This window comes from Salvelinus sp. IW2-2015, linkage group LG20, assembly GCF_002910315.2.
Source record: "Salvelinus sp. IW2-2015 linkage group LG20, ASM291031v2, whole genome shotgun sequence".
Taxonomy (NCBI): domain Eukaryota; kingdom Metazoa; phylum Chordata; class Actinopteri; order Salmoniformes; family Salmonidae; genus Salvelinus; species Salvelinus sp. IW2-2015.
This window is the reverse complement of record NC_036860.1, coordinates 49,747,132-49,819,220: the sequence shown is the minus strand read 5'-3', so window position 1 is coordinate 49,819,220 and position 72,089 is coordinate 49,747,132. Positions and strand designations below refer to the sequence as shown.

The following is a 72,089-nucleotide window of genomic DNA, read 5'->3' as shown; positions in this document are numbered from 1 at the left end:
AGTACTACCCAAAAATTTCTTGGGGGGGGGCTAAGAGGTAGTGGGCCAAGGGCAGGTAGGAGACCTGCGCCCACTTCCCAGGCTAACCGTGGAGAGCGGGAGTACGGGCAGACACCGTGTTATGCAGTAGAGCGCACGGTGTCTCCTGTACGTGTGCATAGCCCGGTGCGGGTTCTCCCTTCCCGCACCTGTGGTAGGGCTAGATTGGGCATTGAGCCAGGTGTCATGAGGCCGGCTCAAAACGCGTCTGGTCTCCAGTGCGTCTCTCGGGCCGGCTTACATGGCACCAGCCTTACGCATGGTGTCCCCGGTTCGCCTACATAGCCCGGTGCGGGTTATTCACCTCCCCCGCACTGGTCGGGCGACGGGGAGCATTCACCAGGTAAGGTTGGGCAGGCTCGGTGCTCAAGGGGAGCCAGTACGCCTGCACGGTCCGGTATTTCCGGTGCTACCTCCCGGCCCCAGCCCAGTTACCACCAGTGCCTACACCACGCACCAGGCTTCCAGTGCGTCTTCAGAGCCCTGTTCCTCCTCCACGCACTCTTCCTATGGTGGCGTGTCTCCAGCCCAGTGCCTCCAGTTCCGACACCACGCACTAAGCCACCTGTGCGTCTCCAGAGTCCTGTACACACTGTTCCTTCTCCCCGCACTCGCCCTGAGGTGCGTGCACTTAGCCCGGTACCACCAGTGCCGGTACCACGCACCAGGCCTATAGTGGCGCTTTGAGGAGGTCAGTGTGCCCTGTCCCTGCTCCCGCACTAGCCTGAAAGTGCGTGTCCTTAGCCCGGTGCCTCCAGTTCGCGGCACCACGCACCAGGTCTACAGTGCGCCTTATCCCGGCCAGAGCCATCCGTCTCCATAGCGCCATCTGAGCCATCCGTCTCCATAGCGCCATCTGAGCCATCCGTCTCCATAGCGCCATCTGAGCCATCCGTCTCCATAGCGCCATCTGAGCCATCCGTCTCCATAGCGCCATCTGAGCCATCCGTCTCCCCAGCGCCATCTGAGCCATCCGTCTCCCCAGTGCCGTCTGAGCCATCCGTCTGTCCCGAGCCATTAGAGCCGCCCGTCTGTCCCGAGCCGTCAGAGCCGTTCGTCAGTCAGGAGCCGCTAGAGCCGTTTCGTCAGTCAGGATCTGCCAGAGCCGCCAACCAGACAGGATCTGCCAGAGCGCCAAACCAGACAGGATCTGCCAGAGCCGCCAACGCAAGACAGATCTGCCAAGCCGCCACCAGACAGGATCTTGCCAGAGCCCGCCAAACCAGACAGGATCTGCCAGAGCCGCCAACCAGATCTAGAGGATCTGCCAGAGCCGCCAACCAGACAGGATCTGCAGAGCCGCCAGCCAGACAGGATCTGCCAGAGCCGCCAGCCAGACAGGATCTGCCAGAGCCCGTTATGAGCCTAGAGAAGCCAGAGCCGTCAGCGACCATGAGCAGCCAGAGCCGTCAGCGAGCCATGGAAGGCAGGCCAGACGCCGTCAGCGAGCCATGACGCGTCTAGAGCCGTCAGCCGATGCCATGAGCGTCGTAGAGCCGTCAGCCTGCCATGAGCGTCCAGAGCCCGAGCCTGCCATGAGCGTCCAAGAGTCGTCAGCCTGCCATGAAGCGTCCAGAGCCGTCAGCCTGCCATGAGCGTCAGAGCAAGCCGTCAGCGCCTGCATGAGCGTCCAATGAGCCGTCAGCCTGCCATGAGGTCCAGAGCCGTCAGCCTGCCATGAGCGTCCAGAGCCGTCAGCCTGCCATGAGCGTCAGCAGCCAGTCAGCCGCCCATGGAGCTGCCCCTCAGCCCGAAGCGGCTAGTAATCCAGATGCTGTCTCTCTGTCCAGAGCTGTCTCTCTGTCCGGAAGCTCGCCTTCGAGCTCCGGAGTTGCCCCTTCCTATCTGAGCTATCTCTCTATCCTGAGCTATCTCTCTATCCTGAGCTACCTCTCTATTTCTGACTATTCTCTATTCCGACTTACCTTCTCGCTGTCCTAGAGCTATGTTCCTGGAGCTGTCCTTATCTTGGTGTTGCCCCTTATATTAGGTGGGTGCGGAATAATGGGGTGGTCATTCTAAAGAGGGAGAAGTAAGCCTGGGATTGAATTATGGTGGGTGGGGACCTCCGTCCAGAGCCTGAGCCACCACCGTGTCGGATGCGACCAACTCCAGAACCCTCCCCCTAGACTTGTATGTGCTGGTGCGCCAAGGGTTTCGCACCTTGGGGGGGGGTTATGTCACTTTTCTGACCTGTTTTACTGTTAGTTTTGTATGTTTTTGTTGGTCAGGACGTGAGTTTGGGTGGGCATTTCATAATAGTTGTTTCTGTGTTCTCTATGTTTTAGGTCTATTGTAATCGCCTTATCATGGTTCTCAATCAGAGACAGGTGTTTTGACGTTGTCTTCTGATTGAAGAACCAATATAAGTTAGCTGTTCACACTGTTTTGTTTGTGGTGGTTGCTCCTGTGTCTGTGTATATGTTTGCCAACCATACGGGACTGTTTTCGTCTTCGTTCATGTTGATCGTCATAATCGTTTTGGTTTTGAGTAAGTACTTGTTCGTCGTTCTTCGCGTTTTCATGTAAGTTCGTCGTGTTAACTGCAAGTCTGTCTACCTTCGTTATTGGTATTTTGTATCATTTCAATATAGTTCGTTTTGTTCTTGTTGAATAAACTTCAGTATGTATTTCAAACGCGTGCACTTGGTTCAATCCATGCTCTCCTCTTTCGGATGAAGAGGAGGAGGAAACCCGTTACAACTGTAGTGTTGGCGCTTAGATACAGTATTACCACTTAAAATAGTTTACTGGGAAATGTCAGGGCTTTATGTATTATGAAATATCAAAGACAAAAAAACAGGCTAAGTAGCAGCTAGATGGATATTCAGAGTTAACTGAGTTAACCAGAGTTACCACCATGTAATACATAAGTACAGTTGAAGTCAGAAGTTAACATACCACCTTAGCCCAAATACATTTATAAAAACTCAGTTTTTTACATCAATTCTGACATTTTATCCTAGTCAAAATTCCCTGTCTTAGGTCAGTTAGGATCACCACTTTATTTTAAGAATGTGAAATGTACAATAATAGTAGAGAGAAATGATTTATTTCAGCTTTTTATTTTCTTTTCATCACATTCACCGCGGGCCAGAAGTTTGACATACACTCAATTAGTATTTGGTTACGATTGCCTTTAAATTGTTTAACTTGGGTTAAACCGTTTTGGGTAGCCTTCCACAAGCTTCCCACAATAAGTTGGGTGAATTTTGGCCCATTCCTCCTGAACAGAGCTGGTTGAATCAGGTTTGTAGGGCCTCCTTGCTCGCACACACGCTTTTTCAGTTCTTCCCCCAACTTTCTATGGGATTGAGGCTCAGGCTGCTTGTGATGGCCACTCCAATACCTTGACTTTGTTTGTCTTAAGCCATTTTGCCACAACTTTGGAAGTATATGCTTGGGGGTCATTGTCCATTTGGAAACCCATTTGCGACCAACTTTAAGTCCTGACTGATGTCTTGAGATGTTGCTTCAATATATCCACATCATTTTCCCGCCTCATGATGCCATCTATTTTGTGAAGTGCACCAATCCCTCGCTGCAGCAAAGCACCCCCACAACATGATTGCTGCCACCACCTCGTGGCTTCCGGTTGCGGTATGGTGTCTCTTTAACATCGGCTTCCCCCTTTTTCCTCCAAACATAACGATGGTCATTATGACCAGAGGACATTTCTCCAAAAAGTATGCGCTTTGTCCCTATGTGCAGTTGCAAACCGTAGTCTGGCTATTTTGGGGCGGTTTTGGAGCAGTGGCTTCTTCCTTGCTGAGTGGCCTTTCAGGTTATGTCGATATAGGACTCGTTTTACTGTGGATATAGATACATTGTACCTGTTTCCTCCAGCATCTTCACAAGGTCCTTTGCTGTTGTTCTGGGATTGATTTGCACTTTTCGCACCAAAGTACTTTCATCTCAAGGAGACAGAATGCGTCTCCTTCCTGAGCGGTATGACGGCTGCTTGGTCCCATGGTGTTTATACTTGCGTACTACAAATGAACGTGGTACCTTCAGGCATTTGGAAATTGCTCCCAAGGATGAACCACACGTGTGGAGGTCTACAATTGATTTTCTGAGGTCTTGGCTGATTTCTTTTGATTTTCCCATGATGTTAATCAAAGAGGCAATGAGTTTGAAGATAGGCCTTGAAATACATCCACAGGTACACCTCCAATTGACTCAAATTATGTCAATTAGCCTATCAGAAGTTTCTAAAGCCATGACATAATTTTCTGGAATTTTCCAAGCTATTTTTGTCACGCCCTGACCTTGTCTAGGATTTTTGTATGTCATGGGGTATTGTTAGTCTAGGCATATTGTAGGTCTATGGTGGCCTGAATTGGTTCCAAATCAGAGACAGCTGTTTATCGTTGTCTCTGATTGGGGATCCTATTTAGGTTTCTATTTTCCATTTTGATTTCGTGGGTTCTTGTCTATGTGTAGTTGCCTGTTTCAGCTTCACGTTTGTTTTGTTATTTTGTTAGTGTGTTCTGTGTTATTTCTTCATTAAAAGAAGAATGTATACATATCACGCTGCGCCTTGGTCTCCTCAATACGACGAACGTGACAGAAGAACCCACCATAAAAGGACCAAGACGCGTGAAAAGGAGGAACAGCGCTTAATGGGGAAATGGACCTGGGAGGAAATACTGGATGGAGCAGGACCCTGGACACAGCCGGGGGAGTATCGCCTTTCTAAAGAGGAGATAGAGGCAGCGAAAGCGGAACGGCTATACTACGAGGAGAAGTACCGAGGGGACAGGACTCTGCCATGGAGGAAGGTAGAAACAGTGCAGGAGGAACGGCGACGATATGAGGGGACGCGGCTAGCATGGAAGCCCTAGAGGCAGCCCCAATAATATTTTTTTGGGGGGGAACACGAGGAGATTGGCTGAGGCAGGTTGGAGACCTGAGCCAACTCCTCGTGCTTACCGTGGGGAGCGTGTAACTGGTCAGGCACCGTGTTATGCAGAGATGCGCACGGTGTCTCCAGTTCGCATTCTTAGCCCGGTGCGCTCTATTCCAGCTCCTCGCATTTGCCGGGCTAGAATGGGCATCCAGCCAGGACGTATTTGGCCAGCTCTATGTTCCGGATCTCCAATGCGTCTCCACGGCCCAGTGTATCCTGTGCCTCCTCCCCGCACTCGCCCTGAGGTGCGTGTCCTCAGCCCGGTACCACCAGTTCCGGCACCACGCACCAGGCCTCCAGTGCGCCTCCAGAGTCCACTATATCCTGTTCCTCCTCCCCGCACTCGTCCTGAGGTGCGTGTCCTCAGCCCGGTACCACCAGTTCCGGGCACCACGCACCAGGCCTCCAGTGCGCCTCCACAGTCCAGAGCTTCCGGCGACAGTACCCAGTCCAGAGCTTCCGACGACAGTACCCAGTCCAGAGCTTCCGGCGACAGTACCCAGTCCAGAGCTTCCGGCGGCATGTTTCATAGTCCGGAATCTCCAACGACGGGCCACAGTCCGGAACCTCCTACGAAGGGCCACAGTCCGGAACCTCCAACGACGCGCCACAGTCCGGAATCTCCAATGACGGGCCACAGTCCGGAACCTCCAACGGCGGGCCACAGTCCGGAGCCTCCAAGAGACGAATCTCCAGTCCGGAGCTCCGGCGACGTACCCAGTCCGGAGCCTCCGACGACGGTCCCCCAGTCCGGAGCCTCCGGCGACGGTCCCCAGCCCGGGGTCTCCGGCGATGATCCACAGTCCAGAGAGCCTCCGGCGATGAGCCACGGTTCAGCTCTACAAAGGCGGAGGGACCAGTGTAAAGATGGGGGCGGCGTCCAGAACCAGAAGCCGCCACCGAGTAGATGCCCACCTGGACCTCCCCTATAAGTTCAGGTTTCTGTCGGGAGTCCGCACCTTGGGGGGGGTACTGTCACCCCTGACCTTAGTTATCTATGTTTTCTGTATTATTTTGGTCAGTCAGGGTGTGACGAGGGTGGGTTTGCTTGGTTTCTTGTCCTAGGTTTTTGTATGTCTAGGGTGTGTTTGTTAGTCTAGGCATATTGTAGGTCTATGGTGGCCTGAATTGGTTCCCAATCAGAGACAGCTGTTTATCGTTGTCTCTGATTGGGGATCCTATTTAGGTTGCCATTTTCCATTTTGGTTTCGTGGGTTCTTGTCTACATTTACATTTACATTTAAGTCATTTAGCAGACGCTCTTATCCAGAGCGACTTACAAATTGGAAAGTTCATACATATTCATCCTGGTCCCCCCGTGGGAATTGAACCCACAACCCTGGCGTTGCAAGCGCCATGCTCTACCAACTGAGCCACACGGGACCACACGGCCCCGTCTATGTGTAGTTGCCTGTTTCAGCACTCTTTGTTATAGCTTCACGTTCGTTTAGTTAGTGTGTTCTGTGTTATTTCTTCATTAAAAGAAGAATGTATACATATCACGCTGCGCCTTGGTCTCATCACTACGACGAACGTGACAGTTTAAAGGCACAGACAACTTAGTGTATGTAAACTTCTGACCCACTGGACTTGTGATACAGTGAATTATAAGTGAAATAATCTGTCTTTAAACAATTATTGGAAAAATGACTTGTGTCATGCACAAAGTAGATGTCCTAACCGACTTGCCAAAACTATAGATTGTGAACAAGAAATTTGTGGAGTGGTTGAAAAACGAGTTTTAATGACTCCAACCTAAGTGTATGTAAACTTCAGACTTCAACTGTACAACATTCCACATTTTCCAACCTGATCCACATAGGATGTAGGCCAAATGCCTGTAGACTATTTAGACATAACCATTGAAAAAGAGTACAGAAGATCACTTTATTCCCCTGTTCCTATTCTAATGTGTGTGAATAATAAGACTAAGGGGCTTATATACTGTACCCCTTTTAAATAAGTTCCACATGGTTTGTCATTTTCCTATGTGTAAGAGTCGCCAAGCCAACATCTGTCTGTGATGCTGCTTTGTACATATTTACCCAAAAGTCAGCAATATGAATATGGATAAATATTTAGGGCCAGGCATCACACCCTAATAGGGTATTTTTTCCTCTTAATCATATCACAATCAAGTTTTACCAGTTGATTGCAGATACAAATATAATGCTTTTTTTGTATAAAAAAAAATCTAAAATATTCTATAAACAATATGCAAATGAGGCGATATCTCATTAAATATGCACATATTTGCATATCCCGCAAATCCATTTTTTCTGGTCTCTGTGAAATGAGTCTTAAAATGTTGGTTTCCTTTTTTTGAGAAGCTACAGGACCAGACATTTACATTTCTATCTGTAAAATACTGAAGCATTTTTGGCACATTTTTCTGAAGAAAATTATATCCAGAATAAACAATTCCCTCTGTAAAAGTCTTGTCACGACTTCCGCTGAAGTTGTTCCCTCTCCTTGTTCGGGCGGTGTTCGGCGGTCGATGTCACCGACCTTCTAGCCATCACTGATCGATTTTTCATTTTCATTGGTTTTGTCTTGTCTTCCTTCACACCTGGTTCCAATCCCATCAATTACATGTTGTGTATTTAACCCTCTGTTTCCCCTCATGTCCTTGTTGGAGATTGTTTGATTGTATGTTATGTGCAAGTTATGTTTTGGTGTGCGACGGGTTTTGTACCCACTTTTATTATCTTGTATATTTTGGTTTTCTGAGTTTTGTATCGACTCCGTTGATACCAAGTTCGTTCTCCTGCGCCTGACTTCCCTGCCACCAACACGCACCCATTACAGAATCTCCGACCTTAACTATGGAGTCAGCAGGAGAGGGTACCCCGGCCATTGAGGTGGAGGAGCGCGTCCAGGAGCATGCAGTTATGCTTTACCATCTTGACGCTGCCATGGATCGCCTTGTCCAGACAATGGACCGCTGGGAGAGATAGGAAGTTCTTCCAGCGCCTCCACCAGCACAACCGGGGTCTCTCCTGAGCGCCCCTTTCCCGCCTGAACCCAGTGGGATCCGTCTCACCTTTCCCCAGGAGTACGACGGGGGGGGCTGCGAACTGACAGGGGTTCTTGTTGCAGTTAGACCTGTATCTGGCCACGTCCACCCGGCTCCATCGGACCGTGAGAGGGTGTCCGCCCTCGTCTCGTTCCTCACCGGGAGAGCCCTGGAGTGGGCCAACGCCGTGTGGAGAGAGGGAGATGCGGCGTTGGACCAGTTCGAGGAGTTCCTCTACCATCTAAGGCAGGAGACGAGGAGCGCCCAGGAGTTCGCCCTGGAGTTTAGGACCCTGGCTGCTGGCGCGGGATGGAACAACAGGGCCCTGATCAACCATTACCGCTGCAGTCTGCGCAAGGATGTGCGTCGGGAGCTGGCCTGCAGAGACACCACCCTCACGTTTGACCAGCTGGTGGACCTGTCCATCCGGCTGGACAACCTGCTGGCTACCCGCGGACGTTCAGATCGGGGTCTGGTGGTTCCATCCTCCCGCACCCCCTCTCCGATACCCATGGAGCTGGGAGGGGCGGTGCGCACGGAGACCGGAGGGGGTTCCCGCTCGTGCACCATCTGTGGCTGCAGAGGTCACACTGCCGGTCGGTGCCGGGTTGGTTCCTCTGGGAATCGAGGCAGCAGGCAGGGCGCTCTGGCGTCACCCCAGGTGAGTCGGCACCATTCTCACCCAGAGCTCTCTGTTGCACATATGTTTGTGTCTGTCACGTTCCCTGAGTTTTCGCCGCATTCCCAGCATAAGGCGCTCGTCGATTCAGGCATGGCTGGGAATTTTATTGATAGAGCTTTAGCCTATAGTTTCGGGATCCCCATCGTTCCCGCGGATGTGCCCTTCCCCGTTCACGCCTTAGATAGTCGACCATTAGGGTCAGGGTTGATTAGGGGGGTCAACGCGCCTTTGGGCATGGTGACGCAGGGGAGTCATACAGAGAGAATTAGTCTCTTCCTCATTGACTCTCCTGCGTTTCCCGTGGTGCTGGGCCTACCCTGGTTAGCTTGTCATAACCCCACTGTTTCTTGGCCACAGAGGGCTCTCACGGGGTGGTCGCGAGAGTGCTCAGGTAGGTGTTTAGGGGTTTCCGTTGGTGCTACTACGGTGGAGAGTCCAGACCAGGTCTCCACCATGCGCATTCCCCCTGAATATGCCAATTTGGCTCTCACCTTCTCCAAAAAGAAGGCGACTCAATTACCCCCTCATCGACGGGGCGATTGTGCGATAGATCTCCTGGTAGATGCTGCACTTCCCAGGAGTCACGTGTATCCTCTCTCACAGGCAGAGACGGAGGCTATGGAAACATATGTCTCTGAATCCCTGCGTCAGGGGTACATTTGGTCCTCCACTTCACCCGCCTCAAGTTAATTGTTTTGTGAAGAAGAAGGAGGGGGGTCTGCGCCCGTGTATTGACTATCGGGGTCTGAATCAGATCACTGTGAGGTATAGTTACCCGCTACCGCTCATAGCCACAGCGATAGAGTCAATGCACGGGGCGCGCTTCTTCACCAAACTAGATCTCAGGAGCGCTTACAACCTGGTGCGTATCCGAGAGGGAGACCAGTGGAAGACGGCTTTCAGTACCACCTCTGGGCACTATGAGTACCTCGTCATGCCATACAGGTTGATGAATGCGCCATCAGTCTTCCAAGCCTTTGTAGACAATATTTTCAGGGACCTGCACGGGCAGGGTGTAGTGATGTATATTGATGACATTTTGATATACTCCGCTACAAGCGCTGAGCATGTGTCCCTGGTGCGCAGAGTGCTTGGTTGCCTGTTGGAGCATGACCTGTACGTCAAGGCTGAGAAATGCCTGTTCTTCCAACAGTCTGTCTCCTTCCTAGGGTATCGCATTTCCACTTCAGGGGTGGAGATGGAGAGTGACCGCATTGCAGCCGTGTGTAATTGGCCGACTCCCACCACGGTAAAGGAGGTGCAGCGGTTCTTAGGGTTTGCCAACTACTACCGGAGGTTTATCCGGGGCTTTGGTCAGGTGGCGGCTCCCATTACCTCACTACTGAAGGGGGGCCCGGTGCGCTTGCAGTAGTCAGCTGAGGCGGACAGGGCTTTTAGTCACCTGAGTGCTCTGTTTACCTCGGCTCCCGTGTTGGCCCATCCGGATCCCTCTTTGGCGTTCATAGTGGAGGTGGAGGCGTCCGAGGCTGGGATAGGAGCGGTGCTCTCTCAGCGCTCGGGTATGCCACCGAAGCTCCGCCCCTGTGCCTTCTTCTCGAAGAAGCTCTGCCCAGCGGAGCGAAACTATGATGTGGGGGACCGGGAGCTGTTGGCTGTCGTCAAAGCCTTGAAGGCGTGGAGACATTGGCTTGAGGGGGCTAAACACCCTTTTCTCATCTGGACTGACCACCGCAATCTGGAGTACATCTGGGCGGTGAGGAGACTGAACACTCGCCAGGCAAGGTAGGCCATGTTTTTCACCCGTTTTGTGTTTACCCTTTCCTACAGACCAGGCTCTCAGACCGTTAAGGCAGACGCATTGTCCCGGCTGTATGACACAGAGGAGCGGCCCATGGATCCCACTCCCATACTCCCCGCCTCTTACCTGGTGGTGCCGGTAGTGTGGGAGCTGGACGCGGACATTGAGCAGGCGTTACGTGCAGAGCCCGCTCCCCTCCAGTGTCCAGCTGGGCGTCTGTACGTTCCATCTGCTGTCCGCGACCGGCTGATCTATTGGGCCCACACATCACCCTCCTCTGCTCATCCTGGGATCGGTCGGACGGTGCGCTGTCTTAGTGGGAAGTACTGGTGGCCCACTTTGGCTAAGGATGTGAGGGTTTATGTTTCCTCCTGCTCGGTGTGCGCTCAGTGTAAGGCTCTTAGGCACCTGCCCAGAGGTAAGTTACAACCCTTACCCATTCCACAACGGCCGTGGTCGCACCTGTCGGTAGATTTCCTGACTCATCTTCCTCCTTCACAGGGTAATACCACAATCCTGGTCGTGTTCCATTCCATTCGTTCCGTACTGGACTCGAGACGTCGGGCGAGGGGCCTTCAGTACCTCGTGTACTGGGAGGGGTATGGTCCGGAGGAGAGATGCTGGGTTCCGGTGGAGGAACAGCTCCATCACTCTCTTTCTTGGTCAAATAGCCCTTGCACAGCCTGGAGGTATGTTGGGTCATTGTCCTTTTGAAAGACAAATGATAGTCCCACTAAGCGCAAACCAGATGGGATGGCGTATCGCTGTATAATGCTGTGGTAGCCATGCTGGTTAAGTGTGCCTTGAATAAATCACTGACAGTGTAACCAGCAAAGGACCCCCATACCATCACACCTCCTCCTCCGTGCTTAGTGGTGGGAACCACACATGAGATCATCCATTCACCTACTCTGCGTCTCACAATGACAAGGCGGTTGTACTCATCAGACGAAAGGACAGATTTCCACTGATCTAATGTCCATTGCTTGTGTTTCTTGGCCCAAGAAAGTATCTTCTTATTATTGGTGTCCTTTAGTGGTGGTTTCTTTGCAGCAATTCAACCATGAAGGCCTCCTCTGAATAGTTGATGTTGAGATGTATCTGTAACTTGAAATATGTGAAGCTCTCATAAAGGATTGTCATTGTATATTGCATAACGCCTGGTAGGTACCTTTTGGCAAAGGAACCTCTTGTTTTAGGACTCTTGAACCATAAGGGATTTGTTGTTTGATATCATTGACTGAAAGCTCATTCACTATTAAAGAAAAGTACATCTGACTGGCAGTCTGCAGAGACTTTTTCCTGTTTCTCCAGTTTTGCCTTTTGCCTTCAGCACCTTCACTAATCAGCTCTGGGTGTGCAGTAGATTCTGTCTATTGTCTGATATCATTTAAAGCTTGGCTTTATAAACATCTTAAAAGATAAGCAGGATTCTGCTGAACGTCAGCAAGTTTGCTCAGTTCAACCTGTTATAAGCAGGTACAGTGTAATTAATTACATTGTTATAGGCAACACATTCTCCACCAAGCCATGATGAAGGCTACTGAGGATAGTAGAGCTCCTCAGTTAGATTTTGGTATTGCAGGTCATGAGCGCCAGCAACAGAGGTGACTTGCAGTGCATTGAGCTATTAGTGCTTAGTGGCCTACCGCCACTCTTCCTGTAAGGCAGTGGTTCCCAAACTTGGGTTCCCGAACGTGGGGTCCCTTGAAATTTAAATGGGGTCCCCTGAAAAAAAATCTGTAATCTTATCAAACAAAATAAGAAATGTTTTATCTTCAAATGGGTATAGAATATAACCTTTTAGCATCAACTAATAACTTGCACTATTAGAATGCGCTTTCATGTCATTATTATATGTTGAGACAGCGTGTAGGACCTAAAATTGAGTGAATATGAACACACAGCGTTAACTAGGGAATATAATTTGTCCATGTGTGGTTCCCTGCATTTTCTAGTGTCAATTTGTGTCGTGTCGAGTAAAAGTTTGGAACCACTTCTGCAAGGCTCTGCTGTGGTTGTGTTGTGCTGTACTCTGAGGCTACCCACAGATTAAATATTAACATCATCGGTACGGTAACCATCCTTTCAAAAGAGAAGAAGTCTGATATTCCAATTGAATTTTGGGCTCTTCCTGCCTAGTCACATCCAACATGTCTTGTGTGTAAGAGATGTGGACCAATACACTTGTGCCAACAACCATTGTCTGCAATGGGCCTATGTGAATAAAGGAGAAGCAGCCAGATGGAACTCACTAAGATTTATCAACGTCATCTGGTCAGTGTTCACTGTGCCATTGGATGATCTAAAATCACATACAGTAGCTCAGAAATTTGATGTGGTGAAAGTAGAAAGTAGTTCATATTTTTCATGGATTCATACAAGTCACCACTAACTCTGCAGTGACAGGCACACTGCGACAAAACAGTATAAATCCTCCCAGGGGTAACATTAAATTACTGTATGTCTTGTTATATATACTACATTTGAAAGACACTGACTGTGTCTGCTGACTGTCCAGTCAAAGTCTGCTGACTGTCCAGTCAGTAAAATGAGATTTATTAGACCAACATGACATTGGTATCTTTGTCTTTGATAAAGTAATATGGACAAGTATATCAGACAATAGCACAGCCTACATCATATCTTACTTTCATAAAATGCTGTCCTTTTGTGGGTAATCTTTCGAAGGATGTTTAGGCTTCAGAATGGATGGGATGATTACTGTAATGCTCTGTTTTATACCCTTGAAACCACTTAAGACAAAGCATGTTCCAGGTTATAATATTATCAGGTTACTGGAAAATTCTTGTTTCCCATGGTGATGAGGAGCTAAGGATAAACTGGTGATAGTCTCTTTAGGGAGCTGGCGAGGTTACTTGGGCAAGCAACAAATGTGTTTGACAAAAATGTAACTTTTTCCCTTTGGCTGCAGGTGTTAAATGTTTCCGTCAGGGTTCTTATCTTAAGCATTTCTGTGTCCGCCTGTCTGTGTTTGGCAGTCCTTCATGGCCTTCGGAGGACCAGCTCCCACTGGATCAAAAAACAGTCCTTCAAGTAGGCTACACAGCACTAGGTAAAAGACCACTGGCTGCTTTCTGTCAGCACTCATGATTCCTTCCAAAGCAGCTAAGAGAGCATTATGATGCATTGTTAAAACGGTCGCATTAATTTACATTTAAGTCATTTAGCAGACGCTCTTATCCAGAGCGACTTACAAATTGGAAAGTTCATACATATTCATCCTGGTCCCCCCGTGGGGAATGAACCCACAACCCTGGCGTTGCAAGCGCCATGCTCTACCAACTGAGCCACACGGGACCGTGTGGGCTTAATGCCCTGTTTGCTTATGTTTATGGTTAGATAGAGAAGCCTCTTTGTTGACCTAGCAAAATATGGCTACATGTTTGAATAACGCTTTGACATTGACTTATTTATGTATTTCAAAAATAATGACTGTCCTTTGGTGGTAAACAAAGTAAATAAGTCCATGGTTAACACCACATGACAGTAAATTAAACATAAACCTATTGGTGAGCACTGGGTGACAGTTCCTTTTTGAATTTGAGAAATAAACATCTTGAAAAGTACTTCATGACACCAAAAGGAAATTATTGTGTTAAATCTTGAGTTTAGCTATTTTAAACATTGTTAAAGACATGGGAAGAAAATGCTTTAACTGCAATATTTGAAAATTGATTTGCTACAAAACTAATTAGCTACAAAATAACATTCCACACTATACAAAGTCAGCACTCCACTTTCTTAGGTGGTCTGAGGGCTTCTTCTGAATAAGAGAAGCACAGTGAATGAGCCAGTCTCCCTGCTGGGTCAAAGAGAGACTTTGCAGGCACTCTGAGACAGTGGGCGGAGCTTCTTTCCATAGTAGAGTGCAGTTGTAGAAAGAAACATTACTAGTAATCAAACTGTTTGCATACATTCACACACTAAATTGCCATCAGCCTACTGTTATTTTTTTTATCATAAAGATGTTTGCATTCTTAGAGGACTACATTCGATATTAGGAAAATTATGTTGGAATGACAAAGACAGTAAGCACAACAGTGTAATACCAAGGTCACATCATTCACTGCAAATAGTTGAGATTATGAATATGAGAGAATTCACTATCTTCTTGTTTGTAGTCTACCAGAATACAGAAGGCTCCTCCACCTGTAACAATGGCATTTAAGTCTGACGTAGACTGTGCATGACCTCTGTTTCCTCATCCAATGGAATTCTCTAGTTCTCACAAAACAAAACAACTGTCCAACAGCTAAAACATACATATTGGTGACAAACAATACTTAGCTTCCCATAACTTTCTCGAAAAGATTATGCAAGGCACATTCAACAATCAGACATCTCTATGTCATCTATATCAAACAATGGAATTTGGAGGCTTTTCAGAAGAACATTGTCATGTCTATTGAATCCATACATACCCTATACTATAGCAGCTGTGGTGTAACTGACCCGATATTGAAAGAAGGTAGTCCTCTTGACTTACATAATGCTGCGTTATCCCACTGCCCAGCATAGTTTCTGGCTCTAAGGAGATGACAGGAGTCTTCAGGTATAAAGTAAACATCACTCATCACATAAGTACAGTTCACCTCCATTACCAATGGTCCACTCTGACCTGCTCCTCTCCACATCACCCTCTGCAAATAATAAACATCAGCTGGGCTATGTGATCTGAGTCACATCTACATTGTTTGGCTGCTTTAAAATAAAGAATTGAGTCTACAGTTCAAATGAGAGGATTGAGCATTTTGATGTCCTCTTACAATGGGAGGATATTGATTCTCTGTAGCATATCCCAAAGGTTTGTTTTAGGGGGTTATGAAGACTGTGTGAAAGTCATCCCACACTTGGATTACTCCCTGTCCTTTGTGAAAGATGTAGACTGAACAATGCTTGCTTGGAAAAAAGATAACTTGTTTCAAGCAGTAACCAGGTCAGCGATGGAATTTAGTAGTAAAGAATGGAGATGGCACAAATTGAAAGTACACTATTGAGAGAAGTATCAAAACTTGACAGAGATTTAGTCTACCCTGGATGAAGGGAAAATGCATTGTCCAACATTAGCCAACATGCTGGTGTGTTATGTTGTGAAATTATGAGGAAAGATTATTACGTTACCGCAGTTTTGATCCTACTGACAAGCACATATTAAAACCCCAATTGAAGCAATTTGATGTTTACTTTTCATACTATGACAACAATTTCTAATTAACTCAAATTAGCCACAATTCTCTAGGAGAGAGAAACATTAAAATGTTTTCATTGTTGTCACAAAAACAATTTTATTTAATTAATATTATTTTTGATCATTTAAATTACACAGAGACATACTATTAGCCTACACAGTCCTTATCTATTACATACTGTACACATGCTACTATTGGTCTACTATATTGCACAGAGTAGCTCTACTATTACACAGACAGACAGGCAGTCTTCTATCGTTTGTTTATTCTCTGTTATTAGCCAATATTCCAGCACTGCTCTAACAAAAATACGGCTGCATATTCCCAATACATAATTTTACGCAGAACTTCAGAAGTTTCCCAATTAGTGCGCATTGAGGATGGTTTTGGCCGCCCGACGTGCAGTCTGTAAGGCATGTCAGGGCATGTCCAGATTGGATGAAGTGGCACTGTCTATCGATAGCGTGCTAAAGTATAGGCTCGTGAAAACGATTTTAAAAAGTGTGCTTAAGTATCTTCGTAAAACGTATGGATCAAGGTAATGTGACAGTGAAATATATTTAAATATGTTGTGATACTAAGGGTGGGAGGTGTAATTTATTAGCTTGTAGCCTAAGTGATGGATGTATCATATACGCAGGGTGGGAGGTGTAATTTATTAGCTTGTAGCCTAAGTGATGGATGTATCATATACGCACCGCTGGTAATGAATTATCTTTCCAGTTGCCAATGAGCTGTTCAACCTTAGTGCTTTTGCTTTGTGGCATTTCATAAAACTGTTAAGTAATCTCACCAATCAATGTTAGTATAGCAGGGTTGTAATTTAAAGTAGAGGATACAGTATGCTAAAACCTCTGCATGTATTCTTTCTCAATAGTGTTAACTTGCTTTTCACCCCTCAACACAACATATAGAGATGACGGGTGGAGCCTAGCTGATTTCAGCTTTAGACATTCTTTGCATGTAATTCTATATCCTCTTGTTTGTGTTTTGTTGTCTGCATTTTTACTGTACTTCAGTGACATCAAGTTATGGGATATTGAAAATTGTTCAACATGCACACAAGCAAAACATTTGATTCAATACTCCCTATCTGAGATATCTACTGCAGCCCACATCCTCCACATACACCACCCGTTCTGCCAGTCACATTCTGTTAAAGGTCCTCAAAGCACACACATCTCTGGGTCGCTCGTCTTTTAAGTTCGCTGCAGCTAGCGACTGGAACGAGCAGCAACAAACATTCAAACTGGACAGTTTTATCTCAATCTCTTCATTCAAAGACTCAATCATGGACAGACAGTTGTGGCTGCTTTGCGTGATTTATTGTCTGTACCTTCTTGCCCTTTGTGCTGTTTGTGCCCAATAATGTTTGTACCCTGTTTTGTGTTGCTACCATGTTGAGCTGCTGCCATGTTGTATTGCTACCATGCTGTGTTGTCATGTGTTGCTGCCATGCTGTTGTTTTAGGTCTCTCTTTATGTAGTGTTGTGTTGTCTCGCGTGTCGTGATGTGTGTTTTGTTAATTTTTATTTTTAATCCCAGCCCCCATCCCTGCAGGAGGCCTTTTGCCTTTTGTAGGCCGTCATTGTAAATAAGAATTTGTTCTTAACTGACTTGCCTAGTTAAATAAAGTTTCAATAAATAAAATAAAAAATACAATATTCAGTGCAGTGGTTAAGATACAGCAATCTCTATGCATTTTGTTTCCATTTTACTCTGTGTTAATTATAAATATAAAAAAGGAGCTTAACTACTGAGCTATAAACTATCATACATATTACATTTTTCTAGGAGTTACATTGCTGTCATGGATTGTTCTGAAACCCAGTACTACTTGAATGGGAACTGCCACCCTTGTCTGCAATGTGGACCAGGACAAGAGCTGTCAGAGGTGGGTATTATTACATTATAGAGGAATATTTTTGTTTTGGAAGAGAATTTACTGTATTTTCACTAAGGACAACAAACAGATAGGCCTATAGACAGATAGGCCATGTCTAGTAGCCTATCCACTCAGCTGAGCAATAATTGTGTGACGAATGGAAAACATTTCTTAACGTTTAAACGGGCATTTTATTCTGGGTTTTGAGTTAATAATAAGGAAAATAAAAATATAAAAAATTCCACGTGAATTCACAATGCAGCTGTGCTGCTGCCTGCAACGGTTTGGGTCTCATGTTTGGGTCACACGGTGCGTCCCTTTCAAATGATTAAGCATTACACCTGTACTACCATTACTGTAACTCAATTCCACCTTGCATTAACTTCTCATCGAAGTTCTCAAAGTATTGCCAAACAGGATTTCACAGTTGTCGCTTGCCATTTTTTCAACTGACTCCAAAATAATTGATTCATCGACTCCTTGCACGTCAACTCCCGGTGTCGACTCCCGTTTCCCCATTTCTGAGTGTCAAGATTCGATTCCTCTAGGAAAGGAGGAGACTGATTAGCTCTGGTGCTTACGATAACTCGGTTAGGGATTTTTCTTAACGTTTAGGATCCCAATTTCCTTTAAACGTTTTAAGGTTTAAATGTTCACACCCTTTACTGCAGAACCAGGATTTGTTATTACTACAGGTGTAGGATCTTAACTGTATCCTTAATTTGCAGAATAACTTTCCTGCAATGCAGGAAATGTAAAACGTGTAGTGTATTTTAGGTTTAAAAAAGCTTATGAAATGTGGAATTTCCATTGAGAAATGTCCACCTTGATTTTCCCTTTAGAAAAATATAGCCTATCAACCCCTACAAAAATGTCCATTAGTTATCCACATAATAATTCACATTTCCTGTTGCTGTAGCAAACTGGCTCAAATGAACATCCTACATTTTTATGAAACCACTAAAAGTTTGGTTTGACTGTCTGTTGTGATCTCACTCTAACATAATCCCACTGGCAGAGAACTTTGTTCCAAGTTCACACAAGTCCACTTGGCAGGCATGCTAAGGATCTTCACATTTGGGTTCACCCATGACCTAAAATAACCCCAGTGCTCATTGGAAGGGGAAACAGTCATGTATTTTGTAATCTAGACCTCTAATCATCATATTCATTTCTGTTTCTGTTTTGCAACCGTCTGCTTAAGAAATTAACTTCAGTGAAAACCTTAGCTGTAAACAGGTCTGCACTATATATTTTGATTCTTATTTCCCGGCAGGACTGTGGTTATGGAAGTGGACGGTCGGCTTATTGCATCCCCTGTAATGTCAAGACTTATAAAGAGGGTCGGGGTTACCACTTCTGCAGATTCTGCCAGTCATGTAAACGCATAAACAGGCACCAGAAGTCACTGTGCACCTCTAAAAGCAATGCTGTCTGTGGGGAGTGTTTACCAGGGTTTGTACTGTGCATTATCTCATCGCATTCTTACATATAGTATCTACAGATCTTTATAGTTAAGACATAGCTGTGCTTTTAAGTCATAAAAGCTCTTCATCCAGACCAGAACATGTGGAGTTAGTTTTATTAGCTCGTTTACTTGAAATACCACTATTTCAGACTTTTTTTCCTGCTTTAATTTTATCTGATTTCAGCTTTTACAGTAAGACACGGATAGATGGCTTGCAGGACTTGGAGTGCATGCCGTGTGGTCCCTCCTCCACCACTGAGCAGCAGTGCAGCCGTAAGTCTCAGTAAAGCTTGGACGGGACTCTGAGAAAGGAAAACAACTTCATTATTGAAGTCAATTGTGTAGCCTACTGTTATATTAGAAAATTATCTCCATATGCTGGAAACTTAATTACCCATGTTTTTATTAGCCTCATTTTCTGTGTGCAATTGTTGACGTAGAGAATTAATTGTTTGGGTTATGAGATATTTAAGAATTATAACACTGTTCTTTATTAATAGAATAGTGTTATAATAATTGTATTTGCCAAAGGATCAAAGTCAGAAATTGAAAACATCAAATAAATGTTGTGTGTTTAAGCATTTGCTCAGCCATTTGCTCAGCACCATCCTCAATCCTTTTGTTTTGCAGGAAGCAGAGAAGTTGATGTGGAAAAAGTCTGGAGCCCAGAAGGCCCAGCCCATAATGCTGCTGTTACCGCCACAATTTCTGTAGCCCTGGTTACCATGGCAATCCTAGCTGCTGCCTTGTTTATATACTTCAGACATACCTTACTAAAGAAAATATTTAAAGGTATCTCATTATCCACACGCAAATCTCTCCTTTAATGAAGTTTTTGTTGCATGAGATGTTCACGCAACCACTGATGAAACTGTAATAATGTGGATTCTGTCAGTGTGTTTGTTGAAATCACTTTTATAGTAACACGCAGGGTACAAGTAATCCTCCTCAAACTGTGCCTCCTCTGGCTCATTAATTATCTTCTCTCTCTGAAAGGATGCCTGGCTCCTCAAAGCACAAGTCAGAATGACATGGAGTGTGCAGCATACCCAGTGAACAGGGTCACACTGAACCTGGAGCAGGAAGGCCAAGACTCAGGTAATTATCAGAGTAAAACAGCACCCACCATGCCTTAAACGTCCCCTAATTGACTCATATTCTAGTCAATTTGTGAATGCATGGTTCATAAGGGGTTTGTTAGGGTACTAATGTAACCCTCTGATGACCTGTCTTCCTACAGGTGCATGTGATAACTCTACCACTACTGCAGAAACATTGGCCAGACTGCAGTCCAAAGTGGACATGATTGTCCCTCTGGGGTCCATTGTACTAAGCCCTGACCTTAAAACTCAGGACCACAGATACCTCCTGGAGACCCAGCCGCTGGTGCAGAACTCCACCTGCAGTAACTGCTCATCTGGGTTTGTCTCTCAGATATCCTCTGAGCCGCCCTCAGTCAGTGGGGACGTCCCACTCACAATGGAGATCCCTGTGGGTCCAATAGACAGTGGGGAGTATGTGGCAGGGTCCTTGTTCCTGCAGAGCAGTGAGGGATACTGTGCCTCTGAGCTGCAGGAGAGCCCTCTCCATCAGCATGTCCCAGTGGAGTGCACTGAGCTAGACTTCCACAGCACTGCAGCCTCAACACTGGACCTCGACAGTACTACAGACCCAGACTGTAGCTCTGTGAGCCTGGGGATTACTGAGATATCTGAGATTAGGGACGGCTCCTCCGGAGACAGGTTAGGAGGAAGACAACTGAGGAGGAGTCCATCTGACTGCCCAGAGGAGCAATCTGACAGCTGTTGGAGCAGCCATCAACAACCCTGCAACAGCAGTCTGGGAGGCAGTAATGCGGTAATTACCTTTAGGAAAGACAGAGTTGTTTCACCTGTTCTCACACAGATGACCATTTACTCAAAAGTAGTGAGTTTGAGTGAGCAGTCACTAGATGTGGCTGTATTTTATGCGTACACTGATTTAAAAAAAAAAGCAAAATGGCACCCTTCATTTCACTCATAAGTTGTGGCCCATGGGATGCAATGTAAACACACACACACACACACACACACACACACACACACACACACACACACACACACACACACACACACACACACACACACACACACACACACACACACACACACACACACACACACACACACACACACACACACACACACACACACACAGGCTGATCTCATAAGTTGTGATACCCTCCCATTATAGGCAAGAGACTGGAAGCCCATAGATCATTTGTTTCATGTTTCCCACTTGTCATTTAAGACATAATTAGCTAGATGTTTACAGCTTCACTCATTTAGTAGAGAATGTTTCCCTGGACGAAGCAAAAAAAGTATTCATTCATTAATATTTATATCTGTAGATGGAAACAGTGAGCCTGCTGAAGAAGTGTATTCGAATCATGCAAGGTAGGTTATTCTTCAGTTTACTTGATATCTAAAGCTTATTTTAATGCTTGAGCACATTCAACAGAAACAAAATGAAACATTGCAAATCTCAAAGAAACCATAATACACAGTATATGTGACTGATGAGGGGAAGTTCTGTTGCGGTTGTGGCTAGGGATTTAGTTGAGCTACGTATTCACAGAATCTAAGCTTGTTCTGGATTTCAAAGTTAATGCAGCAGTTTATACCAGTAGTTTTTAAAGTTGTTTTTCATTGTGTCTTGATGGTTTTAAAACGTTTCTTTATCTTGGCCAAGAGGAATAGTCAAATATACAATGTCTTACTGTTCTACAGGCCACATGGAGAAACAGACAATCGTTGTGCCAAGAGGCTTAGCTGCATACTTGGCACTACTGGCTAAATATTCAAGAAGAGAATAAATGTTTTCCCTTTACAGCATGGGCTAGTCCTGAGGTAGTAATGATGACAGCATGATACAATTGCTAGAATTTGCTACCTGTATGCTTCCTGGTGAAGCAACACACCAACTGACCTGGTGTGTGGTCCGCAGAGGATGAAATTATTTGCACACTGTCACTGTCCATGAGACATTCTCAAATGTTGAATGTAGAAACAGTAACATCCAGTAATAGCTGAATAGTTAACATTTTGTGGTAGGTAGTCAGGGGGATCTGTGCTCATTTCCCCATTGGTCTGTGTATCTTCTGTCCAGGGGTTCGTCTAGGCAGGCTGCCGCAGGCCTTGGTGGATTCTCTGGCTCTGAAGCTGGACCCAACGTTCCCAGGAGTACAGAACTACCAGCAGGTGGCGCTGAAGATGGGCATATCTCACGAGTTGCTGGAAGACCTGCGCGGGTTTGATCAGGTCTTTCGGTACCTTTCCTCCTGCACTCTGCTGACAGTACCTGAACTGCTCCACACCTTCTATCTCCTGCAAAGGCTTGACACCCTGCTCCTGCTGTGTGAATATGCCCTGCAGTGCTATGTCACAGGATGCACATGCTAACTGTTGATGCTAACAACACTTCTGCCAACACAACCTAGAAGGCTGACATCAACAGGTTATAATATGATCAGAATGCGTACTACTGAACTAGAACCTACCTGGACCTGGAACAACATAACTGCTCAAACTCAGATGTGGATGTGTAAACATTTAGGGGTTCACAGGAAAGCTGTAAAACCTATTGTTGTTATTAGATTATTTGTTTTCCTTGACATGGTCAAATAACGCAAGCATAGATTGGTAACTTTTTTCTAATTTTACACACAGAAACTAGAGACCTGAATAACTTGGTCAAAAATAATGGCACTGATTGACCTATATGTGGCACTGTTATAAGCAGTCTCACTTAAACCCTCATATCCGCCGCCTCGTTTGACCTAGAGACTTGAAACGTATCTAGGTGTTGTTCTTCATACTGAACAAATTTGCCTCAAGGAACCATGAAGTCTGTCGGGACAGGTTTTCCTCCATTTTGGAAATCCTTTGAAAAATTTCTCATGAACCATAGGTAACTTCTTCTCATGAAATTCGGTATGTAGGCGCATGGTACATTTCATAACTTAGTTTGAGAAAAGCTAAGCGATTGGTTAAGAGATGGCTGAGTTATTGATAAATCAGGAAATCCGATTTTACGTGTCCATTTAAATCCTTTGTAAATCCACCCCACAATGGCCTATCAACTTGAAACCTTCTAGAATAATAAAATACATTACCACAATGAGCCATGCTACACTTGGAATTGATATCTTAAAAATATGGACACTATTAATGTTGAGGACAAGGGGGTGCTGTTTTCACTTTTGGAGAAAATCGTAAGATTTTTAAACGGCCTCGTACTCAATTCTTGCTCGTACAATATGCATATTAATATTACTATTGGATAGAAAACAGTCTCTAGTTTCTAAAAACGTTTGAATTATTTCTCTAAGTGAAACAGAACTCCTTTTACAGACCATTTCCTAACCGGAACTGAGATTTCCAAAATCGAACTCTCTCTTCAGGAGCTTGTCTATAAAAGGGCATGTCACTTATGACTGTAGAAACACGTCATAGGCCTTCGCCTGTGTGTAATGCGGAAGTGAGAGAAAAAATCAGTTGATTATCTCGACCAGGGACTGAACACAACGTCTTTGACTGAGACGTGCGCACTTTTATTTATTTTCTGGGCACGAAGTCTGACCTGTACTCGGCTCATTGAAGAACCTTTTTAAAGGTGAATATGATCTCTGGCTTCGATTTTCTTTGATACATGTCACAATATCATCTTAAAGTATGTTTTTTCAATATAGTTTAATTATATTATTGAAATTTATTCTGGACTTTAGACGTGATGCGACGCAAGAATTGGTTCAAGAACGAGAGGCTAGCAATGCTAGCTAATTCTGAGGGAAATCGTTCGTTATGGATCCAAATAAAGTCGGTTCTGAACAAAGGACCCCTTGGAGAACATTCTGATGGAAGATCKACAAAGATAAGGACCCAATTTGGGATGCTTTTTCATATATATCTGTCGAACTGTGCTATGCTACCGTTTGACTAGAAMCAATGCTGCTGTGTGCTAGCTATTGTAGTAAGCTAATATAACGATATATTGTGTTTTCGCTGTAAAACACTTCAAAAATCTGAAATATTGGCTCTGTTCACAAGATCTTATTCTTTCATTAGCTATCCACCATATATTGTTCTGAAATGTTTTATGATGTGTAATTAGTAGTTGACGTTGGTGTCTGTATTTTCTCTGGCTACTGCCGTGCGATTTCTGACTGTAGCTGTGATGGTGGCTATGATGGTAGCAGTAATGTAAAACTGATTTATAGCTAAAATATGCACATTTTTCGAACAAAACATAGATTTTTTGTGTAACATGTTATAGGACTGTCATCTGAGGGAGTTTTTTCTAGGTTATTTAGGTTGGTTCTAGGTTGGTTCTAGGTTAGTTAGGTTAGCTACTTGCATGCTACCGTTGCTGTGAAAAACTGTCTGTCTGTCTTTTGTATTTGGTGGTGAACTAACATAAATATATGTGGTGTTTTCGCTGTAAAACACTTCAACAATCGGAAATATTGTCTGTATTCACAAGATATTTGTCTTTCATTAGCTATCCACCATATATTTGTCTGAAATGWTTTATGATGTGTAATTAGGTAGTTGGTGTCTGTATTTACTCTGGCTACTCCCGTGCGATTTCTGACTGTAGCTATGATGGTAGCAGTAATGTAAAACTGATTTATAGCTAAAATATGCAATTTTTTTGAACAAAACATAGATTTATTGTGTAACATGTTATAGGACTGTCATCGGAGGTAGTTTTTTCTAGGTTATTTAGGTTGGTTCTAGGTTAGTTAGGTTGGCTTGTGCATGCTAATGCAGCTACTTGTGCTGTGAAAAATGTCTGTCTGTCTTTTTTTATTTGGTGGTGACTAACATAAATTATTGTGGTGTTTTCTCTGTAAAACATTAAAAAATCGGACATGTTGGCTGGATTGACAAGATGTTTATCTTTCAAATTCTGTATTGGGACTTGTTAATGTGTGAAAGTTTAACAAAAAAAAAAAAAAAAAATTGAATTTGCCGCTCTGCCTTTTCAATGGAATGTGGGAGGAGTGCCGCTAGCGGCACCCGTAGCCTCAACAGGTTTTAACGATGACCTTTTTTGACTATGTAACGCTAAACTTAAAATAATTGTTAAAAAAATCTTCTCATCGACTAAATGTCAGATTCACTCCAAATTATGTCTTTGGACAGTAGTCCATAAAGCATTTGAGAAAATAATGTTGGTGCATTCAAAGATGGCTGCACTATACCAGTAGATTCATATTTGAAATCTAAATCTCATGAACCATAGGACCAAATGACACCAACTTTGGAATGTAGACCCATGGTGCATGTCTTAACTTAGTTTCAGCTAACGGATTGGTCGAAAGATGGCTGAGTTATTGACAAATCAAAAATCTGATTTTACGTGTCCATTTAAACCACTGTAAATACACTACATAGTGGCCTATCAACTTGAAACGTGTCATCGCTATCATAGATGTCCTTGTGGTATTGAGAGATTAACATGGTAATGCTCTCACTGATTCCACATAAAGGACGATAGTTCCTACATGATAGGGTGCTTGATTTTTTTAATCCTATTAATCTTGAGTCCTTTTTGTCATCAAGCCTGGTCAGCTATATTTGTATTTTTTATTCGGAATAGATCAAATGTTATTTTTTACCTGGTTTCACATCTAATGTATGTGAATGTTAATGTGACATAATTTACTCTATGTTTCAGATATTTTGTCATGCATCAAATGCTATCCATGAAAATGATGCATTCATATTTAAAAAGTTTGTCAGAAGATACATTCTTTTAAATGGATACTGTACAAACTATGTTAATGGCTGTACTGAATGAATGAAGAAAAAGTATTTCATTTTGTATTAGTATTACTTTTTATACATGTTTTGGACTTTTGTAAACAAAACAAAAATTACATTCCTATTCATGGTAATTATGTTGTGATGTAATTTGTTATAAACCTTACTTAATAAAGAAGTATATAGTCATAGACAGATTTGAACAGAAAACATGGCCAGTTGCTGTATTTCTGCAGCACATAATTGAAAAGCAGACTTAAAATTAAGATTTGCAGAACTAATGCCACACTACTGACATTTCTACTAAGCTACCCTTTAGCAAGGCTTTTACATTGTGTAACAACACAAATTATTTTGTTATGAAATGAAACTTGAGTTTCTCAGCATTGTTCATTTACTTTTCCAAACAAGTACAGCATAGAATCACAAGAAATGTCCCCGAAGACATCACAATCCACAGTCAAAAATAAGAAAAAGTACAATAATTGTACATTTGTAGGAGACTGGATATGATTACTTTTATGGTCAAATAAAGCTATTTTACTGTTTTACAGTCATAAACAAGCTGATGGAGCCCTCTGATGTTCTCTATGTGTATTACAGTAGATATCATGATTTCAGTGACATCAATGAGACAACCAATTCGTATTAGCAACCAAAATCATAATATATTGTTAACAACCATACCAATATCAATTGCTTATACCTTATTGTGTTGTTTTTTTGTGTGGTAAAACTGTAAACTGTTACAAAGCTGACTTCCCAGAAAGAACATATAATATGAGATTGACAAACATGCTATATGTAAAAGAAAATGTGTGTCTTATTTTGTGATATGACATTTCTAGTTGGTGATCTATTGAAAATAATAATATAATTCTGGCACTTTAATCCATAATATGATGAAAATATGGTGGAAATGCAAATGTGAGGTAGTTCACAATATTATACACCAGGTGGCATGAGTAGGATGATGTTCTACTGCGATGAAATATTGTTGTAACGGGTGTCGTCGGAAGGATGAAACCAAGGCGCAGCGTTCTTTGAGTTCCACATAATTTATTGACGAAGTGAAACTTTAGAAAAGAAAAAACAATAAAGAATACAACGACCGAACAGCTTCGTTGTGCAAACTACCTGCACACAAACAAAGAACAAGATCCCACACAGAAAGAGGGAAAGGGCTGCCTAAGTATGATCCCCAATCAGAGACAACGATAGACAGCTGCCTCTGATTGGGAACCGCACTCTGCCAGAAACAAAGAAATACAAAACATAGAAATACAGAACATAGAATGCCCACCCAAATCACACCCTGACCAAACCCAAAATAGAGACATAAAAAGCTCTCTAAGGTCAGTGCGTGACAATTGTCTTATAGGCTTCAAATCAAATTTTATTTGTCCAGAGCGCCAAGTCTAGGTCCAAAATTGTTGTATTCACATGCGCCAAATACAACAGGTGTAGGTAGACCTTACAGTGAAATGCTTACTTACAAGCCCTTAACCAACAATGCAATTTTAAGAAAAATAAGTGTTAAGTACAAGTAACAAATAATTAAAGAGCAGCAGTAAAATAACAGTAGCGAGTCTATATACAGGGGTACCGGTACAGAGTCAATGTGCGGGGGCACCGGTTAGTCAAGGTAATTGAGGTAATATGTACATGTAGGTAGAGTTAAAGTGACTATGCATAGATAATAAACAGAAAGTAGCAGCAGCGTAAAAGAGGGGGGGGCAATGCAAATAGTCTGGGTAGCCATTTGATTAGCTGTTCAGAAGTCTTATGGCTTGGGGGTAGAAGCTGTTAAGCCTTTTGAACCTAGATTTGGCGCTCCAGTACTGCTTGTCGTGCAGTAACAGAGAGAACAGTCTTTGACTAGGGTGGCTGGAGTTTTTGACAATCTTTAGGGCCTTCCTCTGACACCGCCTGGTATAAAGGTCCTGGATTGCAGGAAGCTGGGCCCCAGTGATGTACTGGGTCGTACGTCAAATCTTTTCAGTCTCCTGAGGGGGAATAGGCTTTGTCGTGCCCTCTTCATGACTGTCTTGGTGTGTTTGGACCATGATAGTTTGTTGGTGATGTGGACACCAAGGAACTTGAAGCTCTCAACCTGCTCCACTACAGCCCCGTCGATGAGAATGGGGGTGTGCTCGGTCCTCCTTTTCCTGTAGTCCACAATCATCTCCTTTGTCTTGATTACATTGAGGGAGAGGTTGTTATCCTGGCACCACACGGCCAGGTCTCTGGCTTGTTGGCGTTAAAGGTATAGATCACCCAAATAACAAAACTACATATTGGTTTCCTAACCAGCAGTCTATTGACAAGGTATGACAGTAATCCATGCATTGGACCAATATTAGCATTTTTCTGTAATCGGAACAATATTAGCATTTTTCCCGCATCATGTTCAAATCCTCTATAAGTGACTGTTGAGCTTCACAATACAGTTTAGATAGTTTTGGATGATTTTGACATGATACGTGAAAAATGCAGATATCGGTCCCATGACTTGAATGGGATTTGTGCCACAAATGCTAAAACGTTAGTATGTGGAAACAGTGCCAGGGAAACTAAACCAAAGTATGGATTGATGTCATACCTTATTTTTCTAGATCAAATAACATTGAAAACAACCACTAGCTGTGCAGTATTAATTTACCGTCCTTACAAACCACTTAATGTAAATGTTCATTACTGTATTGTACATAGGCTGGTCATCTAGGTTTGTACCTGTAGACTTTCCATCACCATGAAGAAAAATAATGCACAATACAGTAATTGATTACATTGAGACATCAAGTGGTTTATGATGATGTGATGATGTAGAGCATGGCACTTGCAACACTAGGGTTGTATGCACTCACTACTGTAAATTGCTCTGGATAAGAGCATCTGCTAAATTGTAAAAGGAATGAATAGACCATTTCACTTTTCAAATAGAAATACGTTGTATTTGCAAAGTATTTCAAGAAACTGGAAAACAAGCAAGTATTTTTATATTCCACAAGTATTATCAGATTAACTGTTTTGTACAGATAATTATCAGACTCAAGTTACAAATGCAGGTAAACCCTCAAATACAAATACATTTAGTTTAAATACAAATTAAACACTCACACATAAGCACATCTGATTCCCCTGGCCATGACACTATTTCACAGTGTATATTCAACCAATTTTATACATGAAGATTGTCTATGATTCAACCAGCAGATGGTGTCTGGTGAGAAAAGTACATTTTTCTATCAGGCATGCTGATTGGTCAATCCAAGCCATTCAATAACTTTGTGATTTTTAATGCTCATCTATATATCTAATTATATAAATTCATGAAATTATCGAATTAAGCAATTAAAAGAAAAAGAAAACATTTATGGGAAAGCATTTATATTGGTAGATAGTTCAACTCACAGATTATTTGAATGATTTCAAGTGTCATGATATGACATTATGGGTACTCCTTTAAAGGTATTTCAGTGAAAAGCACATATCATTCAATTAAGTGAACTTGGTCTGATACCATCTACTACGTATGTGGTGAATGGAAAATTATGTAAATAGCTATTTAATTATCAACCTCAATGACATAGCCTACACATAAAAAAGATCACACCCTCCCACCAGAAAGTCTTCACACTTGCTTAATCTTGGCTCATCAGATCTGACTAATTGCATAATGCTATGGCAGGGCCAGGAAAAATCCTTGAGGGCCACACACATAACTGGTGATTTTACTTCCTCCATCTGATCAGGGACTGAATGAATCAGCCCTGAGAATATATTGTGAGTCAAGTCTAAGGCCAATGACATATACTGATCAACTAACTACCAGGGAGGAAAGAAAAACAGCAATACTACTGTACATCTCTTGAGGGACAGAATTGAATAGCCCTATGCAATAGCGTGCACTAATGAATGATTGTGAATGTTTCAAGTTTACTCTGTGCACAGTTACACATTTACAAACATTATACTATAAAAGAAGAATAGACACTGAAACAAATATTTTTTTTACTTGAATTGTGTATCCGTAGGCTATCATGTTTTGAAAAAACACATAACATGCAAAATCACATTAGTTTTATTTACCATTATGGTATCCATACAAGTGTTTCACTAATATTCTCTTTCCCGATTATTTACAAAATATTTTACAAACTACTTCACCATTTTATATATTTTTTTACCTCCCCTTAAAGAAATAGACTTCCGTTATTCTCTAATATTTCATATTATAGGTCGACCTAGATCTAATTATAAATTACATCAACCGAATGGAGATAGGTGCGACCTTCACAGAATCTTATGGAAAGATGTCATTAACCTCTGCGTTAACCTCTATATCTTTATACATAATCTATGTAGTTAAAGAGATGACAATATCAGCATGGATGTACTGCCCTCTTGGAACGCCAAATGAAAGGCAGGGACTTGAGCTCAGTCCTGAAGCTTCCGTTCAGCCAGCAGTAGATAAAAGGATTGTAACAGGTGCTACTCATGGCAAACCAATGGAAGGTGAAGTAGATAGCATTGTTAGTGTTAATGGCCTGGCTGGACACCAAAATCACATAACAGTTTAAAGGGAACCAGCAAATAGCAAAAACAGCCACCACCAACATCAGCATCTTCAGAGTCATCTTCATCCTTTGTCTGTGGGCGACATATTGCGCCAGAGTCACATCCCCTATAGCATTACACATCCATAGCTTCTTAGCAACGATAATGTAAGCTATGGAGTTGATAGAAAGTGGCAACAAGTAGAGGAGGAAAAACGTGGCCAGGTCCAAGTACTTCCAAAACACATCTGATGGCTGTGGAAAGCTGGGTAGACACACCATTCAAACCTTTCTGTGATTAGGGAAAAACAGGATGTTTGCTTACAGTCTCTACTTTTGGAAGTAAGTAGTTATGGGTTTATAGAGGCTTATATTAGTTATTATAGAAGCTATTAAAGGTAAAAGGTACATTCAAAATCAGAGGCTGTGTCGGCTAAGAATGACTGTAATTGGGTTTTACTAAACTCTGGAAACAGGAGCCATTTATTAGTGTCTAAAGGAAGCATAAATATTACAGTATGGTACTGATTGTCTGGAGAAAATATGTCATTTACATAAATAGATAATATTGCTCCCTTACCCAAAGTCAAACCGCAGCAGCTTCTGATAAATGGCATGAGGTAGAGAGAAACACGAGGCCGTCACCCAAATCACAACTATACCAATCATGCCACAAAACATTGATTTCCGCCGCCTCATCGGATGCATGACTACCTGCAAAGAAAATGTGTTTAACTGAAATCATTGTTTAAGTAAGTTCAAGTGAAGAAAGTAAGAAGATACAATAAGTGAGTTACTTGATGTCTGTCTAGGGCAATGGCCACTAGGGTCAGCACTGACACATGAACAGAGCAGTACTGTGCGAATCGGCTGACATGGCACATGGTCTTCCCAAAGACCCAGGTGCTGTTTACAAATCTGGCCTGAAAAACAGAACACATTTAATACAAACACAATCTGAGGTTTTCATTTAGTTAACACTTCCTAACACTTCCTTATTAATATATAAAACAAGTGGTAGTCAACCCTTACAATTATGCCAATTTGTATGACCATCAAATTGAAACATTTGTTCAAACTTGCACAATCAAAGCCATGCTTATAACAGTGCACAGACATATTTTACAAATAAGTCAATTACACTAAACAAAAATATGGGTGACATGTCTGGTGAGTATACAGGCCATGGAAGAACTGGGACATTTTCAAATTGAAACATTTGTTCAAACTTGCACAATCAAAGCCATGCTTATAACAGTGCACAGACATATTTTACAAATAAGTCAATTACACTAAACAAAAATATGGGTGACATGTCTGGTGAGTATACAGGCCATGGAAGAACTGGGACATTTTCCACTTCCAGGAATTGTGTTCAGATCCTTGCGACATGGGGCTGTGCATTATCATGCTGAAACATGAGGTGATGAAGGCGTATGAATGGCACGACAATGGGCTTCACGATCTCATCACGGTATCTCTGTGTATTCAAATTGCCATCGATCAAATGTATTTGTGTTCATTGTCCGTAGCTTATGCCTGCGGCAGCCATAAGATCAAAAGATGCATATCTGTATTCCCAGTCATGTGAAATCCATAAATTAGGGCCTAATAAATGTATTTAAATTGACTGATTTCCATACCATAACCCACCGCTACCATGGGGCACTCTGTTCACAACGCTGACATCATCAAACCGCTCACCCACACAACATCTGCTTGGTACAGCTGAAACCAGGATGCATCCATGAAGAGCACACTTCTCCAGTATGCCAGTGGACATTAAAGGTTAGTATTGCCCAATGAAGTCAGTTACGACGCCAAACTGCAGTCAGGTCAAGACCATGGTGAGGAAGACAAGCATGCAGATGAGCTTCCAAGAGACAATTTCTGACAGTTTGCGCAGAAATTCTTCAGTTGTGCAAATCCACATTTTCATCAGCTGTCTTGTGGCTGGTCTCAGACGATCCCGCAGGTTAAGAAGTAGGTCCTGGGCTGGCGGGTTTACACGTGGTCTGCGGTTGTGAGGCCGGTTGGACGTACTGCCAAATTCTCTAAAACGACGTTGGAGGTGGCTTATGGTAGAGAAATTAACATTCAATTCTCTGACAACAGCTCTGGTGGACATTCCTGCAGTCAGCATGCCAATTGTATGCTCAGTCAAAATATAAGACGTCTGTGGCATTGTGTTATGTGACAAAACTGCATATTTTACAGTGGCCTTTTATTGTCCCCAGCACAAGGTGCATCTGTGTAATGATCATGCTGTTTATGCAGCTTCTTGATATGCCACACCTCTCAGGGTGATGGATTATCTTGGCAATGGAGAAATGCTCACTGACAGGGATGTAAACAAATTAGTGCACAACATTTTAGAGAAATACACTTTTTGTGTGTATGGAACATTTCTGGGATCTTTTATTTCAGCTCATGACACATGGGACCATCACTTTACCTGTTGTGTTTATATTTTTGTTCAGTATAGATATTCTGGCCACAAAAGGTTCTACCTTGAACCAAAAAGGTTTTTCCCTCGAATCAAAAAAGGTACTCCTATGGGAACAGTGGAAGAACCCTTTTGGAACCCTTTTTTCTAAGAGTGCAGGGCACAGACGTCATGTTGATCATTATGCATTTGATGTGCATTTAATCAAATAATTATTCATCACCTCTATCAGAAGGATAAAATTGATGATAGTTTGTAGCAGGAGAGAGTAAAATCTGTAAGGGGGACTCAAACTGTAGCTCCTACAGTGCAGAGACAAGCTCCTAACAGCCTGAAGCCTACCACAAAAACCTGGACCTCTGTGAGGCAGTACAACAATCACATACTGTACACCTTTTACAGTATTCCCCGTATCATGAAAAGTGTCCTCATGCACGGAGCCCTAGCTGTGAACCAGAGAACACTTCCCCAATACTTGAGAGAAATGGGGTGAATCCCACCGCTGCCACCAGTGTAGCAGGAGGGAGTGAGAGCTCTAATGGGACTTAAACTGTAACTCCTACAGTGCATAGGAAAGCTATCAGACTGTACCACAAAAGCCTAGATGTTATTGCAGTACAACGCTTACACACAGTATACCTGTTACAGTAGTTGTTACAGTAGCCTGTTAGTTGCAAAGGCAAAATAAAAAAACATGATCTGTAATTACACCACAGCCTACCCCCAAAGAGTGCTCCACCCATAAAAATGTAAACAACAGAGCAAATTATTTTTATCTTTCAATGAGAGAAAACATTATGCTACATTTGTGAATATATTCTCCAGTGTCAACAAACATTTTAACAAGTTTAGTTTTAGGCTACTAACCTTAGTAAGGTCTTTATAAGAAGCCTATTCAAAATATAGTCATTATTTAAAATGACAGACTGTGCCTTTAAAGACTGCACAGAAATGCATTTGAAAACAACGAGTCTACGACATAGTCACAAACAAGTATAGACCATATCTGTGGTAACTATTTAGCTCAGGTAACTTACCAGAGTAAAAGGAGTGTTGAGTAGAGTAATCATTAAATCAGCAACCGCCAAATTTATAATAAACAAACTTGTGACAGAATGCATCTTCTTGTTCTTTATCACAACGTGGCAAACCACAATATTCCCAAAAAGTGAAATTATGATAATGACTGAATAAGCTATAATGAGTAAAGTCTTGGTTGTTGAATTCTGTGACGCTGTCTCATATTTAGTTCCGTTGCCGTACATTCCTTCCTCAACATAAAAATTCCAAAATGATAAATTATCTGACTGTGTGTAAAAATCTTGTAAAAAGTATGCGGAACTATTTGTTCTTTCCATCATTGAAAACTAACACGCACGAATTTGCAATGAGGAACTTCACTTCACCATTCCTTGATCATTTGTGTCTATAAATGACAGATGCTGCAGCATGTATTCCTCCTCGTCTAAACTGGTTGGTCAGATCATTTGACTCGAAGCACAGCTAACCACAGATCCAGCGCTATTCTTTCAGGTCGTCTGTTTGACTTACGTTCGCACCAGAAATAAGGTATTCTGCTAGGCCTACATTGAACAACGAACCTTCAATGGGTTCCATAGGTGGCCATAAAATATAAATTTGTTATAATGTAAAATCCATTCATTTAGAATGAAAGAATGGGAGTATAGGCCTGCATAATATATTATTAGGATATTATAATGATTAATGTATTGATGGATTTCTTGTGTATTGTGTATTTGTGATTATTTTGTCAAATAATTCAGCATTAGTGTCTATTGATACCATGTAATGAAATAAACCATTCTCTCCACCTATCCACCAATGGAGACAACATGGTCTCAGAGGATTTTGTATTATTCTGTACATAAATTGGAAACGCAATCTCTATTTCACTCCACACTGCCCTCTCTTACCTGGACAAGAGGAACACATGTGTGAGAATGCTGTTCATTGACTATAGCTCAGCATTCAACACCATAGTGGCCTCCAAGCTCATAACTAAGATAAGGACCCTGGGACTGAACACCTCCCTCTGCAACTGGATCCTGGACTTCCTGACGGGCCGCCCCCAGGTGGTAAGGGTAGGCAACAACACATTCGCCAAACTGACCCTCAACACGGGGCCCCCTCAGGGATGTGTGCTTAGTCTCCTCCTGTACTCCCTGTTCACCCACGATTGCATGGCCACGCATGACTCCAACATTATCATTAACTTTGCTGACAACACAACGGTGGTAAGCTTGATCACTGACGATGATGAGACAGCCTATAGGGACGAGGTCTGAGACCTGGCAGTGTTGTGCCAGGACAACAACCTCTCCCTCAACATCAGCAAGACAAAAGAGCTGATCGTGGACTACAGGAAAGGGAGGGCCGCCCCCATTTACATCGACGTGGCTATAGTGGAGCTAGTTGAGAGCTTCAAGTTCCTCGGTGTCCACTTCACTAAGGATCTATCAAGGTCCACACAAACCAACACAGTCGTGAAGAGGGCATGACAACGACCCTTCCCCCTCAGGAGGCTGAAAAGATTTGGCATGTGCCCTCAGATCCTCAAAAAGTTCTACAGCTGCACCATTGAGAGCATCTTGACTGGCTGCATCCCCGCTTGGTTTGGCAACTGCTTGGCATCTGACCGGAAGGCGCTACAGAGGGTAGTGTGTATGGCCTAGTACATCACCGGGGCCGCGTTCTCTGCCATCCAGGACCACTATACCAGGTGGTGTCAGAGGAAGTTGTCAAAGACTCCAGCAACCCAAGTCATAGACTGTTCTCTCTGCTACCGCACGGCAAGCGGTACCGATGCACTGGAACCAATAGGACCCTGAACAGTTTATACCCCGAAGCCATAAGACTGCTAAATGGTTATTCCGGGTAGCTATTTGCTTACTATTTAACTATCTGCATTGACCCTTTTTGCACAAACTTTTGTGACTCATTACATACGCTGCTGCTACTGTTTCTTATCTATCATGTTGGCTAGTAACACTATTCCTAGTTATTTGTACATATCTAACTCAATTACCTCGTACCCTTGCACATCGTCTCAGTACCCCGTGTATATAGTCAAGTTATCGTTACTCATTGTGTATTTATTATTACGTGTTATTACTTTTCTATTATTTCTCTAATTTCTTTCTCTCTGCGTTGTTGGGAAGGGTCCGTAAGTAAGCATCACTGTTAGTCTACACTTGTTGCTTACGAAGCGTGTGATTTGAAATAATATTTATAAACCATTCAAATGTATTTGCTTGAGCCTGTCTGGGGTGACAAATGAGCAGGGTTTTCACTTTTGGGACTACTCCATTGTTTTTATTGCACAGGTTGTGGCTATGCCTACTTGATATACCTATTACAGTAAATATTGTATGGAAATTCTGAATGTTTTCTCTCTCTTTTAGACTTTTACTTTACTTTTAGTATACCCAGGGTTGGGGAGTAACGGATTACATACAATCCGTTACATGTAAGGGATTACAACAACGATAACTGTAATCCGTTACATTACCAGCAAAAATATTGTAATCAGATTACAGATACTTTTGAAAAACTAGATGACTACTTCGAGGATAACTTTTAAATTCAGAAAGGATGTTTTCGAAAAAAATATTTGACACTTCTCTGTTGTTGTTTTTTTTACATTCAAATCATTATTGGAAAATGGCGCAAATTTAAATTTGTTCCGCCTGAGCGAGTCTGACCACAAGTCAGAGACCACTATGACGACACACCAAACAAATGTGTTTGATGGGTCGCGGAAAAAGAGCAGGAATAGATTTTTGTAGTCTACAGTCCAAGTTATGTCTTCCAAAAGTGCGATTGCTGTCGGGATCCAAAGATTATTCAAATTAACGCTTGGAGGTAAGGATGACAGCAGTGGTGTAGTCTACGGCGATACGGATATAACTTATTATTGATATCTACATAGCGCATTGATGTGAATCACTCTTACTGCTGCTCTCTCATTTAGCTATTTGTGCCTTACGGATTGTGGTTGTTGTGGATGGCTGTTCACAAATCTAAATGTGTATTTGAACCCAATAATGGTTGAATTCAAGAAGTTTAAGCTGCCTATCAATCATTGTTTTTGAAACCAGTGGACAGCCAGTGAAAAATGCGCTCTTGCAACAGCTGCATAGTGCGGATCCAAGCTAGTGAAATAAAAGTGGGGCTTTTATTGCTCAATCTATTTCATGTTGATAAAAAAAATCCATAGGCCTAGTGGACACATGCTCAAATTTGCACACTTTGATAGATTTAAAGGGGCAATCTGTAGTTGCTACGTCAATTTTTAGACTTATAAATGATATATATATATACAGTATATCCATTGATTCTTGAATAATATAAATTATAAAGGCCTCATGAGCTTAGTTCAACTGTCACACTCTATGATAACCCAAAATATAAGCTTGTTTTATTCCAATGTTTGTAAACATTGTAAATGTAAACAAACACTGCATAGCCTCATAACATGGTTAAAACAATAATGTCATATCATGGATGGTCAGTCCTTGCATCCATAGTTCTGTCTATTAATCTGAGAGTGGTTATATTTCTCCAGGCCCATCCCTCATCTTTTTACCAAAACAAAGGCGGGGCGCCCATTTTGTTATTGTTTCATCTGTGGATTTTCCCTTTAAACAGCTGCATATTATCAAGATATCAAAGTGTCACCAACGAAAAGGTAAACAATAGGCCTATAGCTAATGCAGCATATGTAAATAGCACTTTTAAGTAGTGCTCAAAGCATGCCATTCCATGAGTGCAACATTTATTTTTCAACTCGAATCAATGAGCTCAATCAGTCCTCCATGACAGCAAAACAAACATAAACAACAGAGTAGGGCTGGATAATAAGTCCTTAGTTTTGGGGTTATGCTCATGTAAAACAATTTGGCTCATATATAGTTCAATATTTCAAAGTTCTATACTTGAAAATGAATGGGTATAACATGTATTGGTGTCACACCCTGATCTGTTTCACTTGTCTTGTGCTTGTATCCACCCCCCTCCAGGTGTCGCCCATTTTCGCCATTATCACCTGTGCTTTTATACCCGTGTTTTCTGTTTGTCTGTTGCCAGTTCATCTTGTCTCACCAAGCCTACCAGCAGTTTTCCCGTACTCCTGTTTTTCTCTCTAGTTTTCCCGGTTTTGACCATTCTGTCTACTCTGAGCCTGCCTGCCATTCTATACCTAGTGACACTGCCCTGGATTACTGACCTCTGCCTGCCCTGACCCTGAGCCTGCCGTTCTGTACCTTTTGGACTCTGCTCTGGATTACTGACCTCTGCCTGCCCTTGACCTGTCGTTTGCCTGCCCCCTGTTTTTGTAATAAACTTTTGTTACTTCGAACTGTCTGCATCTGGGTCTTATCCTGAGGTCTGATAATTGCAATGACTGGAATTCTGACAGACTTTGGTTTTTAATGTAAAGATGTAATTAAATTGTTTTATTATATGTAGTAGAAAGCGATGGTTTAGAAGAAGCCTACATAACCAACCCATAAAGTAAAATGTAACATCCATATATCGCCAGCTATGTAAACTTTAACATTGATTTATCCTGCAATAGATGTTGTTCAATTGGAAACATGCATTTATGTCTTCTTCTAATGCCTCTTAATTATTTTTTAATAATTTTTTATTTAACCTTTATTTAACTAGGTAAGTCAATAAAGAAAAAAATCTTATTTACAATGACAGACTACCCTGGCCAAGCCCTAACGACACCGGGCCAATTGTGCGCCGCCCAATCACGGCCACTTGTGATACAGCCTGGAATCGAACCAGGGTCTGTGTCAGCTCTAGCACAAAGTGCCTTAAACCGCTGCGCCACTCGGGAGCCCTGTGTAGGCTTGAGAGCCCATGTAATCTAAAAGTAATGGAATGTAATCAAATCAAATCAAACTTTATTTGTCACATGCGCCGAATACAAGTGTTGCCCTTAACGTGAAATGCCCTACTTACAAGCCCTTAACCAACAGTGCAGTTCAAGAAGAGTTAAGAAAATATTTACCAAATAAACTAAAGTAAATAATAAAAAGTAACACAATAACATAACAATAACGAGGTTATATACAGGGGGTACCGGTACCGAGTCAATGTGCGAGGGTAAAGGTTAGTTGAGGTCATTTGTACATGTAGGTAGGGGTGAAGTGACTATGCATAGATAATAAACAGCGAGTAGCAGCAGTGTACAACACAAATGGGGGTGGGGGGTCAATGTAATAGTCCGGTGGCCATTTAATTAATTGTTCAGTAGTCTTATGGCTTGGGGGTAGAAGCTGTTCAGGATCCTTTTGGTCCTAGACTTGGCGCTCTGGTACCGCTTGCCGTGTGGTAGAGGAGAAAAAAGTCTATGACTTGGGTGACTGGAGTCTCTGACAATTTTATGGGCTTTCCTCTGACACCACATATTATATAGGTCCTGGATTGCAGGAAGCTTGGCTATTACGTTACTGAGTTTGGGTAATCCAAAAGCTACGTTACTGATTACAATTTTGGACAGGTAACTAGTAACTGTAACATATTACATTTAGAAAGTAACCTACCCAATCCTGAGTATACCTTTACCTGACTGATTGAAGACTCCCTTCGAGGCCAATCAACGGGGTTGAATTAGTCTAATCTCAGAGGAAATCACAATGGGAAAGTTACTGTATGGAAATACATACAGTATAGTCATATTGGGTGGTTTTGGTACCATGTCGGTAAATTACAACGATATTCAGTGTTACTGATGACACATGACACTGATGGGTGATGACTCCATCTTTTTTGACCGCCATTGCTATGCAGTATGTGAGTCACACACTGCTATCTAATCACAAGATAGCACAGACATCCGCTCTTATTCTAGCTCATGTGGCTTTGTGAGCACAGGAAAGCATGTGGGACTGACAGATAAAGGGTGGTATTTTATATAAGTATCCAAAGGCAGGTTATTGACCATAATAATAGGCCTTGTAAAAGCACAGAGTGCAAGATAAATAAGTGATATATTGTCCCTATATCTCCCTTAATTAGTTGAAAGCAATGTTTAGACTCTGCTTCATATTAGCACAAACTCTCCTTTAATTTCCTCTGTCATAACTGATGTGTGCTGAGAATTATAGAGCAATGTGCTACCACTCACTGTTCCTGTGCATCACCCAGTGATTACTTTACATTGGTAGTAGTGGGTCAGTCACCCTTACACATAATGCAGGCCTACATAAAGTGCATAGAAACCTGATGAAAAGTTATCTATATAAATGCAATCGTAATTCCATTTCTATTCCTTCCTATTAATCTATACACATCGTCTATAAATATACTAGGGACCTCAATTTTATATAACCCAGTACTTATTTAATGCAGTATTTAATACAGAGACACACATTTGTTACACAGTGTACTAAGTTCCATCATACAAACTTACACAAAATACATGAGACATTTGTGACAGTGTGTGATCAATTGCACATAATCACTCGTAGTAGATAAAGATAATATTTTTCACATAATCAAAATGTTTTGCCTCTGAGAAAGTCTTAACAGTGAAAGTCACTTGGAGGTTAATGAAGTGTTCTTCTTTGAAGTCAGTCTGATGGGAGATGCTCAGCAGACAAGTGACCCCTCACTTGGGGTATTTGACAAACTGACACCCTGTCATACTGAGTGTCCAACTCAGCTTGTCAAATACACTAAGTGGGGGGCCTGCTCTCACAGTTGCAGACGATGAACCTGTAGTATGAACAGAAGGGACATTTGTGTAATTTTTAAACATGAATGTATTCCCTGTCCAAACATTTAACTCAAGGTTATTTTTTATGTACTTTTTTGTTTTGGTGTACTTAACTGTACTGCAGTGAAACCAGTGGACCAGCCCCTTTTAACTGTTTGTTTAGGGTAGATAACACTTCCATTCATATCTTCATAAAACTACAATTATTATTTATTTAACTAGGCAAGTCAGTTAAGAACAAATTATTATTTCCAATGACAGCCTAGGAACAGTGGATTAACTGCCTTGTTCAGGGGCAGAATGACAGATTTTTACCTTGTCAGCTCAAAGATTCAATCCTGCAACCTTTCGGTTACTAGTCCAACGCTCTAACCACTAGGCTACCTGCCGCCCCAAGTCAAATAGAAACAATGACTAAAGACCCATTACATTTAGAAAAAGCAATACATTATACTGTATAATATATTCCAAAGTTGTGCAGATTTGTTATGTAAATGTAATGAATTAGAAATTAAACCATGAAACAATATAATGTTATACCTGAATGATTTGACCTCTAGTTGAAATGGTGGATGTTTAGTGCGTGCCCCAATGATTCCTTAGTTGAGTTCTCTCCTTTAACCAAACGGCGACAGAGACGCTGATGATACTGTGCATCTGACAACACGCCTGATCATTAATAAGCCTTAACATCACAAAGAGGAAGCTAAAATGAGGAAGACAACTGCAAGGCTAGTTAGCAGGAAATATCTGGAACCACAGTGACAACATGTCATGGTTGTGAAATGCTTCAGATGGCAGTTTGAAATTGAGCCACTTTGTCAATACAGTTTCAGAGATCCATGCACATGAAATACAATGTGGAAAAGGAATTAGCTCTTGATGAATGTAAAAGCACATTATATCTTATTTGCGTTCAACAGTCCACAGCTATTGTGACAAACAATATATTACTTACAGTACATTCGGAAAGTATTCAAACCCCTTGACTTTTTCCACATTTTGTTACGTTACAGCCTTATTCTCAAATGGATTTAATATTTTTTCCCCCTCATCAATATACACACAATACCCCATAATGACAAAGTGAAAACAGGATTTTATAAATTTTTGCAAATGTATTTTTTTTTAAACAACAGAAAAACGTTATTTACATAAGTATTCTTAAGTACCCTTTACTATGAAACTTGAAATTTAGCTCAGGTTCATCCTGTTTCCATTGATCATCCTTGAGATGTTTCTACAACTTGATTGGAGTCCACCTGTGGTAAATTCAATTGATTGGACATGATTTGGAAAGGCACACACCTGTCTATATGAGGTCCCACAGTTGACAGTGCATGTCAGACCAAGCCATGAGGTCGAAGGAATTGTCCGCAGAGCTCCAAGACAGGATTTTGTGAAGGCACAGATCTGGGGAAGAGTACCAACATATTTCTGCAGCATTGAAGGTCCCCAAGAAAACAGTGGCCTCTGTCATTCTTAAATGGAAGAAATTTGGAACCACCAAGATTCTTCCTAGAGCTGGCTGGCCGGCTAAACTGAGCAATCGGGTGATCGATGGTCACTCTTGACAAAGCTCCAGAGTTCCTCTGTAGAGATGGGAGAACCTTCCAGAAGGACAACCATCTTTGCAGCATTCCACCAATCAGGCCTTTATGGTAGAGTGGCCAGACGGAAGCCACTCCTCAGTAAAATGGCACATGACAGCCCGCTTAGTGGACTTTCAGGAGTTTGTCATCTTGGTTGCTGTGCTGACCATGGCCTGTAACGAGTTCTTTGTAGATAGACTGAATTAATGAGTTTGGAAACAGTCTGTGACCTCGGCTTTCTACTCATTATTCCTTGTTAATAAAACAAACATGTACAGTATGCTTTCATTTGATTGAAATAACTATAATTTTTGTCTCTGGTCTGAAGAAACCAAATTTGAACTCTTTGGCCTGCATGCCAAGCGTCACGTCTGGAGGAAACATGGCACCATCCCTACAGTAAAGCATGGTGGTGGCAGCATCATGCTGTGGTTTTGTTTTTCAGTGGCAGGTACTGGAAGACGAGTCAGGATCGAAGGAAAGATGAACGGAGCAAAGTACAGAGAGATCCTTGATGAAAACCTGCTCCAGAGTGCTCAGGACATCAGACTGGGGCGAAGGTTCACCTTCCAACAGGACAACGACCCTAAGCACACAGCCAAGAGAACGCAGGAGTGGCTTCGGTACAAGTCTCTGAATGTCCTTGAGTGGCCCAGCCAGAGCGCGGACTTGAACCCGATCGAACATACCTGGAGAGACCTAAAAATAGCTATGCAGCGACGCTCCCCATCCAACCTGACAGAGCTTGAGAGGATCTGCAGAGAAGAATGGGAGAAACTACCCAAATGCAGGTGTGCCAAGCTTGTAGCGTCATACCCAAGAAGACTCAAGGCTGTAATTACTGCCAAAGGTGCTTCAACAAAATACTGAGTAAAGGCTCTGAATAGTTATGTAAATGTGATATTTAAGTTTTTTATTTTCAATAAATTAAGAAACATTTCTAAGCTGTTTTTGCTTTGTCATTATGGGGTATTGTGTGTAGATATATGAGGGGGAAAACTATTTAATCCATTTTAGAATAAGGCTGAAATGTAACAAAATGTGGAAAAGTGAAGGGGTCTGAATACTTTTCGAATGCACTGTATTCATTACCAGCCTGACTCTCACACAATCCTTGAAGAATGACTAGTCAATGCAATGCAATAACATTAGAGGGACTCAATAACCTTGTAATAGAGTGTGGGTCGTGTTTGTTCCAACATGTCAGCCATGTCGAAGGTAATGTCATACAACACAATTGATGCATGTCACACAACACAAGCAATTTTCTTGGTACTTAAAAATATTGAACCACAGATGTCCATGTTCTACAATAGCTACAGAATAACCCTGCGTATTATCATGGTTAAATTGTTTATCAATAGTACCGCAATTATACAACTGTCAAAATGAATGTGTAGTAACGTGTAGTCATGTTTAGTCAGGTACAACCTAGCAGCTTCTACTGTAGTATCTTTCAGTTAATTTCTAGCGTATATGATTCCCTTAATTGAGGCGAGTCTAAGAAATGTCATCCATGATAACTGAAAATGAGTGCATGTCAGAGATAAATATATAAACTCACAGCTTTGTTTCACATGGTGTGTGAGTGTGAACATTCAGTTCACCTCTAAAAGAAAGGAAAAAAAACACTTCCTCAGATCATTCATTCACTTCTCTCTATTATTACACTGTGTGGTTGAAGGAAATACAAGCCACTTAAGACACTGTTGAAACAAGAAATGTTTGACATATGAGTGTAAAAAGGTTCAGTAGAACAACTAATATCTTCTTACAGCAAATAAGGTGTCATCTCCTGTAGGGTAGGCCTATCATGACCCTATGACCCATGTTCAGAGCACTGGATCTTTTAAATGCTTTGATGGGTAACACTAGTATATTTGGGAGTGAGCAAGATGCTCAAATATGCAGAACTGTAAAAGAAGAGGGGGTGGAAAGAGGGGGGAATAAAAAGGCCTTTGATTGATTGGTTAGAGAAGAAAGGTGCTCTTGCACTTGTGTGTTGACCCCAAACTGTGTGGTAGTCATCTTGAAGCGAAAACCATTTCATTTCCGCGTGCACCTCTTTCGTCCTGAGACAGTAGCTCTTCCTAGGCCTACACATATTTCTCAGCAAGCAAATCAGATCCTGTTAACCCATGTCACTATTCTGGGGGCTGAAATATATAGGCTAGCTTCCGCTCGCTTGATCATTCATTAAAAGCAAAGCTACCTTGCATAGCTGGCTATACCGTCTTCTAACTCCTTAGCTTTGCACATCTCTCTTGCAATGCTGTTCTTTCTAGACCTTACGAAATACACATGCCTATACCATGTGAAAATTATTAGAATGCATGCCAATCCATTGAGTTCCCATTGAGTTCACTATCTTATAACAAAAAGACAATTTCTCTGCCAGATTCATTGATTGTTATTGTTCCCTCTAAAACACTGATCTATAAATCTGCTGCCTATACAGTGTGTATGATGTGTGTATCACTGCATTGTAATGTTATATTGTCTGTTGTTTCCTCTGCTCCTCCTTTTTTCACAATATTGAAGTCAAACAAAAAATGTACAATGTTCTGGCTTGAAATGTAAGCCCATTTTTATTTTTACCTTGATATAACTAGCCAAGTCAGTTAAGAACAAATTGTTATTTACAATGACGGCCTACCCGGGCCAAACCCGGACGACGCTGGGCCGATTGTGCGCTGCCCAGTGGGACTCCCAATCACGGCCGGATGTGATACAGCCTGGATTCGAACCAGGGACTTTAGTGACGCCTTGTTAAAGGGAAACTTTGCAAGGGCAGTGTGTGGTAACTTTGATCCATGTCTCTGCAAATGAAGATCATTCATCATGAGGTGTCACAGTATAAGCTGCTAAAAACACATATCTGTTATGTCAGTGCTGCCGTAGAAAGCTTATTCACATGGGGTTGCCGTATTTATGATGAATACCAATTACTCTATAAACATTCAGAAAATGCATCACATAAGATGGCACCGGAGAAGATGAAAGACGTTTTACGTGCCCCCAGCCGATTGTGTTTTTTTGTTCGCTTATTTGCATTGTTTGTAACTTATTTTTTTACTTATTTTGTACATAATGTTGCCACTACCGTCATTTATGACCAAAAGCAACTTCTAGACATCAGGACTGCGATTACTCCCCACGCACTAGCAGAATCCTCTTTTTCCTTTCACGACTCTGATGAGCCCGACGCAAAGGATACGCTGCTTCCTCGGGAACAGGCCCCGATCCCCGTGATCTGCGTGAAGAGGAGGCGGAGAAAGAGGGGCCGAAGGTCCGGCTGCCTTCTGAGAATTCGCAGGCGATCGAATAAACCCCCACTTCCCTCCGTTCTGCTATCAAACTTGCAATCTTTGGACAATAAAATCGACGAGTTACGCAGAAGATTAAACTACCAACAGGACAATAAAAACTGTAACATCTTATGCTTCATGGAGTCGTGGCTGAACGACGACAACATCAACATACAGCTGGCTGGTTATATGATGTACCGGCAGGATAGAACAGCAGCGTCTGGTAAGACGGGGCAGCGGTCTATGTATTTTTGTAAACAACAGCTGGTGCACAATATCTAAGGAAATCTTGAGCTATTGCTCACCTCTGGTAGTTTCCCATGATAAGCTGTAGACCACACTACCTACCGAGAGAGTTTTCATCTGTATTCTTTGTCACACAGAGACGCATACAAAGCTCTCCCTCGCCCTCCATTTGGCAAATCTGACCATAATTCTATCCTCCTGATTCCTGCTTACAAGCAAAAATTAAAGCAGGAAGCACCAGTGACTAGATCAATAAAAAAGGTGTCAGATGAAGCAGATGCTAAGCTACTGGACTGTTTTGCTAGCACAGACTGGAATATGTTCCGGGATTCCTCCGATGGCATTGAGGAGTACACCACATCAGTCATTGGCTTCATAAATAAGTGCATTCGATGACGTCGTCCCCACAGTGACGGTACATACATACCCCAACCAGAAGCCATGGATTACAGGCAACATCCGCACTGAGCTAAAGGCTAGAGCTGCCGCTTTTAAGGAGTGGGACTCTTAACCCGGAAGCTTATAAGAAATCCCGCTATAACCTCCGACAAACCATTAACAGGCGAAGCATCAATACAGGACAAAGATCGAATTGTACTACACCGGCTCTGACTTTCGTCGGATTGTGGCAGGGCTTTCAAACCATTACGGACTACAAGGGGAAGCACAGCCAAGCGCTGCCCAGTGACACAAGCCTACCAGACGAGCTAAACTACTTCTATGCTCGCTTCAAGGCAAATAACACTGAAACATGCATGACATCCGGCGCCGAAACGAGATGGCCGCCTCGCTTCGCGTTCCTTGGAAAATATGCAGTATTTTGTTTTTTTATGTGTATTTCTTACATCGGTACCCCAGGTAATCTTAGGTTTCATTACATACAGTCGGGAGGAACTACTGAATATACGATTAACGTCAACTCATCATCGTTCCTACCAGGAATATGACTTTCCCGAAACGGATCCAGTGTTTTGCCTTCCACCCAATACAATGGATCTGATCCAGCCGGCGACCCTGTGCGACGCCGTAAAAGGGGCAAACGAGGCGGTCTCCTGGTCAGGCTTCGGAGACGGGCACATCGCGCTCCACTCCCTAGCATACTACTCGCCAATGTCCAGTCTCTTGACAATAAGGTTGATGAAATCCGAGCACGGGTAGCATTCCAGAGAGACATCAGGATTGCAACGTGCTCTGCTTCACGGAAACATGGCTAACTCAAGAGACGCTAACGGAGTCGGTGCAGCCAGCTGGGTTCTTCATGCATCGCGCCGACAGAAACAAACATCTTTCTGGTAAGAAGAGGGACGGGGGGGTATGCCTTATGATTAACGAGACGTGTGTGATCATCATAACAACACACAGGAACTCAAGTCATTCTGTTCACCTGATCTAGAACTCCTCACAATCAAATGTCGACCGCATTATCTACCAAGGGAATTCTCTTCGATCATAATCACAGCCGTATATATTCCCCCCAAGCAGACACATCGATGGCCCTGAACGAACTTTATCTGACTCTTTGTAAACTGGAAACCACACACCCTGAGGCTGCATTCATCGTAGCTGGGGATTTTAACAAGGCTAATCTAAAAACAAAACTCCCTAAATTCTATCAGCATATCGATTGTGCTACCAGGGCTGAAAAACCCTAGATCATTGTTATACTAATTTCCGCGACGCATATAAGGCCCTCCCCCGCCCCCTTTCGGAAAAGCTGACCACGACTCCATTTTGTTGATTCCAGCCTACAAACAGAAACTAAAACAACAAGCTCCCGCGCTTAGGTCTGTTCAACGCTGGTCCGACCAATCTGATTCACGCTTCAAGACTGCTTCGATCACGCGGATTGGAATATGTTCCGCATTGCGTCCAACAACAATATTGACGAATATGCTGATTCGGTGAGCGAGTTCATTAGGAAGTGACATTGACGATGTCTACCCACAGCTACGATTAAAACATTCCCAAACCAGAAACCGTGGATTGACGGCAGCATTCGCGTGAAACTGAAAGCGCGACCACTGCTTTTAACCAGGGCAAGGTGACCGGAAGCATGACCGAATACAAACAGTGTAGCTATTCTCTCCGCAAGGCAATCAAACAGGCTAAGTCCCAGTACAGAGACAAGTAGACAAAATCGAGTCGCAATTCAACAGCTACAGACACAGAGGTATGTGGCAGGGTCTACAGTCTCACGATTACAAAAGAAAACCAGCCCCGTCGCGGCGACCAGGATGTCTTGCTCCCAGACAGGCTAAACAACTTTTTGCCCGCTTTGAGGACAATACAGTGCCACTGACACGGCCCCCTACCAAAACCTGCGGGCTCTCCTTCACTGCAGCCGAGGTGAGTAAAACATTTAAACGTGTTAACCCTCGCAAGGCTGCAGGCCCAGACGGCATTCCCAGCCGCGTCCTCAGAGCATGCGCAGACCAGCTGGCTGGTGTGTTTACGGACATATTCAATCAATCCTTATCCCAGTCTGCTGTTCCCACATGCTTCAAGAGGGCCACCATTGTTCCTGTTCCCAAGAAAGCTAAGGTAACTGAGCTAAACGACTACCGCCCCGTAGCACTCACTTCCGTCATCATGAAGTGCTTTGAGAGACTAGTCAAGGACCATATCACCTCCACCCTACCGGACACCCTAGACCCACTCCAATTTGCTTACCGACCCAATAGGTCCACAGACGACGCAATCGCAACCACACTGCACACTGCCCTAACCCATCTGGACAAGAGGAATACCCATGTGAGAATGCTGTTCATCGATTACCTCAGCATTTAACACCATAGTACCCTCCAAACTCGTCATCAAGCTCGAGACCCTGGGTCTCGACCCCGCCCTGTGCAACTGGGTCCTGGACTTCCTGACGGGCCGCCCCCAGGTGGGAGGGTAGGTAACAACATCTCCACCCCGCTGATCCTCAACACTGGGGCCCACAGGGTGCGTTCTGAGCCCTCTCCTGTACTCCCTGTTCACCCACGACTGCGTGGCATGCACGCCTCCAACTCAATCATCAAGTTCGCGGATGACACTACAGTGGTAGGCTTGATTACCAACAACGACGAGACGGCCTACAGGAGGGAGGTGAGGGCCCTCGGAGTGTGGTGTCAGGAAAATAACCCACACTCAACGTCAACAAAACAAAGGAGATGATTGTGGACTTCAGGAAACAGCAGAGGAGCACCCCCCTATCCACATCGACGGGTCAGTAGTGGAGAAGGTGGAAAGTTTTAAGTTCCTCGGTGTACACATCACGGACAAACTGAATTGGTCCACCCACACAGACAGCGTCGTGAAGAAGGCGCAGCAGCGCCTCTTCAACCTCAGAGGCTGAAGAAATTCGGCTTGTCACCAAAAGCACTCACAAACTTCTACAGATGCACAATCGAGAGCATCCTGTCGGGCTGTATCACCGCCTGGTACGGCAACTGCTCCGCCCACAACCGTAAGGCTCTCCAGAGGGTAGTAGGTCTGCAGAACGCATCACCGGGGGCAAACTACCTGCCCTCCAGGACACCTACACCACCCGATGTCACAGGAAGGCCATAAAGATCATCAAGGACAACAACCAACCAAGCCACTGCCTGTTCACCCCGCTATCATCCAGAAGGCGAGGTCAGTACAGTGCATCAAAGCAGGGACGAGAGACTGAAAAACAGCTTTATCTCAAGGCCATCAGACTGTTAAACAGCCACCACTAACATTTAGCGGCCGCTGCCAACATACTGACTCAACTCCAGCCACTTTAAAATGGGAATTGATGGAAATTATGTAAAAATGTACCACTAGCCACTTTAAACAATGCCACTTAATATAATGTTTACATACCCTACATTACCCATCTCATATGTATATACTGTAATCTATATCATCTACTGATCTTGCCATCTTTATGTAATACAATGTACCACTAGCCACTTTAAACTATGCCACTTATGTTTATACCTACAGTACTCATTCATATGTATATACCGTACTCTATACCATCTACTGCATCTTGCCTATGCCGTTCTGTACCACCACTCATTCATATACTTTATGTACATATTCTTTATCCCTTTACACTTGTGTGTGTATAAGGTAGTAGTTGTGGAATTGTTAGGTTAGATTACTTGTTGGTTATTACGCATTGGTCGGAACTAGAAGCACAAGCATTTCGCTACACTCGCATTAACATCTGCTAACCATGTGTATGTGACTAATAAAATTTGATTTGATTTGATTTGAGAGCACCAGCTGTTCCGAAAGACTGTGTGATCACGCCCTCCACAGCCGATGTGAGTAAGACCTTTAAACAGGTCAACATTCACAAGGCCGCAGGGCCAGGCGGATTACCAGGACGTGTACTGCGAGCATGCTCTGACCAACTTGCAAGTGTCTTCACTGACATTTTCAACCTCTCCCTGTCCGAGTCTGTAATACCAATATGTTTCAAGCAGACCACCATAGTCCCTGTGCCCAAGAACACTAAGGTAAACTGCCTAAACGACTACCGACCCATAGCACTCATGTCTGTAGCCATGAAGTGCCTTGAAAGGCTGGTCAACACCATCATCCCAGAAACCCTAAACCCACTCCAATTTGCATACCGCCCCAACAGATCCACAGATGACGCAATCTCCATTGCACTCCACACTGCCCTTTCCCACCTGGACAAAAGGAACACCTATTTGTGAATGCTATTCATTGACTACAGCTCAGAGTTCAACACCATAGTGCCATCAAAGCTCATCAATAAGCTAAGGACCCTGGGACTAAACATCTCTCTCTGCAACTGGATCCTGGACTTCCTGATGGGCCGCCCCCAGGTGGTAAGAGTAGGTAGCAACACATCCGCCACACTGATCCTCAACACAGGGGCTCCCAGGGGTGCGTGCTCAGTCCCCTCCTGTACTCCCTGTTCACTCATGACTGCACGGCCAGGCACGACTCCAACACCATCTTTAAATTTGCCGATGACACAACAGTGGTAGGCCTGATCACCAACAACGACGAGACAGCCTATAGGGAGGAGGTCAGAGACCTGCACCATCGAGAGCATCCTGACTGGTTGCATCACTGCTTGGTATGGCAACTGCTCGGCCTCCGGCCACAAGGCACTACAAAGATTAGTGCGAACTGCCCAGTACATCACTGGGGCCAAGCTTCCTGCCATCCAGGACCTCTATACAAGGCTGTGTCAGAGGAAGGCCCTAAAAATTGTCAAAGACTCCAGCCACACTAGTCATAGACTGTTCTCTCTGCTACTGCACGGCAAGCGGTACCGGAGCACCAAGTCTAGGTCCAAGAGGCTTCTAAACAGCTTCTACCCTAAAGCCATAAAACTCCTGAACATCTAGTCAAATGGCTACCCCCCACCCCCTCTTTACACCACTGCTACTCTCTGTTGTCATCTATGCATAGTCACTTTAATAACTCTACCTACATGTACATACTACCTCAAATAATCGGTGCGAAACATTGACTCTGTTTCTGTACCCCCCTGTATATAGTCTCGTTATTGTTATTTCACTGCTGCCCTTTAATTACTTGTTACTTTTATCTTTTATTCTTATCTGTATTTTTTGAAACTGCATTGTTGGTTTGGGGCTCGTAAGTAAGCATTTCACTGTAAGGTCTACACCTGTTGTATTCGGCGCATGTGACAAATAAAATTTGATTTGATTTGTGTGTACATGTTCTCAATTACAAAATGTCCCAATTTTCATAAGAACATTAAAAAATATTATTAAAAGAAAAATCAAGCTGAAAATGCCATCCATGTGCATTACTACTACATACAGGGAACATTTATATATTATTACAGTTGGGATTATTAGGTCTGATAAAAATACATTTTTGTAGCAAACAGGGAGATGTAGTGACTCAGACATTGTGCCTCCACATGTGAAATGAGCATGTAATTGTTGATACCTGACTTGTGTTATCTACAATATGATGGTGAATGTTCAGGTAGTTCAAACCAGGGCAACCATATTGTGTGCAATTTATCTTTCAACACCTCAAGTTTTGGGTTCCTCCTTTATCATACGGGAAGTACCAAACCACTACCTCACTTTGCTGTGGTTGGAAGGGTTGGTTGCTTGGTTGCTTCAGAGATACAAGTGGTTATTTTCCATTGTGTACTACATTAACAATTAACTTCCTATTACACTACTACTACATGTACTTTTTGTTTTCAGGCCTTAGGGATCCTGGATTTTTGCATTTTTCAAAATGTTCAAATATACAGCATGTACCTATCCTTGACTTATTGCTAAACCCATGATGGATTTTTGTTATATGCAAATGTAAAGGTTTGTTTATGAAATGGTGGACACAATGCTTACAAATATTTTATAGATGCAGGACCAATTATTTTACTGTATCAAAAGACGTTCTGTATGCAACCAACATCAATAGTCTTGGCTACAAATTGACTCCATAAATTCAAATATGCATTATACACAGTCTACATTGTACTAATGAGAGATGGTATATTGATGGATATTTACAGTAATAACCACAACAGATGCACTGCTCCTACCAAACATGAGCAGTGACATTTTCATGGATTTACTTTCCATCCACAGGTCCACAGCTTGGGATGGGCAACTCCAGTCCTCGGGACCGGAGTGTTGTCACACATTTTACCCACCCCTAGAAAACACAGCTGGTTGAACAGAACTAGGCCTTTATTACTCCTGTATGAGCTGAGAAAAATACTCATCAGCTAAACCATAATATTGAAGTAAACTTGGAGTCATGCAATGATATGGTGTGTGGTCCTCCCACTGCTACTCGGGAAACCATGCAGTTTATTAGGCTACAGATGAAATAAGTTATAATGAACTTCACAGGGTGGTATAAGCGCACAGTGATCTTGATACTACTTTCCAATAAATATTGAGGGTCTTCTTCTGGTGACATGATGATTGATGTGTAACTGTCGTTTGACAAATACAAATATTCTCGCTCTTATCCATAATAATCTCTTTACGTAGGCTTGCCTAACTGAAAACTTAAGCGAAAAAGCACATTTTGTATGCACTACGTCATCATGCAGTAATTTTTTTATCAACAAGTCAGTGTGGTGGAAACACCACTGGTGGGAAAATGCAGATACTTTCTTTATGCAGATTTTAGAATATTTGGATGAAGATCTTTCACCAATTGGATGGAAACCTAGCTACGGTAACACAATGAGCTGTACCAGTTGCATGAGGCCTTCAGGGCCACGAATTTACCGGGCAGATAGTTGGGGGGTTTTTTATACAAAAAAATATAATAAATATGTCACTGGGCAGCTCTTGGCTGTGCTTCTCCTTGTAGTCCGTAATGGTTTGAAAGCCCTGCCACATCCGACGAAAGTCAGAGCCGGTGTAGTACAATTCGATCTTTGTCCTGTATTGATGCTTTGCCTGTTAGATGGTTTGTGGGGGTTTATTCGATCGCCTGCGAATTCTCAGAAGGCAGCCGGACCTTCGGCCCCTCTTTCTCCGCCTCCTCTTCACGCAGATCACGGGGATCAAGCCTGTTCCCGAGGAAGCAGCGTATCCTTTGCGTCGGGCTCATCAGTCCTGATGTCTAGAAGTTGTTTTTGGTCATAAAAGACGGTAGTGGCAACATTATGTACAAAATAAGTAAAAAAAATAAGTTACAAACAATGCAAATAAGCGTACAAAAAAACACAATCGGCTGGGGGCACGTAAAATGTCTGCCATCTTCTCCGGTGCCATCTTATGTGATGCATTTTCTGAATGTTTATAGAGTAATTGGTATTCATCATAAATACGGCAACCCCATGTGAATAAGCTTTCTACGGCAGCACTGACATAACAGATACATGTATGTGTTTTTAGCAGCTTATACTGTGACACCTCATGATGAATGATCTTCATTTGCAGAGACATGGATCATAGTTCCCAGCCAGCAGAGACAACGACCCTAAGCACCCAGCCAAGACAATGCAGGAGTGGCTTCGAGACATGTCTCTGAATATCCTTGTGTGGCCCAGCCAGAGCCTGGACTTGAACCCGATCGAACATCTCTGGAGAGACCTGAAAATAGCTGTGCAGCTACACTCCCCATTCAACCTGACAGAGCTTGAGAGGAGCTGCAGAGAAGAATAGGAGAACCTCCCCAAATAAAGGTGTGCCAAGCTTGCAGCATCATACCCAAGAAGAATCGAGGCTGTAATCACTGCCAAAGGTGCTTCAACAAGGGTCTGAATACTTATATAAATTTCAGTTTTCAGTTTTTTATAAATTTGCTGAACGTAAAAAAAAAACTGTTTTTGCTTTGTTATTATGGGGTATTGTGTTTAGATTGATGAGGGGGAAAAAACTATTTAATCTATTTTAGAATAAGGCTGTAATGTATCAAAATGTGGAAAAAGTCAAGGGGTCTGAATACTCTCCGAATGCGCTGTACCTATATGTACTAATCCACAGTTATTTGTTTGATAAACTATTGATCCTACATGGTTAAATTATGCTCTCTGGTGTATTTTGAACATTGAATGCGGGCTCCTGTGGTTGGATAAAAATTCATGTAATTATTATATTTTTTGCCTCTTGGGGCCCCTACAGCCTTGAGCCCAGCCCCTGACTCACACAATTGACCAATAACATTGATTTATTACACAGTTTATTTTTATTAATCAGTCATCCAATCAAGGCAGGGCCCCCCAGTTACCACGTGGGCTCCCTACCTCCTCTCCTCCCCAGCAGAGTGGCCGCAGAGTGGCAGTAGGCAGCAGCAGGCTATCTACACTCATTGAGAACAGGCACCTGAGCCCTCCTGTGGTTGGTGGTTGCAGTAAAAAAAAAATATATATATATATTATAAACAACTCCCAATTTTTTGCTAATAGCATTGTTTTTCAAAGTAGCTCATCTTGATATAGGCTATTGACACGATGGGCGCATCAACCATCACCATGAGTAGCCTTATGGCTTCATCTTCATCATTAGATGAGTCAGTGTGCCACTGGACATGTTATTTAGTAGCCTACTTTAGCATATGATATATATATAGGCTACTGTATATTTCTTCCTAATATTGTACAATCTGTGCAATAATATATATTTTTAAGCCCCCTGAGCCTATGATTTCTTAAACCGGCTCTGTAGGCCGGCTCTGTATTCTCACCAACCTCAGTCCTACCACAGGCCTGAGCGGTTCAGGCCACTGTGCAGCCTCAAGTCCCCACAACGTCGTCCTTAGTGCCCCCTTGGTGAAGGCTGGGTAATGAATTGTAACCTGAGAAGGTCCTCTTGACCGACTGTCTGCCCCAACCTACAGTGTGAGGAGACTAGGCTTGGATATCTTTATTTAGTCAGTGAGAAGGAAAGAGGGAGGGCCAGACCAGAAAGCAGTGGGGTTTGGGAAAAGGCAGGAAAAGGGTGCAACTGTAGAAGGCTATCAGCACAAACCAATTATTTTGTCAAGCAAAGTGTGACTTTGATTGCTTGCTACCTCTCTGCAGGACTTTTACAGACATTTTAAATGTTCCTCTGTAGTGAACGTCAGCATCGAAGTGCACTAGGACATTACAGTATGTGACTTAATTTGTGACCTTCCCGGGCTTAAAAAGATGACCCCTCAACAAAGCACTGGCCCTTACCCCAAAGTAAACCACAATGAGTCAAGTATTCAAGAGAAGGAGAAGGTAAGTACTAATCATACTTCATTGTCTTTAATGTTCTACAGTAGGTACTGTGCTATCTCAATTCACTGTGTGTGTGTGTGTGTGGGGGTGTGGGTGTGGGTGTGAGAAAGAGAGAGAGGATACACCTACATCTTCAAGGTTATTTGACAAAGAGTAGATTAATGTTTAGAATGTAGATGAATGTTTTGTATTCATCTCTGTAAATCAGGCTGAAAGCTGTATCAGAGTTTTACATAACATGTCCAACAACTTAGATGTATGTCGACAATAACAGTCTCAATGTATTATCCTTTCACTTACCTATCATGTTAATGGAACTGTGGTCTCTTTACATCCCTGGGCTTGAGGATCCAAGGTTGAAATTGAATACACCATCCTACATTATATATGGTTGGAGAACATCCCTCAACAAATATCAGTGTGCACATCTACTGCATACAAGCTGGATTGTACAGTGGGAAAGCTAAGTTCCACATGATAATAATGCAGATGGACATTAACAGACCTTTACAGAGGCAAATATTGGCTTTCATTTTAAAAAATCAAGACAAAATGGAGGTGGATGAAAAAAATGTAAATGATGTCCTATATAGAGAGAGATGTGCAATACCATAGAAAATACTTGCACAGCATACAATACATAGCAAGTGTATCAATATTTATATTTTTGTGTCCATCCAAATGGATCAAGATATTGGACCCCACAGATTGTGTAGCTCTATCACCAAGGGCTAATAATATAGATGGGTGCATCTGTTTCCTTCCTCTGCTAATCAGCTGTGGAGTGAAGGAAGCCCTCACCATCCTATCCCATATGCTGCTTTCCATCAGCTATGGACAAAACATGTTATTTATTTATGCAGTGCTACAATTATATTCTATTGTACCGTATGAGATGCACTACCATACGTTTCTTTATACACTACCGGTCAAAAGTTTTTTTAAACTTACTCATTCAAGGGTTTTTCTTTATTTTTACTATTTTCTACATTGTAGAATAATATTGAAGACATCAAAACAATGAAATAACACATATGGAATCATGTAGTAACCAAAAAAGTGTTGAACAAATATTCTGCAAAGTAGCCACCCTTTGCCTTGATAACAGCTTTGCACACTCTTGCCATTCTCTCAACCAGATTCACCTGGAATGCTTTTTCAACAGTCTTGAAGGAGTTCCCACATATGCTGAGCACTTGTTGGCTGCCATGCTGGTTATTTGCCTTGAATTATAAATAAATCACAGACAGTGTCACCAGCAAAGCACCACCACACCATAACACCTCCTCCATGCTTTACGGTGGGAAATACACATGCGGAGATCATCCGTTCACCCCGCATCTCACAGAGACACTGTGGTTGGAACCAAAAATCTCCAATTTGGACTCCAAACCAAAGGACAGATTTCCACAGGTCTAATGTCCATTGTTCGTGTTTCTCTTCTTCTTATTGGTGCCCTTTAGTAGTGGTTTCTTTGCAGCAATTCGACCAGTCTACTCTGAACAGTTGATGTTGAGATGTGTCTGTTACTTGAACTCTGTGACGCATTTATTTGGGCTCCAATTTCTGAAGCTGGTAACTCTAATGAACTTATCCTCTGCACCAGAGGTAACTCTGGGTCTTCCATTCCTGTGGCGGTCCTCAGCAAGTTTCATCATAGCGCTTGATGTTTTTTGCGACTGCACTTGAAGAAACTTTCAAAGTTCTTGAAATGTTCTGTATTGACTGACCTTCATGTCTTAAAGTAATGATGGACTGCCATTTCTCTTTGCTAATATGAGCTTTTCTTGCCATAATATGGACTTGGTATTTTACCAAATAGTGCTATATTCTATATACTCCTCCTACCTTGTCACAACACAACTGATTGGCTCAAATGCATTAATAAGCAAAGAAATTCCACAAATTCATTTTTAAGAAGGCACACCTTAATTTAAACGCATTGCAGGTGACTACCTCATGAAGCTGGTTGAGAGAATGCCAAGAGTGTGCAAAGCTGTCATCAAGGCAAAGGGTGGTTATTTGAAGAATCTCAAATATAAAATATATTTTGATTTGTTTTAACACTTTTTTTTTTTTTAATTTAATTTAATTTTTTATTGCCACGATACTAATGAGTATCGCAAAACTTATAATGTCCCAGCCCTACTAACCATGTGCACAGTAGGCCTACAGATATCAATTCCTAGTATTACCAATTTTAAATGGGCTCTACCCAGTGTGCAAAATTGTCAGTGACTGCCTGACTGCACCACAAATAACATCAGTATGATGTCTCATTTATGTAATAACATTTTTATTTAACCTTTATTTAACTAGACAAGTCAGTTAAGAACAAATTCTTATTTACAATGACGGCCTAGGAACAGTTAACTGCCTTGTTCAGAGGCAGAACGACAGATTTTTACCTTGTCAGCTCTGGGATTCAATCTAGCAACCTTTCGGTTACTGGCCCAACGCTCTAACCACTAGGCTACCTGCTGCCCAAATTGTGCCTGCTGGCTTGTAGATTTTTCAATTATAGCCAAGAGAGAGCGTAGTCTGCAGTTCAGATTTCTATACTTCTCTGCCACTGACTGCAAACTTATTTTCCTGCTGCGTTAACGTGTTCTAAATGACAGTGCATAGTCAAATCAAGGTTCTCCTTGGCAAAATTACATGAAGGTCACTGCAAACCAAGTCATTATGAAACACAACCCAATCACTTTGAAGGTTGGTTGTGTGTAATTAAATAATAACAATAATTAATAACAATGAAAACATGATCTCCTCTCAATAATTTTTTTCCACAAGCATGATTAAAGCATAATTAAACTCGTAAAGTTAGCAGTTGGTGGCAGTGTAACAAATGCAGTCTGTAGGTCTGCAGTCTGTGGGCACACACCACAAAAAATCTACTGACACTTCACTTTTCCTACTAGCACTAACTTTGCTGATAGCTACTTTTTGAGGAAAAATGTACTGACTATGACTGATATATATGGTTGTCTCACCTGGCCATCATAAGATGAATGCACTAACTAACTGTAAGTTGCTCTGGATAAGAGCGTCCGCTAAATAACTGAAATGTCAAATGTAAATGTAAACAGTCTCTCATGTTCCATAGAATACTTTCAAGGTAGGGAATCATCTAATGTCTGTCTGTCTGTCTGTCTGTCTGTCTGTCTGTCTGTCTGTCTGTCTGTCTGTCTGTCTGTCTGTCTGTCTGTCTGTCTGTCTGTCTGTCTGTCTGTCTGTCTGTCTGTCTGTCTGTCTGTCTGTCTGCACACTTGTCTCCAGGCTTGTTTCACCTTTTTACTCATGCTATTTGTATTAACAGATCCATTTGGCTCATGTCAGTGACTGTTTGTGTTTACTCACTGTTCAGGCATAATCACGGTCTCATCTGACATAATAACAGTCTCATTTCCAGCCATTGTTATTGTTCCGTAATACAATACTTGTACTGCTGTCAGCTTTGCACAGGCCCTGCTGCTGCATTTGCCATGAAAGCAAACTCGAAGCAGACTAGTGATAGACTTATGTTGTGATGAGTTATTGAACGACATCATGTCATACTCGATAAGTTATGTTTTGTTAGTATTCAGCAGAAGAATGCATACGCCCCATACGACCTATGGATAGGCTTGTGTGGTTTTCTGTACTGTCAGTTTCATCAATCTAGTTTCTCCAAAGACGTTTGTACTGCCCTTGAGATGTGCAGTGACTAACATTTTGTTTTCATGTTCGACCCTCCTGTCTCCTCCTTTTTTGGTTGGCTTGGTTTACAAAAGATGGCTATTAATCCACACTTCATTCTGTAGACGACTGGATTCCCTCTCTGCCCTTTCTTGTCTCACAGTCATGTACAAATTAAGAACGTTTTCAAGGCAGATAACCATTACTGTAGTACATGCTTTTGTATTTGCAGCAACAATCATAGGGATTTCAACATTGATACTAAATTAATCATTGTCATTTGACATGTTTGTGTGCTACTGGGAGCTCCGTTGTTGTTCCATTTCCCTTAGGCAAGTATTTGAGTTGTCAGATCAGACACTGTCATATTTGTTGGACATTGAATTATTTAATTGAAATGAAACTTAAATTTAACAGGCACTTATATAGAACCGGTGCCCAGAAGCCATGCATTCCCATGAGTATCAGACATCTAAATAGTTAAATTATTCAAATATGTAACCCCTACAAAGAATGTAACCCCTGTGTGTTTTTTGTGCAATGTGATAAATGTATTGTAAATGCCTGTTTGATGGGAGACTCAAGGCAAAGTCACCCAAGGGGATTCAATTCAATTAAAAGTACAATTAACTGAATCATTGCCAGAGACATGATATTGCCTTTACAGAGTGGTTTTTGTCTTTAGGGATGGCGTCCCAGTCCCATCACCAAGAGCACGGCTGATCCAGAGCCTAACGTCCCAGAGTGCAGAGTTTGTGATGGAGGAGCACATGCACAGCACTGGACTGCAGACCCAAGAGAGACACTTGTTCCTTTTCAGTGACAAACTCATCATCACTAAATCAAAGTTAGTCCTCAGCATCTAAAAATAATGTCCACTTACTGAACAAGATGAATAGGAATAGATGAGAACTAACAATGGGATATTAGAAGGAGATGATCGTGGACTTCAGGAAACAGCAGAGGGAGCACCCCCCTATCCACATCGATGGGACAGTAGTGGAGAGGGTAGAAAGTTTTAAGTTCCTGGGCGTACACATCACGTACAAACTGAATTGGTCCACCCACACAGACAGCGTGGTGAAGAATGCGCAGCAGCGCCTCTTCAACCTCAGGAGGCTGAAGAAATTCGGCTTGTCACCAAAAGCACGCACAAACTTTACAGATGCACAATCGAGAGCATCCTGTCGGGCTGTATCACCGCCCTGTACGCAACTGCTCCGCCCACAACCGTAAGGCTCTCCAGATGGTAGTGAGGTCTGCACAACGCATCACCGGGGGCAAACTACCTGCCCTCCAGACACCTACACCACCCGATGTCACAGGAAGGCCATAAAGATCATCAAGGACAAACAAAACCACCCGAGCCACTGCCTGTTCACCCCGCTATCATCCAGAAGGCGAGGTCAGTACAGGTGCATCAAAGCAGGGACCGAGAGACTGAAAAACAGCTTCTATCTCAAGGCCATCGGACTGTTAAACAAACACCACTAACATTGAGTGGCTGCTGCCATACATGTACAAAATGTATCACTAGCCACTTTAAACAATGCCACTTAATATAATGTTTACATACCCTACACTACGCATCTCATATGTATATACTGTACTCTATACCACCTACTGCATCTTGCCATCTTTATGTAATACATGTATCACTAGCCACTTTAAACAATGCCACTTAATATAATGTTTACATAACCTACATTACTCATCTCATATGTATATACTGTACTCGATACCATCTACTGCATCTTGCCTATGCCGTTCTGTACCATCACTCATTCATATATCTTTATGTACATATTCTTCATCCCTTTACACTTGTGTGTATAAGGTAGCTGTTGTAAAATTGTTAGGTTAGATTACTCATTGGTTATTACTGCATTGTCGGAACTAGAAGCACAAGCATTTCGCTACACTCGCATTAACATCTGCTAACCATGTGTTTGTGACAAATACAATTAGATTTGATTTGATTTGAAGTGAGCATTTTGTCCTTCATGTCAATTGTGCAGATTTGGATCATCTTAGGATGAGAGGGGCACTTTAATTTAATATATATATATAATGTGTAATAGATGATTGCAATTACTGTTGTATTTTGTCCTGATAGATACCTGATAGTGGTTTATCTCCCCTGTTGTCTTGCAGGTCTTCCTCAAGCCTCAAACTGAAGGAGAGTGTGAGGCTGTGTGAGATGTGGTTGGGTTCTTGCATTGAAGAGGTTGCTGAGAGAAAACTGACCTCAAAGAACTCCTTTGTCATTGTCTGGCCTACCACAAATTACGTGGGGACTCTCAGGTAGGCTACTCCAATCATTAAAATCAAATTTTCAAATTTTCAAAAATAGATGAACATTAACTTGGGGGGGAAAAAAGATGACATTTGTTTTCTCAATCAGTTCATCTGAGGCAAAGGAGAAATGTCTTTCAGCTTTACAATGGTAAGGAAATACTTACAAAACCCAGGTGTACAATTTAAACATTACTTCTGAAATTAAATGTTGACACTTAGGAAAAATAAGTGTTATCTAGAACCTAAAAGGGTTATTCGGCTGTCCTCATAGGAGAACCCTTTGGAGAACCCTTTTTTGGTTCTAGGTAAAACCCCTTTTGGGTTCTATGTAGAACCCTTTTCACAGAGGTTCTACATGGAACCCAAAAGGGTTCTACCTGGAACTAAAACGTGTTATCCTATGGGACATCTGAAGAACCCTGTTGGAACAATTTTTTATAAGAATGTAGGATTATGTATCTATCTGATGCAGGCACATTAAGATATCAGACTTGTTATAGCACTAATATATGCCTATTTGCCACAGGCACATCACTAAATCCAAATAAGTGGAATATCCCAGCAATCTAACCATGAAGGTTGTTCTCATGAATATTGGAACTAGTGCAATGGTAAGGGAATTCACTCATCTACAACTACTGCTGCTTATCCTATGCTTATTGACCATTTCCCTCAAAACTTCAAATTCTAAATGAAATACATTGAATGAATGTATGACTTTTCCTAGTTAACATGACATTTATTCAAGTAACCTCAGACAATATTTTCCAATTCTATAAGAATATGAAGGAAGTACCTGTGTTTTGTGTTAATGTAGACAACTGTGAATGTGGACAATAAAGACGACGTCATCAGGATCCTCACCCAACAGTTAAGCCTCACTGTGAGTTGTTGACACTAGTTAATGTAGTCATTATGTCTTAGCTCTATTATTAGATGTAATCCATATTTTTGCTGTATGGATTTTCTGTTTGTATTATGTATTAACAAAAAAATTACTATCATTATAGAATAATATATATATATATATATATATATTTTTTAAGTTGAAGATAATCAGGCATGACCTAGACCAGGGTTCTCCAACCCTGTTCCTGGAGAATCAGGTGCACTAGATTAGGGTTGGAGCAAAAACCTACAGGACAGTAGATCTCCAGAAACAGGGTTGGAGTGAAAACCTACAGGACAGTAGATCTCCAGAAACAGGGTTGGAGTGAAAACCTAAAGGACAGTAGATCTCCAGAACAGGGTTGGAGTGAAAACCTACAGGACAGTAAATCTCCAGAAACAGGGTTGGAGTGAAAACCTACAGGACAGTAGATCTCCAGAAACAGGGTTGGAGAGCCCTGATCTAGACTCAAGCTCTCCAAGCTCTGCAATGTTACACCTGTTGCAACATGTTTAAGTAAATTATTCGTTTTTTAAGGTGTTGTCTTTAGAGTTTAGATCATTCTCCGCTACCACTAGCCTACATTTTTACTCATAGATCTTTAGAGTAGGCCAGAAGACTATCACAAGAGGAACAAGAATAATTGACGTTTTGTGCTCTCAAATGGCATTTCCTGTCTCTGACCATTCCTGGGGGTGTAGATATCGCTGAGTTTCCTTTCTTCCTCCTAAACATAATTGTCTTTTTCTATTCCCACAGGGCAGACCCACTGACTACCGGCTCTGGGTTGTCTCATGGAGAGAGGAAGCCCCATACCCTCTTATTGGTGAGAAAATGTGTCAGAACTATCACTTTGCACTGAAACACACCTCCAAACACAGTCAGGATGGAGGCACACTTGGCTTGGCTCTGGTTTTAGACCATAGTGTTTCTGTGTAGGCAAGGGATTACTCAAAGCAAACCAATATTTCATTTGGGCAGGTTTTCGGTCCGTACTCATCCTTGTGTTCCCATGTAGGGTTTGTGACTTGAAACTGTAATCTGGTGACATGGCTACAGGAGCCTCTCTAGAAAGCCAAGGCATATTTAAGAGTCTAGGGGATCGGATAAAATGATTCATGGGGGCCTTTGTGTGTCTGGAATGAATGCTCATACAACTGCATGCTATTCTGTCTAAAGGGCACATACCTCATTGTCTCAAGTCAATACTGGTAGAAAATAATATAATTTAGTCAATCCTCATTTGAATCAGCAGCAACAAAATGTACCCTGAGAATTGTAGGTGATCTCAGTTCAAAAGAAAATTGCAAAGGATTGGTAAGACTGCAACCATGTTTATCTAATATTTGCTTTAAGCCCATGTAAATATAAGGGGCGTGTGATTCAACATGTTACTAGCATCATTTAATTGCTCCTTTAAATTCTCGACTCCTTGCCTTTTGACTCCTTCCCATTCCTTTCAATTTTGTTGGTTTATTTGAATAGATAGTAAGCTGATAACAGATTACCAGGCCAGATTCAAACCTACCGTGACAGTGGTACATACATGTACCAGGAGCAATAGCACTAACCAGTTGACCATACAGGCCACATCATCATTCATGATTAAACAGAAATGGTAGAAGCAGTGAGTGAATGCATTCTCCAATTCTACACAAAAAACTTATTTGATCAGATCTACATGTGTCATGTTTGTCAGGTCATGAGCATCCCTTCAGTATTATCCTAAACTCCTTGAGGGAAACAGACTGCCAAGTCTCAGCAGTCACCAACAACATCCTGACTGTAGATGGGAGCCTCTACCTTGATCACCTTCTCAAAGACGCTTCCGGCCCAAGCTTCATCCTCAGGCTAAAGGCTGAAGTGAGAGGACTTGGCCGAGCAGGTGAATCCTTCATTAACTTCCAATGAGAGAGCGAGAGAGAGAGAGAGAGAGAGAGCGAGAGAGCGAGAGAGCGAGAAGAAGCGAAGAGAGAGAGAGAGAGAGAGAGAGAGAGAGAAGAGAGAGAGAGAGAGAGAGAGAGAGAGAGAGAGAGAGAGAGAGAGAAGAGAAGAGAGAGAGAGAGAGAGAGAGAGAGAGAGAGAGAGAGAGAGAGAGAGAGAGAAGAGAGAGAGAGAGAGAGAGAGAGAGAGAGAGAGAGAGAGAGAGAGAGAGAGAGAGAGAGAGAGAGAGAGAGAGATCCATTGATATACACAACAGGGATAGAAAATACAATTTTCTTTAGTGCATTTTGTTGAACGTTTTCTACTTTTTACACATCAATTATCTAACCCTCTTTACGGAAGTGGTTGACTTAGAATGGAGATAGTAAATAACTTCCTGTCACGCTAGCACATGTGGTTCTACAGACGTTATCGGAATCTGCTTCCTGTAATTTGGATAATTACAGTGTTTTAAATGTGCCATTGCTTTAAATGTGCCATTGCTTGTTGGAGGTATAGCACACAGTCTCTCTGTCTTAACACAACATTGTGGGAAAAAAATTCTACAAATTATTTTATAACTAAGCTTTTTGCTGCACTTTAAAATTAATAATGTATTCTCAAATGCCAAATAAATTATTCTGCCAGGTCATTTTGTATGCACCGATGTGAAAAGTGGATCTGAAAAAACATGTATGGTGATTTATCTGCATTGTGCCTTTTAAGGGTGTTTTCAGCAGCTGCCTTGTAATGCAAAAGTTCTCTAAGCAACAATTTATGTCAAGACTCAAGTATTTTACTTTTTCCACCAGCCATCAGTGCTCACATCCATGTCTTCTCATGTATGCCTTTGTAGCTGTGTTGTCCCTGTCTGTATCTGCATACTCAGAAAACAAGGTTCATCAATGGTTCTTTGCTAAGGTGATGGTTCTATGTGCAACCATAATGACTCTTTCTTCTTCAAATTATAATTAACATGTAGGAACGGAGGTGTCACGCCCTGACCTTAGAGATCCTGTTTATGTCTCTATTTTGGTTTGGTCAGGGTGTGAGTTGGGGTGGGTATTCTATATTCTATTATTTGTATTTCTATGTTTTGGCTGGGTAGGGTTCTCGGTGTGCGCTCAGTGTAAGGCTCCTAGGCACCTGCCCAGAGGTAAGTTACAACCCTTACCCATTCCACAACGGCCGTGGTCGCACCTGTCGGTAGATTTCCTGACTGATCTTCCTCCTTCACAGGGTAACACCTCGATCCTGGTCGTGTTCCATTCCATTCGTTCCGTACTGGATTCGAAACGTTGGGCGAGGGGCCTCCAGTACCTCGTGTACTGGGAGGGGTATGGTCCGGAGGAGAGATGCTGGGTTCCGGTGGAGGAACAGCTCCATCACTCTCTTTCTTGGTCAAATAGCCCATGCACAGCCTGGAGGTGTGTTGGGTCATTGTCCTTTTGAAAGACAAATGATAGTCCCACTAAGTGTAAACCAGATGGGATGGCGTATCGCTGTATAATGCTGTGGTAGCCATGCTGGTTAAGTGTGCCTTGAATAAATCACTGACAGTGTAACCAGCAAAGCACGCCCACACCATCACACCTCCTACTCCATGCTTCACGGTGGGAACCACACATGAGGAGATCATCCATTCACCTACTCTGCGTCTCACAAAGACCCTGTGGTTGGAACCAAAAATACATCTGGACTCATCAGACCAAAGGACAGATTTCCACAGGTCTAATGTCCATTGCCATTGTTTCTTGGCCCAACCAAGTCTCTTTTATTTTATTTTTTAAAAAATTTTTTTTTACATTTTATCCCCTTTTCTCCCCAATTTTTGTGGTATCCAATCGCTAGTAATTACTATTTTGTCTCATCGCTACAACTCCCGTACGGGCTCGGGAGAGACGAAGGTCGAAAGCCATGCGTCCTCCGAAGCACAACCCAACCAAGCCGCACTGCTTCTTAACACAGCGCGCCTCCAACCCGGAAGCCAGCCGCACCAATGTGTCGGAGGAAACACCGTGCACCTGGCCCCCTCGGTTAGCGCGCACTGCGCCCGGCCCGCCACAGGAGTCGCTGGAGCGCGATGAGACAAGGATATCCCTACCGGCCAAACCCTCCCTAACCCGGACGACGCTAGGCCAATTGTGCGTCGCCCCACGGACCTCCCGGTCGCGGCCGGCTGCGACAGAGCCTGGGCGCGAACCCAGAGACTCTGGTGGCGCCGTTATGCTGAGAAAACTACAGCCTCGTTCCGGTCCTGAAAGGAAGATGAAAATTTCCAAACGTATCAGATTAAAAAATATTACTACAAATATTTATAATCATGCAATCACAAGTGAAATATACCAAAACACAGTTTAGCTTGTTGTTAATCCACCTATCGTGTCAGATTTTGAAAATATACTTTACAGCGAAAGAAATCCAAGCTTTTGTGAGTGTAGCTTTCAATGCTACAACAGCTAGCCTTATATTAGCTTGGTTAGCTTGGTCACGAAAGTCAGAAAAGCAATGAAATTAATCGCTTACCTTTGATAATCTTCGGATGTTTCCACTCACGAGACTCCCAGTTACAAAACAAATGTTATTTTTGTTCGATAAATATTACTTTTATCACAAAAAAACGCCATTTGGGTTGCGCATTATGTTCTGAAAATCAAAGCCGTGTTCCGTTCGACAAATTCCAAAAAGTATCCGTAATGGTCGTAGAAACATATCAAATGTTTTTTATAATCAATCCTCAGGTTGTTTTTAACAAACGTAATCGATAATATTTCACCCGGACCATAACCTATTCATTAAGAGACAAAAGGAAAATGGGGTGCCCCTCTCTCGCGCGCAGGAAATATTCAGAGGACACCTGACTACTTTTGAAAAAACTCGCTCATTTTTCAAACTAAAAGCCTGAAACTATGTCTAAAGCCTGGTCACAGCCTGAGGAAGCCATTGGAAAATGAATCTGGTTGATACCCCTTTAAATGGAGGTTAGACGGGCCAGGAAACACATTTTTTTTTTTTTTATATCACTTCCGGGTTACATATTCTCAGGTTTTCGCTTGCAGAATAAGTATTGTTATACTCACAGACAATATTTTGACAGCTTTGGAAACTTTGGAGTGTTTTCTATCCTAATCTGTAAATTTTATACATATTCTACGATCTGGGCCAGAGAAAATGTCCGTTTACGTTGGGCACGTTATTTAAAAAAAAATAAAAAATCTGACCCTAGCGCTAAGAAGTTAAGGAGAAGTTTATCTTTAATTGTGTGTTTAACACTTGTATCTTTTATCAATGTTTATGATGAGTATTTCTGTAATTTGTTGTGGCTCTCTGCACTTTCACCGGATGTTTGTTTGAGACAATGCATTTCTGAACATAACACACCAATTTCAAATGAGGTTTTTGGACATAAAGATGAACTTTATCGAACAAAACACACATTTATTGTCTAACATCGAGTCCTGGGAGTGCCATCCGGTGAAGATCATCAAAGGTTAGTGATTCATTTTAATGCTATTTCTGAGTTTTGTGACACCTCTCCTTCTTTGGAAAATGGCTGTATGTTTTTCTGTGACTTGGCGCTGACCTAACATAATCGCAAGGTGTGCTTTCGCCATAAAGCCTTTTTGAAATCAGACACTGTGGCTGGATAAACGAGAAGTTTATCTTTAAAATGGTGTATAATACTTGTATGTTTGAGGAATTCTAATTATGAGATTTCTGTTGTTTTGAATTTGGCGCCCTAGCGTCTGTAACGCTGTCTTCGGGTGAAAGAGAGGAGGACCAAAATGCAGCGTGATGATAATCCATAATTTAATTAGGATATTTAAACGACGAACAAAAACAACAAACTGACAGAAGGAACCGAAAACGCTACAGTCCTGAACATGGGAACACAGAACAGATGAACACACGAACAGGAAAAATCACCCACAAACAAACAGTGAAAACAGGCTACCTTAATATGGTTCCCAATCAGAGACAATGACAAACACCTGCCTCTGATTGAGAACCATATTAGGCCAAACAACAAACCCAACATAGAAACACAAAACATAGAATGCCCACCCAGCTCACGTCCTGACCAACTAAACAAAGACTAAACAAAGGAAATAAGGTCAGGAACGTGACAGCGTCCCACATATCCCAGAGAAAATGAGATAAAGAGAGATCTTGAATGACTTTGAAAACAGGACATGAAGTGCTGAGAATGCTATTGGAATTCAAAAACAAGCATGGCAGTTCTGTGCGTTATTCAAAACTATTGGATTAATTATATTGAGGGCATTTAACCTCTATTAAAGACTATTGTTTGATATGTACATTTATTTAGCTTTTCTGCCAGCCACAGGTTTGAATCATTGTGTGCATCAGCCACTCTACATTACTAGCCTCAATTAGCCATTGGGGTATTAATGGTATTTCATTTTCTGTACCCTCAGACTACTGAGCCAGCTTCCAGGAGGATAATGTTACATTGCTCCGCTACCTGTTCGCCCTTCTGTACCACATCCAGGAACGCTCGCAGGAGAACCAGATGAACTTTTTCAACCTGGCCCTCTGTATCGCTCCCAACATGCTGTGGCTGCCTGTTCCCACTGGACCAGAGGAGGAGAGTCAGTCCACTAAAAAGGTAGATTTATTGAGGGATACCCTATGGACATTTTTAGGGATGCATCTGTGAACATATCGGAATCGGAAGATATTAGCTAAAAATGCCAACATTGGCATCGGCCCGATGTCTAGTTTAACGCCGATGTGCAAAATCGATGTCAAAGCTAACGTGCATACCTATATAATGACGTAATGACGCCACATAGAATTTGGCGCTACACATGCAACACAGCATTCCTAACCTAGCCCACAATGTCTGCTGTGTGGATCGAGCAGTCAACAAGTCGAGCAGTCATTTGATAGAGTAGGAACATTTCAGCGAGACAACTCAAAGGTGAAATCCATTAACGCCAAGATAATGGTATTCATTGCCCTTGACAATCAACCGTTCTCTGTCGTGGGTGATGTTCGCTTTCGCCGACTGGTCGAGCACCGGTACACACTACCAAATGCGCTATTTTTCAGATGTTGCCCTACCGGAGTTACATAGTAATAGCATCAGTGCTATTAGCTTCACAACTGACATTTGGACCAGCAATATCAGCCCCATGAGCATGCTGAGTCTGACAGCACAGTGGGTCGTCGAGAATTTTGCACGGAGAAAAGTCGTATTGCATGCTCATGAATGTGCTGGTTGTCATACCGCTGATGCCATTTCAATGGCATTTGAGAACATGTTTGAAACTTGGAAACATGAACACACTAGCTAGCTCAATTCGAACAACTGACTCGAGAAATAAGCTCATCAACTGCGCCTGCAGCAGACGTGATACCCTCTGTCATGGCATTGAAACGCCTGCTCAACAAAACTGCCGACACAGGCAGTGAACAAGCGATTCGGTGGCATTCTGTCTTTACTGTGTCGCCACCATGCTCGTTGCTATGTACAAGGACCGCTACTTCGATGCAGACAAGAAAAAGGGTTTACGTGAAATGTTACATGCACAGCTGGACAAGATGGAAACGAAAAGTGACAGTGCGCACCGAGCAAGAGAGGCCACGGACAGACAAAGATGAAACTTCACTGCTTGACATGTATGATGAAATCCTGGTTGAGAATAAAACGACTGAACAAATTAACAACAAAACAGCACAGCAATTAAGTGAAATAAATAGGTTTTGATTATGTTTTACTGGTAATGGGGACATACGTAAATCCCAACAAAATAACTTTTTGGTCTGTGTGTGTGTGTGTGTAACCTTTATTTACTAGGCAAGTCAGTTAAGAACAAATTCTTATTTACAATGACGGCCTACCACGGCCAAACCCAGACGACGCTGGGCCAATTGTGCGCCGCCCTATGGGACTCCCAATCACGGCCGGATGTGATACTGTCACGTTCCTGACCTATTTTTATGTTATTTTGATTATGTTTAGTTGGTCAGGGCGTGAGTTGGGGTGGGCATTGTATGTTGTGTGTGTTTTGGTTAGTCTATGGGTGTTGTATGTGTATGGGATAGAGTATTGTTAGGTTGTCTAGTCATGTCTATGGCTGCCTAGATTGGGTCTCAATCAGAGACAGCTGTCATTCATTTGTCTCTGATTGGGAGCCATATTTAAGGTAGCCATAGGCAGTAGGCTTTTGTGGGMAGTTGTCTTGTTTAACGTTTGTTGCTTGTCTGGGCACTTGCGTTATTTAGCTTCACGATCATTTGTTGTTTTGTTTGTTTGTAATAGTGTTTTCGTTTCATGTTCATCTTCGTTCGTTTAATTAAAAGAAGATGGCTTATTTTCCTCATGCTGCGTTTTGGTCCGTCTCTCCTCCACACGATCGTGACAGATACAGCCTGGATTCGTACCAGGGACCGTAGTGACACCTCTTGCACTGAGATGCAGTGCCTTAGACCGCTGCGCCCATGTGTGTGTTAACTATATAACTGTACTAGAATGCCTAAAAGGCTGTTAAAACTTATAATATCAGTTATCGGTATCGATATTGCTTTTTTAGGCAAGGAAAATATTGGATATCGGTATCGGCCAAAAATGATGTATCGGTGCATCATTAGATATTTTATAAGTACCATAATATCATCTTCAATAATTAATTTATTATCTTTTTTTCTATGTATTTTGTACACAGAGAAATACAAGAATTAAGATGATTATGGTACTTATAAAATATCCACAGAGTACTATTGTGTGCTGACCATGTCTTTCACTATGGACTATAAGGATCCAGCACCCGACTACTTCTGAAAAATAATATGAGAGTGAGCATGTTAACTATTATTCTATTTGATAAATATAGTCAAAGATGTAATATTTTATTAAGGCTTCAATGAAACACACAAATGCAAGAATGCATCCTATTACCAATAACAGGGGAGATAAGCATGTCTTGGTAGTATGATCTTTAACGCTCTGCATTTTTCTCACTCTTCATTATTCATGATTAATTCAGGATTATCTGTAGTCATGGTAGCATCCAAATTAATGTAGAAGTGTTTAGAAATATATTCTGTTCTTATTTACAATAACAGACTCCAAAATTACACAATGCATTATTTAGTATTAATTTCTATTGGGCACAAAATAATCTTAAACACAACCAAAACAAACTGCAAATGCATCCTGCAAGTTTGTAGAGTCGAAAAATATAATTATCATCCATGAGCAGATAGTGTACGTTCATCTCCTGTGCTTCCTATTTGTTAAGGGTTTCTGCCTCAATTAGTTTTTCATGTCTCCCATGCAGGTTGCAGCTCTCGTTCAACATCTCATTGAAAACACCTCAGCCATTTTGGTGAAGATGTTGAGTGCATTGTTACTGAGCCAAAGAATGAACAAGGAACTGTAGAAGATGTCATGGGTGAGATCTATGTTAGATAAGTGTTTCTACACTATTTTAGTATTTTCATGGTAACCATGTGCTCTCATTTTGATCTTTTTGTGTTTTTTCTTTCAGTGGAGTCTTACCAGCAGGTCGACTCGTCTGATTATTGGGACTGGGAGAAGCAAGAAGGACTTCACTCTCCTAACAGGGAACCTTTTTTCCTGCCACTGGAGAAACTGGTCTTGAAAGAGGAGAAAGAGATTTTGGGGCTTCTGAATGATGTTGACTCCTTGAAAAAGCAACATGTGACTGAGGACAGTGCTTATAGCTGTGTGAATCTAGACTTAATGTCTTCCCTCTCCAGTGGGTCTATCTGCTCCCTGATGTGGACACAACGTTTTTGCTCAGCCCGCTGCTCCTCAGAGGCCATTGTGTGTCTAAGCTCCTCCTGGTTGGGGTCCCACAGCCAGCTCTACACTCCTGTTGCCCGCCAGTCCAGCTGCGATGCAGCAGTGATGTGTGGCCGTGCAGACCACTCCCAACACACACACAAATCCCACACTAAGGGGCTACTAAAGGG

The 72,089-nt window shown here is 42.4% G+C and overlaps 3 protein-coding genes and 1 long non-coding RNA gene across 6 annotated transcripts in view; 2 read left to right on the top strand and 2 right to left on the bottom strand.

Moving 5' to 3' along the window:
* Positions 1 to 16,041: 16,041 nt before the first annotated feature.
* On the top strand, positions 16,042 to 24,760 carry LOC111980339 (tumor necrosis factor receptor superfamily member 19-like). The gene is made up of 9 exons (XM_024011062.2): positions 16,042 to 16,156; positions 17,413 to 17,512; positions 18,780 to 18,958; positions 19,156 to 19,244; positions 19,602 to 19,763; positions 19,968 to 20,069; positions 20,212 to 20,828; positions 21,361 to 21,406; positions 22,119 to 24,760. Exons 1-9 carry the CDS (start codon positions 16,044 to 16,046, stop codon positions 22,409 to 22,411), a joined length of 1,701 nt encoding a protein of 566 aa, XP_023866830.1. The 5' UTR covers positions 16,042 to 16,043; the 3' UTR covers positions 22,412 to 24,760.
* Positions 24,761 to 29,845: 5,085 nt separating this feature from the next.
* On the bottom strand, positions 29,846 to 34,197 carry gpr83 (G protein-coupled receptor 83). The gene is given in 4 exon segments (XM_024011184.2): positions 29,846 to 30,628; positions 30,917 to 31,050; positions 31,134 to 31,259; positions 33,820 to 34,197. Coding segments are annotated over 4 exon segments (1,050 nt in total). The 5' UTR covers positions 34,144 to 34,197; the 3' UTR covers positions 29,846 to 30,162.
* A 5,955-nt stretch (positions 34,198 to 40,152) lies between these two features.
* LOC111981384 (uncharacterized) lies at positions 40,153 to 41,184 on the bottom strand. Its single transcript, XR_002879586.2, has 2 exons — positions 41,073 to 41,184; positions 40,153 to 40,531 (listed from the first exon to the last, which is right to left on the bottom strand). It is a non-coding gene; the product is annotated as an uncharacterized lncRNA (long non-coding RNA).
* A 19,187-nt stretch (positions 41,185 to 60,371) lies between these two features.
* LOC111980387 (rho GTPase-activating protein 20-like) overlaps positions 60,372 to 72,089 on the top strand; it is a 13,108-nt gene continuing 1,390 nt past the window's right edge. For 2 of the 3 annotated variants that reach the window (XM_070449468.1, XM_070449470.1), the window contains exons 1-10: positions 60,372 to 60,419; positions 61,169 to 61,318; positions 61,419 to 61,460; positions 61,839 to 61,923; positions 62,130 to 62,195; positions 62,961 to 63,027; positions 63,901 to 64,086; positions 68,564 to 68,754; positions 71,432 to 71,545; positions 71,642 to 72,089. The exon at positions 71,642 to 72,089 is cut by the window's right edge and continues 1,390 nt beyond it. In XM_070449468.1, coding sequence (XP_070305569.1) covers positions 71,542 to 71,545; positions 71,642 to 72,089 — 452 coding nt within the window. In that variant the 5' untranslated portion in view covers positions 60,372 to 60,419; positions 61,169 to 61,318; positions 61,419 to 61,460; ... (4 more) ...; positions 68,564 to 68,754; positions 71,432 to 71,541. Of the gene's footprint in view, positions 60,420 to 61,168; positions 61,461 to 61,838; positions 61,924 to 62,129; positions 62,196 to 62,960; positions 63,028 to 63,900; positions 64,087 to 68,563; positions 68,755 to 71,431; positions 71,546 to 71,641 lie in introns of all 3 variants that reach the window. The other variant, XM_070449469.1, reaches the window with a different exon arrangement.

Excerpts from the sequence above, each read along its gene's own strand:
- LOC111980339 (XM_024011062.2), top strand. The coding sequence starts at position 16,044 with ATGTCCAGATTGGATGAAGTGGCACTGTCTATCGATAGCGTGCTAAAG. Across the intron at positions 19,764-19,967 it reads ACTAAAGAAAATATTTAAAG|GATGCCTGGCTCCTCAAAGC; the intron begins GTATCTCATTAT and ends TCTCTCTGAAAG. Across the intron at positions 20,070-20,211 it reads GCAGGAAGGCCAAGACTCAG|GTGCATGTGATAACTCTACC; the intron begins GTAATTATCAGA and ends GTCTTCCTACAG.